The following is a 72,089-nucleotide window of genomic DNA, read 5'->3' as shown; positions in this document are numbered from 1 at the left end:
TGGAATTGTATAATTTTTTTTAGAAAAGAGGAGTGAACTGAATCCCAGAACATTTTATTATCGTTAGTTTTGGCTGCTTGAATCAATTTAGCTCATGCGTCTTCTTGTAATGCTTTCTTTCTGGCAGCAAGTGCTTTTCTATAATCTACTGAAAGTGATTTAACTGCTATTATGTTCTTAGGGGAAGTATATAATGACACGTTCAGGTGATGGGAGGCCTTGGTGCATGAACTGGCAAACCATACCTTAGTTCTGGTCTTTACTGGATTCAGGGTTTGTGTAAGAAAGGAATTGATGTAACAGATAATACAGTTTATTCTAACATGTGGAAGTCATATTTGGTTATAACTGAGTTGAGTACATTCCCACAATGATTGTGATTAAAATGCAAAATATCGCCACAAGCCGAACTGGAGTACCCACATATCTTTGCAGAAAAAGAACAGGTGGGAATATTAAAGTTGCATGCCCTTAATTGTATAAAATCAGAATGAATGAGACGCAGGAAGGTTTCCAGACATAAATTGTGGGCATGGACCACCATGCTATGTAAGGAATCAAAAATGTAATTGTAGAAATTAATCATCACCTGATCTGGACCTTCCTTACTGTCTGGCCATACTAGGTGACAAAAGGATCCAACAGATGTAACCTTTTTAACAGTAGCAGGGAGAATGTTGAAAATTAAGATCTGCAAACCACCTTTAGCCCATGCATGTGAGAGGGTATAGCCTCCAAACAATAGGAATTAAAACCCTCATATGTTGAGACCAAACCCAACATATGTTGAGTTCTCATACCAGGTTTCTTGGTAACAGATAATGTTGAAGCCAGAAATAAAATGCAACCATTCAATGGATCCCCGCTTGTTCTATAACCCACACACATTTTATGTAGTAAATTCATAACAGCCCCCAAATTTCTGTATAGTGGTACTTGTAATTAGCTCAGCTGTGCGTACACAGTATCCTGGGATCGTTTTTGGGGGAGTTACACTAGGCCGGTTGCTGTTAACTACAATAACAACTCCAATAGAATACAATACACTGCGATTGGACAAGGCTACATCATTAACCTTCATATTGTCCCCACTTCATGCAACATGGTACGAGAAATAATTGGTCCTTTCGTACTTTAGCCAATCTTTGCCATAAAATTACCTCAAGACCTGGTACCTGTATGACATTGCAAAGGGGGAAAGAGAAGGAGGAACACACCCAGTCACCATACTTTGTTTTGATTTGTTGTAGTATCTCAGTTCTGTGCTACACAAGTGATGATAGAAAAAATCCAGTAGTAAAAGAGTCATACTCCTAGAGAAGGGAGTAACAGGCAGCGACCTTGCTAAAGTTTCTCCAGTAAATTCTGGTTGCTAAAAGTTGATAAAAATGCTGTCCCCCTTAAAAGTTTTTTGAGTGGCCCAATCCACCGCACTCTCCTTGCCAGCAAATCTTTGATGTTCTCTATTTGCTGGAAATGCATGGTTTGAGTTAAGCTAATGAACAGCTTCATTCTTCAAGGACTCACTGGCACCAGGATTCAAGTCGTGTCATTGATCATAACTGTCACATAGGGGCAACATGCTGGTGGTAAGTTGATAATTCCTGAGTCACAAGGGACTCTTTATCATTAGTTACAGGATTGATTACTGGTGGTACATGTATTTGGGCACCTGAGAAAAAATTCTGCTGTTGTTGGAGACCAACCAATAATGATGATGGGAGAGAAGGTGGCACGGTTTTAGGAGGACAATAAGCAGTACCCTTGGCATCAACAGCCACAGGGGCAGACACAGGCTTGGGTAACATTGTATGGGCTTTCAAAACATTTGCTCTTCCAGCCCCAAAATTACATGGGAGGTCCTTGGTGGAGTCCAATTGCTTGAAAATGGGTGAAAGCAAACCTTGTATCATACCTCTGACATTCTCAAGTAGCTTATTTGAGAAGGATGTCATGATTATACTTATTAGCAGGGCAACTAACTATATCAGAATCTGGTTAGGACACAGCAATGGCGGTTTTTTATTGACCCTCAGTTTTTTTCTTTTTGTTTGGAGGGCTTCACTTAGTGCTTCTAGTGATAGGTAATGCTGACAAATAGTGTGTAGCCTCACCGCTAAGAATTTCTGAACTTGAGAGGGCATCTAGCGCAGCATGTTGAGAGGCATGTGGTAACCACTATGGAGGGAGGACAGATGTCTCGGGGGTAGTTAGAGAGACAGGGGTCAAGGCTGCTGAGGCAAATAGACAGTATTCCACACATTTGATCTCTTTATTAAGTGCACCAACCACTTTCATGATATAACCATCAAGTGTTGAGTCGCCAGCCTTAGTTATGGAGGTGGCTTTCCATTTCCCTATAGTTGAAATTAACCAGGGATACACTCTAAAAGGAGGAAAATAAATCCATTAATAGGAGCACAGTACCTGTAAAGCGATGTAGGGCCAAGAGGGATGGCCCAGCTCAGCCTTTTCTGGCCTATGACAGGCTAAGATGGGCCTGCCTTGGCCCGGTCTTGGCCCAGGCACACGCCTGCGCACGTCCCACGCTGTGGGTCTGCTGAAGCACTTTTAGCGCAATGGCACTGGGCCTGCCACTCTGGGCGCATGGTGGGCAAGGAGACTGGCTAGGGGACCAAGTACCACCCCAGCCTATGCAGGGAAAGAGTCTCTGATGGCCCGTAGGCAGTGAGGCCACAGTGGAAAGGAACCAGACCTGTAGGTCTGCTGAAGCACTTTTAGAGCGTTGGTACTAAAAAATAGAAATAATGTATAGAATAAAATGTTTGTAAAACATACAGTACAACATGTTTAATAAAATGGGTAACTATATTTAAAAATGTCTATAATCTAATTCTATATAATAGGTATAAATTCAAATATTATAAATAAATTAATTAATATTCCCAAAAAATGATAGCAATTATTGAATAATAATGTGCTGTAAAAAGTTATATATTTAAACCCATTGTTACAAAAAATGCATATAACACCACAAACTAAACACTTTGGGAAATTGTAGGATTTTGAGGGGTTCACATGTAGTATTCCCACTCCACAATTCACCACATTTGGGAAAGTGTTGGACTTTGGGGGCATACATTCTACTATTGCCACTTCAAAATTAACCACATTTGTGAATATACTTGACTTTTGGGAGTTCAGATTTACTACTACTAATTCCAAATGTAACCGCATTAATGAAAGTGTTGGACTTTTACAGGGGTCAGAATTACTATTCCCAATCCAACCTTAACCATATTGGGGAACGTTTTGGACTTTGGGGGTGGAGGGTACATATTTACTACTCCTACTACAAACCTAACAGATTTGGGAAAGTTTTGGACTTTTTTGAAGATACAATATATTATTTTATTATATAATATGATATATACTACTAGAAATACAGTTTAATTATCCCAAACAATATTCAATATTAAAAACTTAAATTGGCACAACTACAAAATTATTAAATAAATAACAATGATTTCCTATAACTATATAATAATACCAAATATTTATCCTCCACATATTCTCACCTCTCCTAAACCCTGACAGTGGTGATGTATGTTCAGGTTTGAAGCCCTGCCATAGCCAACAGTTGCTTCTTAATTCGGAAGAAAGCACGCACTCCAACATGAATTAAATTGGTAGTATCTATTTATTGCAAGTTTCACATCCACAAAGCATTATATACCCATTATGTACAATACTTCACTGAATGTGAAACCTGTGATAAATGGATAATGACGATTTGATTCCTGAGGAAGTGCATGTTTTCTTCTGAAATAAAAAGGGAATGTTACATATAAAATAATACATGGACTAAAGGAAAATGAAAAAGTAAAACATATATTTAAAAAAAAAACATAAATAGGATAAATGTGAAACATTTAAAAAATTCACAAAACAAGACCGACTAAAGTTAATGTATTTCAGTTGTATACATTACTATAAAAAGTAGTTTAAATTGTCAAGGAACTAAACATGTTGATCTAGTTATAAACGAAAATTAAGATCATTAAAATTGTTTGTTTTTAATATCACCATAATAAAACAGTTTTTTAAAGATTTTTTTAAAATTACACATATATATATATATATAAAATATACAAAATCCAAAAATAAATTTTTATAACATTGATATAAAGAATTTGGAAATGTAAAAAAACCTATTTTAAACATAACATACAATAAGAAAAAGAAATATGAATAAATATTCAGGTTTTAGAAATAATAACTGAGTATTAATACACGTACCCACCCAATACCCCTATATCCCTCATGTCCGTGCCTAAAGGTGTGTGTTTCAGCCTCCTCTCCAGCCTCAGGGACCGCCACCTCTCCAGGGCAATTTAATTTTGTGTTGGGGGCCTCCCGGAACCCCGGCGTCAGGGGACACCATTTCCTCAGGGCCAAATTATAATTTTTAGAATGGGAGGGGGCATGCAGCACCTCTCCCTGGCAATTCTTTGCCCCGGGGAAAGCCACCTTCATGGGGCAAGCCCAACCGCAGCAAAGTTTGGTGCACTGCCCCCCTCCTGGAGCCATATTGACCCTGGGGACAGCCAAACTCCCAGGACAAAGATGTTTTCTGTGGTTTGGCAGGAACTTTATGGTTCCCGCCAAGTCACAGCAAACACTCTGGTTCCAGTAAGTGAGAGCAGAGAAATGGTCTTGCTGGCTGAGAGCGGAGCATTCATCTGTTTCCCTGTTCGCTGTCAAGCAAGTACGGACACGGACATATTGCTTTTGGACACAGGGAATGGCATGTTTAGCAGCTCCCCCTTTTGTACCCCTCTGTCTGAAAGCAATGCCCGCTCCTGCAGGAGGGACCGAGCAGGCAGGGACCACAGGGGCCTTGAAGCTCCCCCTGCGGTACCAATCTAACCTGGGTGCCCTTGAGGCATGCAGGACTAGTGGCCAGGCCCCAGAAGATGGGATCCCCGGGACAAAATTGGCTTAGGAGGCAGGCTACACAGCCCCTTCACTCATTTGTAAATAGCCGGTCCCTGGGGGATGCAGTCCCTGGTACCAATATCAGCAGAGGGAAGGGGGACCATGCTGTCCCCATCCCATACCAACATTTTAAAAGCCTGCCCGAGGAAAGTCACCAGAGGCCCCATCCCCTTTCTCAACCATTCTGAAAAAGAGCCTCCTGGCACACAACTTCTTGGGGGATGAAGTCCTCTTGGCTGGTGAGGGTCCTTAGAGGCCAACAACCCCTCCTGCTACCTCCAGTAGGTGCCCACACAGCAGGATTGCTGGGAGGTATTGGTAGGACATGCCCCATTCTCTACCACAATACAAACACACCTCCTGGCACACTACTGGTTGGGGGATCATGCAGCCTTGGATGTTGAGGATCATTGGGGACCAAGAAACGGCCTTTTAACATGAGTAACACCCACACAGTTGGATGCTGAGGGTCCTTGAGGGCCAAGAACCCCTCCTGCTACCTCCAGAATGCCCCACACAGAGGGATTGGTGAGAGCTGGTCGAAGGACCAGACCCCTTTCTCCACTTCTCTGCAAACACACCTCCTGGTGCACTATTGACTGAGGGTTGAAGTGCCCTTGGATGCTGATTTTCCTTGGGGGCCAAGAACCCCTGCTGTTGCCTCTAGTAATTCCCACATAGCTGGATTGCTGAGAGCTGGTTGGTGGTCCTACCCCCTTTCTCCACCACTCTGCAAATGCACCTCCTGGTGCACTGCTGGTTGGGATATGAAGTCATCTTGGATGCTGAGGGTCGTTGGGTCCCAAGAATACCTCCTGTTACCTCCAGTAAGTCCCACACAGCTGGCTTGCTGAGAGCTGGTCAGAGGACCAGCCCTTTTCTCCACCACTCTGCAAATGCACCTAGTAGTTAAAAGACAATAGAAGTTCACTTCAAAAACCAAAGGTTACAGGGACGTTATAGTTAGGAAATAGTATTACAAAAATCTTAGAAATTCACTTAAAAAATCAAAGGTTGCAGGGACATTTTACTTAGGAATCAGAATTTAAAAAACTTCAGAAATTCACTGAAGAAAACAAAGGATACAGGGAGATTATACTAAGGCTCAGACTTCACTCATACAAAACCATACAAATTCAGTTGTTACAGTTACCTGAGCTAACTATAACTTACGCCCCGGGAATCCACAGGTTATGACCTCACATATTACATCACTCATAACATGATCAGTGGCATTACTAGTGGCACCCCATACAACTTCCGATGTACCCAATCACACACCCACAAAACCAGTCACACACCCATTCACAGACAAATAATGAATCAATAATTATAATGCATATTAAAAACCAAAAATAATAATAAAATAAAATAAATGTAAACCAAATACTCACCAAAATAGTTACCCTCAATTGGCAATGCCTGGTAATTGCATTTGTGGTAATGCCATTTTCATGTTAATGAAATAAGTGATAATGGCAGGTCTGGTAAAAGTAGCTCTGTTGTAATGGCTTAGTTGTAAAGGCATTTTGTTGTAATGCCTTCACTTTGTTGGTTGTTTCCCTTACGAGCTGTTATACCACCTTATATTAATGTAGTTTTGGGACATCTCCCATTTGAGATTATGTTGTTCTTCCATGGCGCGTCCAGCAATTCAAAATCTTGAGGAAGCTGTACCTTGGGCTCAGTAGGGCAAATTATGGCCAATGCAGTGGTCCAATGCTTAACACACAGTATTTTTTATCTTTGTAGTTTGTTTTCAGTTCCCCAAAATTAGGGTGGGAAGCGAGTGCTTCTCATTCCACTTTTTATGATAGGCAAAGTGAGTGTACTCAATCACAGCCTCAGAGAGGATTTAAGTAGTCAGTGCTAATCTCTGATTGTAAGAAACCATGGACAATTGGATTGTTGCAAACCCTGAAAGTACGTGGTGGGGTAGCGTGTGCTTGTTTACCACTCAGGGACATGCAGCTTGCTCATCTTCTGTCATGCCTCCATTTAATGACTCGTTTGGGTTCCTGGCCCACCAATGCGTAATTTAGGTTGTCCTACCTGTACACTCGACAAGGCCTGTGTAGTGGCTGGTCTCCATGCTAGGGTGGTGTGGTGCATCCACTTCAGTGTCAGCATCAGTGGACTTCACCTTCCTTTCCATGAAAAGGAAGCACGGACTGGGTCATGTCTAACACTGGCCTCAAGAAGGGTGCAGGAGAGGATCAGAGGCAGTCCTCTACTATGCCTGTATGATGCCTGCTCCACCACACAACACAGCTCCCAGGGAGAGAGAGAGCGAGAGAGAAAGCAGGTGATAATGTGCTCTCTGAGTCCATGGTGCACTGTAAGACTTCCAGTGCTAAGGTGAGGGAAATATCCAATGTCAGTCCCTTGCCTGCTCTACAAGCAGGTGGATTTTGAGATTCTGATGGTCTACAGTTATTCCCACCACAGTGTCTAGTAATGCCACCAACTATGTTATGTACCTCAATAGAAGTCCCTTTCTTTGAGGCTTCTGGTTTCCTTAGAGGTGCTAACATTATCTCCTAAATGGGGTTTTCAGGGTCCTAGCCATTGAATGTTTCCTCTTCTCTGGTGATAGGCTTGTCCCTTGTATTGTCCTGTGGAAGAATGGAGACCCTTGCTTCATTCCACCAGCTCAGCACCATGATCCTGTGAAGAATAAGAATAATGCTCATAAGAAGAGTAATATCTCTCTGCAGCTTTTTTTCTTCTACCTGTCAGATGTCATCCTTCCTGTTCTTCTTTATTATGACCAAATTTTGGATTCTTTTCAAATCCATTGCAGAATTTTGCACCCTCTACTGAAGCTCATTGCAGTTCCAGTTTCTTTTCTTTTGTAAGATTTTAATTTTCCATCCTAGTTTTTAATTGGGGTATCCGTAGTCTCATCCCAAAGGTATCTTTCCTCATGAAGTTACAGATTTAAAATCTTCTTTTTGATGTGGGTGGGTTCCACATTTTATGATACTGTGGAGTAGAAATGTATCTTTGTCAAACCAGTAGTACTACATTTTTTATAATATGACCAAGAACTATCTCAGCAAATGTATCTATGGTACATATAAGCTTCATCCTTTATTCTACTGTTGGTGAAGCTCCACGTTCTTCCTATACCCGTTTTAATACTTCTGGAAATACTTCAATTGAAGACTTAACATGTGTAGTCTTCAATAGGGTAGCAAATACATTTCCCTGTGAATGACAATGTTGCACGTATGGTACCATGTCCTTTGTTAAACACATCATTTATATTCAGTGGAGTAGAGTGAGGAAAATGCATTTCTAACTTGTAAGTCTTTCTTGAAAACTAAAATGATATTACAATCCAATAAACACTTTACAGCATTTATTATCTATGGATTAGTAGCTGTAGCTTACACATTTGTAGGTGTTTGCACAGCCCCTACTATCTCAGTACCTGAATGTTCTAGTATTTTCTGTCTCAGTTCTCTATATATGCCTATATCTCAGTGAACAGCCCTCTGATTTTACTATGTGGAGATGGTCTGGTTCTGGATGTGGTGTGCATGTAGTAAATACAAGACAAGTCTGTCCTGCCATTTTGAGTGGAATTAAATGCACCCTTTGCATCACATGTGGGAACTTTCCTGAAATAGTATTGTGTTCAATGTAAGTCACAAATGGACCATATAATGATGGAGAATCAAGCTTGACATACTTTTTAGCCCTGCTGCATCAGCTGCCTGTAATTGAAACCAAGAGTAACATTTCTCCATTGTATATAGTGGGTTGGCTCCTGCCATTAGCAATACTCCATCTCCACATTATAGAACACCCTAAGCCATCAAATAGGTGGTAAGAACTAAGCAAACATTTGTCAACTAAACCTCAGCAGATTCTCCAGTCACTGCTAAGAAACACTCAATCACTGTACTCAGGCTAACGGCTAATCTTTTTTATGTGTTAAGTGCTTAACAAATCTCTGTGGGGATAGGGGCGCCTCTCCAACATCTGAGGAGGATTTTAAAATATCTCTGTGCATCTCAGGTTAAATACTTATTACTGGGTCTGCCTGCAGCCAAGAACAACGGGAACACAGTGAGTGCACTGTGGGCTGGCACACCCACGTGCATCGCTGCATTAGCTCCCAAGGAAAGCAATAAAGACAAAAGAGAAAAGGTGGAGAAAACAGAAGAGAGAATGAATAAATAAGTAAAGGAAAACTTAAAGGGAAAAGAATCCAGAAGAAAGGGGAAGGCTAGAAAACCACCCCCTTAGATCCCATAATGGGCCTGAGACTGGTGCAAGCAGCAAGAGGCAAAAGAGGGTGTATCAATAAACAAGTGAAGGCGACTCCCCAAAAGGTAACTCTACATGGCAGATGAACCTCTAGCCACGACCCAGCAGCTAGCCCCGGTGCAACACAGCCTTACTGGGGTGCTACCACTGTTCAGCGAAATAGCAGACCAGCGACAGTGTCTCCACAATTCAAAATCTGGATTGAGCGGCTAGAGAATAATTTTTTTGCCATAAGATAAACATAAGGAGCCGTCAGGAGATTGTTACCTCCACTCTGCCGGGCAAGAAATCTATAAACTATTCAAACGCCAATCAAATGCAGGCATCGACACAGACTAAGATGCAGTCCTGAGGTCACTCAATGCCCACTTCGGACCGCAGATCAATTCGGACTTTGAAAGAATCAAGCTGAGCCAGGCCTGTCAGATTACGTGAACTAGCTAGCATCTGCACAGCGGATAACCAGCCCAAGGAGATCTGGGCACAGGTCATCCAAGGGTGCAGTGACAATGTGCTCAGAGGTCTAATACTGCGACAACCCAAAATCAGCCTAGAGAACATCCTGATTCTGGCATCCTGATTCTGGCATGAATGTATAATCTGCCGGCGACACGGGCCAGCGGAATGGACCAAACATTTACATGGGTTCCAGAGAAGTCAGTGAGATTTTTACCTCCAGTATGCCGGCAAAGAAATCTATAAACTATTCTATCACCTACCAAATACAGGCATCTTCACAGAATAAGATGCAGTCATGAGGTCACTCAATGCCCACTTCGAACCGCAGATCAATTCGGACTTCGAAAGGTTCAAGCTGAGCCAGGCCCGTCAGATTACGTGAACTAGCTAGCATCTGCACGGCGGATAACTAGCCCAAGGAGATCTGGGCACGGGTCATCAAGGGTACAGAGACAAGATGCTCAGAGGTCTAATCCTGCGACAACCCAAAATCAGCCTAGAGAACATTCTGATTCTGGCATGAACGCACAACCTGTCAGCAGCACCGGCCAGCGGAATGGACCAAACATTTACATGGGCTCCAGAGAAGTCAGTGAACATCTTGACTGAGCGTGCTGATGCTTTCCATATGAGAAGCAGGAGTGACACTACCCGGAGGCAGATTTTCCCAACAACTAGGACAAATTGTGGGTACTGCGGCTGAGAGGAACACCCCATCAGTGAGTGCCCCACCCAGGGCCAAACCTGTGCTAACTGTGGGATCCTTAGCATTTTTGCGTCGTCTGCAGGAAAAAGTCCCAAAGCAAAGACAACCAACCACTATCAAACGCAGGACACCAACTATCAATCACTAATCTAGTGCACCAGGGCGAACCCAGAGGGGCAGGGAAATTAAACTGCCACCTTTAAAACTCCTCCCCCGAAGAAGAAGAGGAAGAGACTTTTATTATGTTCTTCACACAAGGAGCTGAAGCGCCGCCAGAGACCACAGCTAACAGGTATCCTCCGGGTAGCTGGGTCGGATGTCAAGGCCATTATTGACATAGGAGCATCAGTCAATGCAATAGAGATCCAGCAGTACACCCATCTTTGACTCAAGCGATCACTGATGCCATCAAAGATCAGGATCTTCACCTACAGGAGCTACTCCCGATACCCCTCGAGGGGCAGATGTCCTTGTCAGTACGGTCTGATGAGCATGAAGTCATGACGATGAACCACGTCATTGACCAAGAGACAGACATGATAATTTGCAGTCACACTGCCAAAGACCTGGGCCTGGTAGCCTTCACCTGGAGTGTCCGGACACATCAAGTTGATGACGTGTTAAATCAATTCTCCGAGCTGTTGAAAGGGTTTGGCCACCTCAAGTAAAACCCAATTAAGCTGCACATTGGCATGTAGATCACATCAGTGGCAATGAGACACCGACGCATCCCGTTCCACCTCTGAGCACTGGTGAAGAGGGAATTAAAAAAACTAGAACAACTAAAAGTCATAGAAAAGGTGTCTGGTCCAACCCCATGGGACTCCCCGATGGTGATTGCCGAGAAACCCCAAAAACCTGGGCAGATACAGCTGTGTATCGAAATGAGATTACCTAACCGTGCCAGCAAAAAGGTACGACACATCACGCACACCATGGACGATATTATTGCAGATGTATGTATTTCCCGGTGGCTCTTAAAGCTAGACCTCAACTCCGGATACCACCAGCTGATCCTGGTGGAAGAAAACCAGTACATCACCACCTTCAGTACCCACCTGGGGCTGTGTCAATATAAACGCTTGAACTTTGGGATCTTGTCAGCCACCAAGGTCTTCCATAACACCATATTCAAAACCTTGTCTGGCCTTCCTAACATCCTGAACGTCAGTGATGACATACGTATCCAATCTTCCACTGCAACGGAGCACCACAAGAACCCGAAGGACACTCTGTGTTGCCTCAGCGAACACGGGGTGACACTTCACTGGGACAAGTGTTTGTTCTTTCATCCTTCCCTTGAATTCTTTGGATACATCTTCAACCAAGATGGAATTCAGGTAGACCCCTGCAAATCACAAACAATAAAACAAGTGCCTGCACCCATCATACCCAAGGAAGTGAGGTGTTTCCTAGGCATGGCCACTTATTGTGGGAGGTTCATCCCTAACCTGGCATTCTTGGCAGAACCACTCAGGGCTCTCATAAAAACAGACGCTATGTGGGTGTGGAGCCACTCGCAAATTGCGAGTCGCAATTAACGAATACCTCCCCATTCATTCCTATGGGCCTAGAGGCCCATAGGAATGAATGGGACAACATTCTCAATTTGCGATTTGCAATTAGCGCATCGCAAATTCATAATGCGATTTCAAGGGTGCAGGGGTGTCCAAAGTACACCCTGGTGCACCCCCTGAAATCAATCTGTGCACATATGTTGTGCACACACATGCCCTAAGGGCATGTCTGTGCACAACATGAAACTTTGAAAAATGAACAAAAGTGCATTTTTCAAAGTTTTCGCAAATTACCATGAGGTGCAATTTTTAAAAGTTTCATGCATTGCATTTAAGGAATCGCAAAATGCGATTCCTTAAATGCACTCACAGTTTGAGAATTTGCAAATATTTGCAACTTCTCAAATTCTTCACCCTTCATGCATTCCAAAGGCAGATTTTGCGATTGCAAACGGACGATTTTTGAGATTCAGGCAGTTTGTGATCGCAAAATCCTTTGATGCATGTGCCTGCTAGTGCTAAGATGCCCAGCATGCCAAATGACAAGTGCACCGGAACGGCTGGCTTCGGTGATCACCGAAAAAACGTGTACTGATCCCCATGTCCAAACTGAGGCTGGACTTCAGAAGCTTCCCCGACGGAAGGACCACTCTCATTCTCATAGATGCACACTCCAAGTATCCGGTGATAGAAGTGATCACCTCCCCGCGTTCATCTATGTGGCCCCTATACTGGAGAAGGTGGTTGCGATGTTCGTCCTCCCAAGAGATCCAAAGCGACAACACAACCTCATTTCACGGAGCAGAGTTCACTGAATTCCACAAACAGTGAGGGATCCAACACCACTGTATCACCCCACAGTGGCCGCAAGCAAATACAGATGTAGAAAGGTTTATGCATACACTAAACAAGACACTATGCATCACCATCGTCGAACAAGTCAATCCTAGAAAACGCCTCAACCTATTTCTCAGGGAATATCGGAGCACCAGGGTGAAAGGTCAGGGCTCGATATGAGCCTAAGATATGTAGAGTCACTGCAAATTATGGTACCTTGGTGACGGCCAGGAAAGTACAGGAAGAAATATTAAGGGACATCTCCTGGTTCAAAGAAGTGAAAACATCAGCCCCAAGGTTGGGCACAGACAAAGACAACTCTGGCTGACTGGAACCCGATGGTGGCAACACGGTTAAACATGGCACCGGAATCAAATCTCAATAAACACCATCAAAGCACTCCACTGAGTGCACCCTCTCTCAGTGAGTGCCCCTTCAGAGCCAGGCATGCCCCGGGGGCAGTAAATAAATGCGAGTGGACCACACAAGGTGCATTTCCGATCCAACCACATGAGCAAGAGTGTCATTTATTTGCATGCTGCATCATTTAGCATTGCCCTATACTAAGCACAAGCGAGATGCAACAGTATGTATACTCCGACACTGTTGCGACAAAGTATAAACACCACCAGCTTGTAAATCATGCCTCAAATCCGGGAAAAATCGAGAGGGTGTGTCGGATCATTTATTTTCAGATTATTGAATCTGAACTCAAATTTCACTATGTGAAAAAAAAGCCCAAATGGAAAGAACTTTTCCACCATAGATCCAGAAGTGACCTAGGGCCAGATATAGGTAGCCAAATATCGGTCGGTAATGGCCGAAATTCGGTAATTTCGGCCGTTACCGACCGATATTTGGAAAATGAGATGTAGGAGTCAAAATACTACCGAATCGGTAAATACGAGTCGGTATTTACCGATTCGGAATGTTCTGAATCCTTATTTACTGAATTCTAAATTTCCGAATTGGTAAATAAGAAATGGTAAAAAATAACTATCGAGATGTAGGAAACCCCAAAAATACTGAATTTCATGAATTTTGGTATTTAAGAGTCGTTAAATACCATGGATTGAAAGCAGGTGGCAACCAGGTGCAGGCTATAAAATAAGTACCCAAAATGCAACAGTGCTACCAGAATGGCAGCATTATACATCATAGCAAGGCTCCTATGGCTACAGGCAGCAGGAGAGGGGGTATGGAGAAGGGAGGAGCAAGTCTACAGGCAGAGGATAACCCTCTTCCAACTGACTGAGCCAGAGATACTGCAAAGGTACAGGCTACACCCCCAAACCATCCTAGATTTAATCAGGGACCTTCACCCACTCCTGGATCACCCAACATCAAGGGCGTACACCATCCCACCCCATGTGCAGGTGCTGTGTAGCCTACACCTGCTTGCCTCTGGGAGTTACCAGAGTGTGATTGCTGCAGTAGGTGGTGTGTCCCAGAGCTGCCTGTCCCGTTTCATTAGGAAGTTCCTTGAGGCCATGATGCAGAGAATACATCATTATATTAGGTTCCCTGACACACCTGTGGAACTTGCGAAGACCAAAACAGATTTCTATCAACTGGCACACTTCCCTCGCGTCATAAGCTGTATAGATGGTACCCACATCCCACTCTGCCCACCTGCAGCCACAGAACACATTTACAGGAACCGGAAGTCAACGCACTCAATCAATGTGCAGGTGATATGCAACGCTGGCAACATCATAACAGACATTTTGGCCAAATTTCCAGGGAGTACCCACAACTCGTACATCTTCCAGAACAGTGGGATATACACACGCCTTGTTGCTGGCGATTTTGGGGATAGATACCTGCTAGGTAAATAACTGTGACACACCCTGATAGTCAATGCGGATGAATCAATCATGAGTATGTAACTAATGGCACTCTCTTTTCCACCTAGGTGATAGTGCTTATGCTCTGCGGTCATTTGTTCTCACCCCCTACATAAATCCATCTACCAGGAGTGAGAGGCGTTACAATGTGGCACACAGAGCAACATGCAGCGTTGTAGAACGCACATTTGGACTACTAAAAAGCAGGTTTCGCTGCCTCCATAAGAGCGGAGGTGCACGGCAGTACACTCCAATCATCTGCTGCAAAATAATAGCGACCTGTGCCATGCTGCACAATCTTGCCACCAAGGAAGGCACAGAGGTGGAGATCACACATCATGAGGACATTGATGATAGAACAGAACAGGCAGAGCCCTATGCAGCAGGAACAGCACCAACAACAGATGGGAGACTGAGATGGACAGAGACCACATGCAGCTATTTCTAAGTAAGAAAGGAACACAGACAGGCTTAGTATTTGAAGTACGTAGTTTAATTGCCACTACAACACTTTACTGATACCACACCATGTTACTACAATGTCTGTATTCCAGACTGGGTGGTCACAGCTTACCTCACCGTGACCTGTCCTGTGGGTTGAGGGCATCATCAATGTTTGCGCCCACGCACTACAGTGCAGGATGCACAAGGCTGGGTCTCAACGGTTGCAGTGGTGCCTGCGTCAGTAGATCGGCGGCTGCTGCTCCTTCGAATGTCAGGAGTGCTAGAGTCATTCCTGCTGGTGGAGTCTTCTGTGTCCCCGACACCTGTGTCTCCAGCAGTGGCTGCCTGGTGTGTGAGCAAAAGCTCCATGGCAGAGGTGACTCTCCCCATCCCCCTCGACAAATCAGTGCAGCAGTACACAATGTCATTCTGCATGGCGACAGAGCGCCGGCATAGCAGGGACGCTGCTGTAGCAAGCCGGTGCATGGCTTTGGTCTTTTGCCGCATGCACTGATGATCCCTGCGCCTCCCGGAGTGGTCACTATCTAGTTTTTTGCAGAGAGCACTCATGCACTGTGTCATGTCCCTCATTCCCTTTGCCATGGACTACATGCTCTCTGTCATGGAGCCAATACACCGGTCTATGTTGGACATCCTGCTATTTAAAGTGCGCACCTGCCTATGAACTGCTAAAATGCCCTCTGCTTACAGGCGCTGGACTTTAACCATGAAGGCCTCAAGACCACAGAAGACCCCCTCTCCATCCTGGTCTTCGCCTCTCTCCCGTACCCTTCGGCCTCGGACACTGGCCCGCTCAGCTCCAGACGAAGTCTGCTGCCCAGCGTTGTCAGCCAGAGGTGGGTTTGTTGGTATGAGACCCTCCACATCTTCCTCATCTGACGTCGCCAGAATCCTGAGAGGGGGCACATCATACCTCCTTGGCCTTTCCAGCACAGATGACTGTGAGGTTGGTGTGGGGGAAAGTGCTGGTGGTTCCAACTCTTGTGAACCAAACAGCAGAGGTGACAGAGGCTGTGGTGGGTCGCTCCGGTGTAGTGGCTACCTGGGTTGTAGGTGTGTTTTGCAGAACAGTGCTTTGACCTGCTCTTTTGGGTGTTTTCTCACTCATCTCCATTGCCAGCGCCCTCTCCTCCCTTTCTTGCGCTGTACTGCACGGTGAATCTCCTGTGGACAGATATGGACATTGGATCAGGGGTGTTGCTCACCTATGTGTCATTATTAAATCACATTCCTATCACACAATTGCCTAGTCCTCAACAGCTTATGGATGTAGTGTGTGGCATGCCTTGCTGATTTGTATGTTGACTGCATTGATGTATGTTCCTCTGACTACGTCTCCATGATGCATTGCTGAAAATAACTAAAACCAGTTCTGGAGTGTGATGCAGACACCCACATTGGGGAAGGGGGTCAGGGAAAAGGGTAGGGATTCATGTCCATGCATCTTACCGTGTTTTTTTGCAGCTCTGGCTGAGCTGTCAGCATCCCCGATCCCATGGATACTTTCTGGCTCCGGGTGGATTCCACCAGCTGCTCCAGGTATGTCAGTCTTGGTGCTCCGTTCCTCCCTCCACCTGTGGCTCTGGCTTCTTTCCTCTGTGCTGCAAGTTTTTTTTGGTAATGATCCGCAGATCATACCACCTTTTTTTCAGGTCCTCTATGTCCCTGTGTATGACCCCAATGGCATTGACCTTGGACTGGATCTCCAGCCAGGTGTTCTATTTGACTGACTGCAACATGCAGAGACTGCATGCCAAAGAGCTGGGTGTGGTGTTTGACGACCTCCTCAACCAGCACCTGTAGTTCTGCTAGGCTGAATTTCATTTTCCTCCTTTGCTCAGCTGCATCCTTCTGGCCATCCTGGGACTCCATTCTGCAGCTCAGCTATGCTCAGGGCAGCCTGCTCCTCTGTGTTTCCTCCAGCTCTCCAAACAGTTCAGTTGCTCTGCACCTACATGGGTGTGGCCACTTCTGGGTACTGGGGAGGGGTGGTTGCATCTGATTGGTTGGTTCCTCTGTTACTTTGTTGCGGGGTGTGGTGGGTGTTCCTGATTGGTTGACGGGCTCACATGGGTTCTTTTTGTATTTACCGAATTGGTATTTACAGAATCGGTATTTACCGAATCAGTATTTACCGAATCGGTATTCTCCCATTCATTCCTATGGGCCTGGAGGACCATAGGGTTGAATGGGTATTACCGATTCAGTAAATACCGATGAGAAAATCCGAACGTTAATGAATATGTCATTTTTACCAATTTTTTACCTACATCCCGTTTTCTGATTCTGAAATACCGAATCGGTATGATTCGGTATTTTAGAGTCGGTAAACTGGGATTACCTACATTTGGCCCCTAGTCCTTTGGGAGCTCATGTACTTTTTATAGCTAGCAATACAGGCAATAGATATCACAAATTGATCCTGATTATAAGTGGATCATATAATTTCAATATATTTTAACCCACGATTGCGCAGGAATCTGACTGATAAGTTATGTGAAGGCTACAGCGATTGATAATTACATTTTGCCATAAAACTGATACCATCACAATTTCCCCCTGAAATATATTAGTACATCAAACATGCCATGTATTACTCGAGCAAAGGCCTACTAAATACCAGGACGTGCGGAAGGCGCTGAAATGTGCATGTCATGTCCCGGTTTGAAGGGCTTAGCCAATATTAGGCTACACATATTGAGCCTCGGGTTGTTGGATTTCACGAATGCAATAATTTTCTCCAATCTATCTGGAAAATCACAATCAGGCTTTAACCCCTTGCATGCGGGGCTGATTCCCCCACTGTGCTGGGGGAAGGGGGAGGGGCGCGCACAGCGCCCCCTGTGCTCATGATGAGCTGAGCTTGTCATGAACACACCCGTTCCTGTAGAACGCTCACACAGCAGGGGAATTAGCCCAGCGTGCGAGCGTTCCAACGGTCATGACGAGCTCAGCTCGTCATGAGCACACGAGCTCCGTGACTCATGACGAGCTCAGCTCGTCATGAGCGTCAAAGGTGTTAAGTGTTCAATGACAATGGTTCAAATGCAAAGCATAGGTAGGTTGAAGGAACAATACCCTAGGAGTGCTCTCAGTTTTCACCTGCTTTGAACATACTTTGGAGTTTCTGTATTTTGCTGAGAGCATGCATTGGAGACACTGGAGATTTGAAGAAAATGTACAGATTCTCGATGCCAGACAAGACCAAGTAATACACAGTATTAAAACAAGTGGGTTTAAACATACTTTAAAACAAAGGGGCATATTATCAAGAACGGTGTTAAAATTATCGCCGCTTTAGTGGCAGGAAACTGCCGCTAAAGCGGTGATAACGGGGTTGATAATATGCCTTTGAGATTTCCAATAGAAGCCCAGGTTCACACTAGAACATGGGCTTCTATGGGAATGCATAAGGGCATAATATCAAGCCCGTTATCGCCGCTTTAGAGGCAGTTTCCTGCCATTAAAGCAGCAATAATTTTAACTCTGTTTCTTGATAATATGCCCCAAAGTTCTTTCGTTTTGTCTTCCTTTATATTCCAAGCAGAAGTGGAAACCGAAAATAATAAAAAAAAAAAAAATAATTATGATTCCTAACATACAAAAAAGTGCTATTACATTATGAATATTATGCACCCTTAGATTCAGGATGCAGTTGTGGCTTTATCTTGTGTTATCTAACTTATGGGTACAAGTTATTTCCAAAAATGGTCGAAGCCATAACAGGTCTTCAGGTTATATTTTGAGTATGTTTTACTTATAAACTGCTGTGTTCACTCCAGGGAACATCTGCGACCTGGTAGACCACAGGGACTAGAAAGAAGTGATTACATAGTCAGAAAGAGCAGAGAAGAATACATGAAAATAATTCAGCCAATTATCCACCAAACCCTGGTGAAATTTAAAAATACTCTTGATTGTTTGCATAATATTTCAAATTTTGTGTTACCCTTGTTTAACAATGTTAGAACGGCTGGTCTCTAGTTGGCAGAGGTATACACTTCTGACAAATAGGGACCCACCTCCTCTAGTCAGGGCAAGGGGATCACACACTCAGATAACCCCCGCTCACCCCCTTGGTAGCTTGGCAGAGCAGATAGGTTTATCTTTAAGGCAGTGTATTAAGCATTTATGACCACATACAGTAATAAAGTGAATAAACCACAAATGGACACAACCCAGAAGGTATTACAAATAAGGATGTTTATATAAGGCTTAGCACAAGACCAAATAACGACAAAAATATACCACAATCTCAATAAATACTATTTGGAAGGAAAAATAATAGTTCAGGTAAAGTTTCTTCTTAGTAAATAGTTATTTAGCAACAAAGGTAACTCTTCCTCTCTAAAGCACAGTTCTTGGCAACAATGTAACCCCCACAGGAGTCGCACGACGTCGAGGCAAAGTTATTCCAAAGGTTCGGCGTCGACCGCGAGGAGTGCTACGTCGAGCCCGGAGTCGAAACAGACCCCACAACCACAGTACCTTGTAGAATGAAGAAAACGATGATCCACGGCATCGAGAAGTGTCGGCGTCGAGGCGTTGGCGTCGATCGAGCTTCGGAGTCGGGGCGATCCGCAGCGGCGTCGAGAGATGTTGGGCCGGAGCAGCGCTCGCGGTGCCAAAGCAGGATATGGCGTCATTGTTAATGTCGTCGTTGCAAGAGTGAGCAGCGCTCCCAGCGTCGAGAAGGGCTGCGATATCGAGGCGATTGTTAGCGGCGTTGATACTGGCGTCGATCGGGCCCGGCGGCCGGCATCGAAGGTGCGGGACACTGGAGTCGTACTCACGATGTCAAGCTGGATTCGGCGGCGGCGGCGGCATCGTGATTGCTGGTTTCTTTAGATGTGCTAGACTCCCACGTTCCAGCAACAGGCAATTTCAACAAATGGTGAAGTCTTTTAGCCCTGTGACTTCCGTCATAAAAGACACCAATTGTTTCATACACATAGACAAATATTCATATAACAAAGAGACCCAACAATAGAAGCAATGCAAAAATTAATAATAACAATAACAATAAAAACTATACAAAGCTAGTAAACTCAGCCTACACAGTTTATTCATATATATAAAAAAACAATTAAAATTGAGACATAATTAAAATTGGGAACACAGATAATATAAAAGAAGGAACAAATTGCATACAAAAATTCATAAAACACTTTCTATTACTCAGAAAAGAGGAGGTACAAAACAAAGAGTTAATTCCGCAACAGTCAGAACTATCCTGGATAAATGTATATTGTACTTCTCCCCTTGCTTCAACGCGTTTCGACGGACAATTAAGATATAGCCGCCTTCATCAGGAATATATTAACTGTCTTCCCAACAACTTATCTTTTCCGCGTCTTAGTACCCAATACTTGTTCCAGTGTAAGCTTGCACGATGTCAGTGGTTATGCCGACATACGACGCTCAAAACGTTTTAATTATGAGCGATAAGCAATGGACACGCGGTACGATCACCACAGCAAGAGTCGTAAGTGTATAAAATATAAATACACGTCTCCTCAGTTAAGGAGCTATTTTTCAATTATGCAGTAGGACTCAGGGCTTGAGAGCTATATCCAGCCTCTCGCGCTTCTTATATTGGGTAAAAACAGCCTCTCGAGTCATTAAATCGCCAGCCTTCCGCGTGCACTCCCGGGAACAACTTTCGGTTAGTTTACCGGGTCATGTCACCACATGACCGCTATTCCAACCAATCTCGTGAGAGGGCCTCCCCATGTTCTTGACAGTGCATTCTGGGAGTTATATTTCCGAATCAGGGATTTTACGGACGGGTTCAATAAGCCTTATGTTTGATGCCCAGCGGTAAACTAACCGAAAGTTGTTCCCGGTTTGTCTTTTCCTGAACTCGGAGTGAGAGAGACATTGAAATAACCTCAGAAGCCCAAAAAGGTGAGCTATCTTTGTAATTATTTCAGCTCAGCCCAGCACTGTTTGTGTAGGAATCGGGGACTAAATTTGTCCTTGTTTTCCATAGCTGCACGATCTTAAATAAACAACGACTGGAAAGGATAAATGAAAAATTCTCCCTCAGTTTGCAGTTCTTGACCGGCTAACGAGTAAGTAGTCAACTGTGTTTGTTTGGACGTAATGTTTCCACACAACAAATAGATATATGGTTATACCGTCATTACTCGTTTTTTTAGAATTAAAGACCCGCGAGTGCTCTGATTTGAACAACACTGAAAGCACAAGTGGATTGAATAAAGACAGCTCCAACAAGGTAAATTTCCTTTCCAAAACGGCCGCTAATTGTAACCCAAAAGGCTTTTTGGACACAGTATCATTAAGAAATCGATATTTTGTTGCAGAGTGGCACCTACTGCGAAGAAACACAATTCTAAGGCCAACAACCTACATTGGCACCATACAGGTATGTGGCCATGCACTGAGTTAAAAATAAAATGAGCGTCGAAGGTAGTGGGGAAGCGTTCTAAAAATTATTGTGTTTTTTGTCATAAACAGTCTTTTAAAGAAAAGATTAATCCAGCCCTGATGAGAGTCCGGTAATCCACAAACCAGAACTCGAAACGCGTCAGCTATGACATTAAATGGCAATGGAATTTAAGTCCTTGAATAACGAGCAAACTGATTTAAGTCCTCGAATGCTTAGAGTATTAGAACCATTTATTCTCTAAGTTCAGGGGTGTTTTAGTTGTTCAAAGTTTCTCAATTTTTGACAACTATATGAGATTAATTATGTATATATTAACTATTTTGTTACATACCATTTGTTGTGTGTAAATGTATTGAATATAATTGTTTTGTGATACTTTATAGGTCGTGTTTAAATGTATTGAACGTGTATGTGTAGTTATATGCACAATAAGACACAATTTATTTGTTTCTGCACTGTTTTTGTATTAATGTGACATTCTGTCTAGTAGATGATGTGTTCTTTTTGTGATTAAAAGCATAATCTTAAAAAGATAGAAAATAAAAAGGCAAAATGAATTGCCAAGATAAACGTATTAATTTTTGTTTATCTTATTTCATATCAGTAATATGACTGATCAGCAGTGGCAGAGTGCCCATAGCAATATTCCAGCAAAACATCGTAAACAGAGGAGGAAAACAGACATATAATGGAGGAGAGACTCATGCCAATGATGTCAGGTCTAACACGTGTCCCCTCCAGCTGAAATGTGGGGAGAACTAACCTTCACCTAGGAAGTCCTCTTCACTAAGGCGGAAAAATCTAGACAGACCATCAGCAATGGCGTGATCTGTACCAGGGCGGTGTTCCACCGTAAAGTCCATCCCCTGTAGGGAAATGGACCACCTCAACAGCTTTGGGTTCTCACCCCTCATCGGCATCAACCATCTGAGGGACCTGTGGTCTGTCTGAACCCGGAAGTGAGTCCCAAACAGGTAGGGTCTTTTTGCCTGAGCAAGATCTCGGAAGCGCAGAGTCTGGTTCCTAAAGGCCAGCATGTAACTGTATACATCCTGGGGTGGTTTCCTGGGAGATTTCTCCCAGCCTTCTTTGACCAGACTTAAAGGTCTTCTTACCGGGTGTCCATACAAAAGCTCAAAGGGGCTGAACCCTAGAGACTTTTGTGGCACCTCACGGTAAGCAAACAGCAGGTATGGTAAGAGGACGTCCCATTGGTTCTTCAAGACCCATGATCATGCCTTTGAGGGTCCGGTTGAATCTCTCAACCAGCCCATTACCTTGTGGGTGGTAAGGAGTGGTAAACTTGTAGGTTACACCACACTCCTTCCACAGGGACTTCATGTAATTGGAAATGAAGTTGGTGCCCCGGTCTGACACCACCTCTCTGGGGAACCCCATGCGGGAGAAAACCCCCATAAGTGCCCGTCCCACCACGCGGGCCGTCACTGTGCGGAGAGGGATGGCTTCCGGGTACCGGGTGGCATGGCCCACCAAGACCAGGATAAGCCTGTTGCCCATGGCTGTCTTGGGGTTCAGTGGCCCCACAATGTTAATCCCCACCCGATCAAAAGGGGTACTGATGAGGGGAAAAGGTTGGAGATGAGCCTTCTGCTTCTGCCCGCTTTTCCCACTTGCCTGGCAAGTTTGGCAGGTTTTACAATGGATGTCTACATCCCTTCTCATCTGGGGCCAATAAAAATGGGTGACAAGCCTATCATAGGTCTTGTCCTGCCCCAGATGTCCAGCTAACGGAACGTCAAGAGCCAAACCCAGTAGGAAGGCTCTGAAGCGCTGGGGTACCACCAGCACACGGGGTGACCCATGCTCAGCAGCCTTAGGCTCGCTATACAGGAGATCGTTTTCCCAGTAGACCAAATGTGATCCTGACTGATCACCTGTTGTTTGGGCTGAGGCCTGCTGCCTCATACCCACAAGAGAAGGGCACACTTTCTGTTCAGCACAAAATTCTTCCCTGGAGGGACCACCATCCTGCTGCCAGTGGGTCAGCTCGGGCAGGTCTCCCAGTTCAGCAACTTGTTCCCCTGTAGGTTCCAGGGCATCCTCCTCAAGGTCTGCCTCTTCCTAGACTGTGGGAACTATGGGGGACGGTTTCCCGCTCCCCCTGCCTATTCTCGTCACAGCTGGGTCCTGGGCCATACTTTCAGGTTCCAGAACCCCATCAACACCCTTACTAGCTGTCATGGATCGAGTGGTTGCACACACCCACTCTGGCACACCCAACAATTTCAAATGTCTCTCTCACTCCACCTTAGCCCAAGGGGAGTCCTCCAAATCATTGCCCAAGAGACAGTCAACAGGCATGGCGGGCCTCACAATAACCTGAAGAGTACCCGAGACCTCCCCCATTCAAAGGGAACCTGAGCTACCTCACACTCTCTCTGGGAGTTGTCAGCAGCTACCACAGGGTAGAATGCATGAGGGACCACATGCTCTCTGGACACCAAGTGACACCTTACAGCTGTCACACTCGCTCCGGTGTCTCTGAGAGCTTCCACCCTATGGCCATTAATGGTCACCCACTGCCTATATTTCTTAGTGTTACTAGGCAGAGGGGGTGGAGGGACCATGTCCATGTCTCCTAAAGAGGCCAGGGACATCTCTGCGGGGCCCTTCCCACCAGGGGCAACCATCTCCTCCCCTCCCAGGGCTACACTCGAGATCTGACGGGGGGTGCACGTGGTGGTGCATTAGAGTTCTTCATGGGACACTGGGGATCATAATAACGGTGTCCCACCTGCTTACAAGCGAAGCAGGTCATGGGGCCCCTAGGAACAGGTTTACCTGTCAGGCCTCTGGCTTCTTTACTGGGGGAGGCTGGGAACCCTTCCCTTGGTTCCCTTGGGGATTACTTTGGGGCCTTTTCTGAAACTCCCTCTGTTTACCCCTGTCCCCCCACTCTTCAGCTGGGGACCCTGCCCACCTTTGGCTGAATCTCCCACTGGACCCTTGCGGACCCTGGTACTGACCCAGCGGTTTGCCTCCTCTGCAAGTTTTCTAGGGCTAGATATTTTGCTATCAATAAGGTGCTGGTTGGAGAACTGGGCCTTATGGGCCTGGTGGCACAGGGAATGCCTTAAATCCCCGAGTTCACTTACCTTGTCAAACAGAGACCCGAGATACTCTGTTGGGCGTAGAAAACCACGTTTATTAGCTGCAGCTAGCACAGTTGTCCCAGAAGTACGTACAGCGTATATTGTGAGGAGACTGCCACTTTAGTCCGTGGCACACAATCTTTTATAGCACATGTATTTACAACGTTTACTCCCTGTACATACAAAGCAAGCCAATAGGAAAAGTTGAAAAACAAGCTATCAGGTGTCCCAAATACGCCCCTGTCTCAAACCTCGTGTGTTACCCCTCCCAACAAATTAATCAGTGCTAGTACCGACAATCCAATTTGCAGGTGGCAGGACGTATTTGTGTGCCTCAAAGAATAGTTGTGTAACAAGAGAATACAAGGAGAGAATAGTGAAGGCCAGTCAGATAAGATAATGTAAGGAAAGAATAGGAGAAGCCAAATAGTCAGTCGAGACAGGGATCAATCAACCCAGACATGGATTAGCGAAATCGGCCAGACCCTGACATCGGTTTCGTAAATAAGGGCAGGGGGTTACTCTTTAACAGAAGAGACACGTAGCAGCTGAGAAAAGCAAAAACACTCCGTTAGCCGTGCTGCCTGAGTGATGGCAACACAAAATGGCGACGAGACACAAAATGGCGGCTAAATACGGGACGAAGTCAGAAACCGAAGAACCTCATGGCGTAGCTCTGGAAAACAGTTATTAGACAAGTGCTCCCAGCAAACAAATCATAAAGAGCATCATAACTTTCCACTTTGCTACCCTTTATCCAACCATCCATGGCTCTGTAAAAAAAATGACACATATTCAACCCACTTAGTACCAGGCAGTTTCTTACATTCTCTAGAGGCTTGTCGGTACTTTTCTGGAGTTAGGCCATACCTTAACATTAAAGCATCTTTCATATGAGTATAAGACATCCTATACTCAAGGCATGTCCAACAAGGTATCTCTCCCCTCATTGACAAAGTGACCTCACAACCCCGCTCCCAATCCTTCTCAGGGACCCGGTGGGCCAATAATGCTAACTCATATGCTTTGAACCATTGGCCAATATCTTCATTCTTATGAAAATCTATTATCACATCTTTGGGAAAATAAAACCTACTTTCTGCAGGCCCAGATGGAATGCTGCCACCAGAGGGATTCAATTCTAAACTTTTAGTTTTGAGCTCCATTTCCCTCACCATTTTCTCACGTTCAAACGCTAATTTTTTTCTTTCCAAATCTAACCTTTTGCTCTCCATTTCAGCCTCTCTACTGCTTCTTGAATTCTCTAACTCCAACTGCCCTCCCAATTTAAGTTTTGCCATTTCTAACTGGTGCTCTCGTTCCTTCGCCCTGTCTGCCAATTCTTCAGGAGAAAACTCTTAAAGGAAACACTGCTGCCGGGAGAGGACCCAGGCCCATTCACGGGCTCTGCCTCTTCCCCTTTCTCTGGCGGTACCACCACCGGATCAGGGGGATCTATGGCCTCTAACCAGGCCTCCAGCACTTTGAGAAAGTCCCCCTTAACTTCGAGGCCTGTGGTAGGAACTTTAAACTCCTTGCAAAAGTGTTTTAATTGATCTTTCTTGTATTTCTTTATCTTTTTCCTATTGAATTCCTCCACAACAACAGGGGTAGTGACTCCGGCATGACTCATGGTCAAAACTGGCAGTGTTCAAAAACAAGCTCCAGGAAAGCGGAGAACAAAAATAGAATATCCTACAAAGATAGATTGTGGCTGCACTATGGTCTGCTCTCACTATGCAGCGTACACTAATCACTGCACATGAGTCATAAATGCAAAGTTCAAATCCTCACCGCTGACCAACAATGTTAGAATCGGCTGGTCTCTAGTTGGCAGAGGTATACACTTCTGACACAGAGGGATCCACCTCCTCTAGTCAGGGCAAGGGGATCTACACTCAGATAACCCCCGCTCACCCCCTTGGTAGCTTGGCAGAGCAGATAGGCTTATCTCAGAGGCAGTGTGTTATGCATTTATGACCACATACAGTAATAAAGTGAATACACCACAAATGGACACAACCCAGAAGGTTTTATAACAATAAGGATGTTTATATAAGGCTTAGCACAAGACCAAATAATGACAAAAATATACCACAATCTCAATAAAGACTCTTTGGAAGGAAAAATAATAGTTCAGGTAAAGTTTCTTCTTAGTAAATAGTTCTTTAGCAACAAAGGAAACTCTTCTTCTCTAAAGCATAGTTATTGGCAACAATGTAACCCCCACAGGAGTAACAGAACGTTGAGGCAAAGTTATTCAAAAGGTTCAACGTTGACCACGAGGAGCGCTACGTTGAGCCCGGAGTCGAAACAGACCCCAAAACCACAGTACCTTTTAGAATGAAGAAAATGATGATCCATGGCATCAAGAAGTGTCGACGTAGAGGCGTTGGCGTCGATGGAGCTTCGGAGTCGGGGCGATCCGCAGCGGCATCGAGAGCAGCACTCACGGTGGCGAAGCAGGATACAGCGTCATTGTCGATGTCGTCGTTGCAAGAGTGAGCAGCGCTCACGGCGTTGAGAGGGGCTGCGATGTCGAGGCGATCGGTAGCAGCGTCGCTACTGGTGTCAATCGGGCCCGGCGGCAGGCGTCGAAGGTGCGGGACACTGGAGTCGTACTCATAATGTCGAGCTGGATTCGGCGGTGTCGGTGGCGTCGTGATTGCTGGTTTGTTTAGATGTGCTGGACTCCCACGTTCCAGCAACAGGCAATTTCAGCAGATGGTGAAGTCCTTTAGCCCTGTGACTTCAACAGGAGACTGGCACTCTTCCAGCCCTAGGAGATTTTCTTGGCAAAGCTTGAGAGTACACACTCAGTACCTCTCTCCTTGTTCCTTGAGAAAAATAAAGAAGCAACTTCAGGATTCCCCCAAGCAAACAGCACTCTGGCAGAAGGGGTAGGCAAGTCCTTTGATTAGCAGGCTTTTTGTCCTTGGTGTAGGTTTCCTTGTCAGAAGTGATATAAATTCTTTGGTTCAGGGGTCCTTCTCTTATACCCCTTTTCTGCTTTGATCTTTGTCCATGTTTGTTGTAGGTGTTTCCAGGCCGAGGCACCTGGCCTATTCACTGTGCAGGGCAGGGTCCTCAGCCGCCCGGCAGGAGGTGGAGCCAGCATTGTCACTGGCAGGGGCAGAGCCATCAGTCGCCCGGCAGGAGGTGGAGCCAGCATTGTGTCAGGCAGGGCAGGCTATCAGGAACTACTCTTCCCCCACTCTAAACGCAAATGCCTCATTCACCCCACACTGAGTCATTCAGACCTCTGGAGCCACCCAGCCCCTGTCACACACGCACCAAACCAGCAGAGAACGGTAAACAGTTAGACAAGAAACTAGTCACTTTCTAAAAGTGCTAGATTCAAACTCAGAATCTAAAAACCATCCATCCTAAACCAAATTCTGAGTTCAGGGACACTAAACTCGACTTTGCACCATGCTCTCTGAGTCTGTTAGGATTATATAGTGTAATAATTCCAGCAGCCCAGTCTGGCCTAAGGAGAAAATGGCTGTAATTCACTATTAGGACATGCCACACACATCAGGGCTTGTCCTACCTTATGCTTACAATGCACCCTGCCCTTGGGCCTACCATATGGGTGACTAACATGAAGTTAAGGGAAGGTTTTTGGGACTGGTAAGTAGGTGTACTTGCGCAGTCAGCATGGCAGTGCCATACTGCACGCAGGTTCTGCAATGGCAGACCTTAGACATATTTTACTAGGCCGCTTCCGTGGGTGGCACAACCAGTGCTGCAAACCCACCAGCAGCATTTGTATTTACAAGCCCTGGCACTCCTGGTGCACTATACTAGGGACTGACAGTAAACCAAATAAGCCAAACATGGAATCCAATTAAAGTACCAATTTAACATAGGGAGCACTTGCACTGTGGCACTGATCAGCAGTGGCACAGTGCCCAAAGCAATATTCCAGCAAAACATCATAAACAGAGGAGGCAAACAGACAGAAAATGGAGGAGAGACTCATGCCAATGATGCCAGGTCTGACAAACAAAATTACTGAAATCATACCATATAACATGTTGTATAATGTGCTGCTATTTGAAAATAACACAAACAACTAAGAAATAAGTGGCTGCTGTTGGGTAGCAATTACAGTTGCGGCCAGTGGAGGGTATTCCGTGGGGCGTAAAGGCAGGGAGGGGCACTGTGGGGGGTAGTAAACACCAGAATATGGATTATTGGAGGTAAGTAAACAATTAAATAAATAAAACAAATTTCGTAGCGCGCGCTGCATTGTATTTTGCGATGCAGGGCGCACAACGAAATTACTTTTATTTATTTAATTGTTTACTTACCTCCAATCATTCATATTCCGGTGTTTACTACCTCCTCCCCCGCCCCACCTCTCCGCCATGGAACTCCCTCCACGGGCCGCAACTAGGCAATTATGTTTTTTATACTTTTTTAATATGTGAAATACGTCCTTAAGCTTATCCTTATGCTTAAAACTTAATTCTAGTAAGACCGGGGTGATCATCTTTGGTAACAATGCAAACCTTTGGTCCCCAAGATGGTGGCCAGAAGATCTAGGGACCCTTCCAACTCCAATTAGGAAAGCTAAGAATCTGGGCATAGTAGTGGATAACAAGCTTACCTTTGGAGAGCAGCTGAATGCAGTCACCTCTGCTACCTTTCATACGATCAGGATAAGGAAAATTCTTCATCTTTTGCCTCCTGACAGCCGACAAATAGTGATTAACTCCCTGATTTCATCTAAATTAGAATACTGTAATAGCCTATATCTTAGCATTCAGCAGCAACATCTGAATAAACTCCAATTACTTCAAAATGTGGTATCTAAGCTGCTAACTGGAACCCCCAAAAACTCATTGGTTAATAGAGAAATAAGAAAGCTCCACTGGTTGCCAATAAGGCAACAGGTTCGATTCAAAGCACTTTGCTTTGCCTTTAAAGCTCTCCATGATATAGGCCCTGATCACCTTAGGCAACGATTTTGCTGGTGCACCCCTGCCAGAACCCTGCGCTTCCTTGGAGCAAACATGATGGTTGTGCCCAAATTTTAAAAATCCAACTGCGGGTTAGGAGTTTTGTCATCTGTACTGCTAGGGCATGGAATGCTCTTCCTTTCCATATCCATACCTCCCCAGATCTGCTTTCCTTTAGGAAGTCGCTAAAGTCCTGGATTTTTAGGAATCAGTAGTTCTGGGCCTCCATTCTTCATGTCTTTCTGTCTGTTGAGCTAAGCACCAAGATACCTTATGATAATCGTGCACTCTAGAAGTATAATTAATATAACATAACATGATGTCAAAAATGTATGCCAGGATACATGTTGACATAAAACATCGAACTAAATAACGGATTAGCATTTTATGTAACTATGTATTTACATCATTTTTCCAAGCTATTGTGTGGTTACACAAAAGCAAATTCCACATATTTCGCACACTCCTAATAAAAAGTATTGAGTGTGTTCCTGAAAGTGAGATGATGATAAAGGCAACTGATATAAACAGATATAACCAGCTCAGTACCCAATGATTAGGCCTATTAGGATGGCGGACGGACCTGCGTCTGTCCACCACCCCCAAGGTGGAGGGACCGTCCGCAGGGGCAGCAGCGGTCCCTCCATACCAATTAGGATGTGATCGCCACCATGGCGGTCACATTCCGTATCTTTAACCTTGCGGCGGGTGCTGCTTGAAGCAGCACCCGCCGCAAGGTTAAAAATGGATGCTTTGCATTTATATGCACAAAGCGGCAGGCACTGCGTGGTGCCTGCCGCTTTGTGCATGTAAATGCAGGGGGGTACCATAGGTACCCCCCATGTGCACCCCCCAACACCCTGGGGGCCCGCAACGGGCCCCCAAACACAAAAGACCACATGCTTTTCCACGGCGCAAAAGCCGCCGAGGAAAATCATGTTTCCGCCTGTATCCTAATATGGCTGGCGGTGTCTTGTAGACACCGCCACCATATTTGCCTGCATACACCGCGGATAAGCGGCGGATGGACTTGTCGTCCGCCGCTGATCCCACCGCCATCCTAATGTGGCGGTGGGTGTTTCCAATATCTGCGGCAGTGAATCTGCATCCTCCAGGCCGGCGGTGGCTTCCGCCGGCCCGGAGGATGCGGATTCACCGCCATCCTAATCGGCCCCTTAGTTTGGGAATAACTGTCTGTCAACAAATATTTGAATGATGGAAGCCAAATACAAGGAGATAAGCAGAGAACAAGAACGTTGATGTTTTTTGTCTGTCATTGCTGAGGTTGTGCACCAGCACTCTTTTCTCTGTAAATTTTTATTTTATTGTTTAACTTTTACACAGAACGGAAGAAAGACATTTTGAAACGAAAAAAAAAGAAAAGGATTTGTGAGAAATTAGTAAATGTGTTATTGGTTGAGAGAGGCAGAATCTTCACTCAGGTAACAACCACAATCATTGTCAAGACGAGCCACTAAAGTCACTCAATAAACCTTTGCTTAACTCTCTGGTTGCTTGGCATAAAAGCAGTTTGGCTTCATTTAGAAGAAATTAGTAAAGTATTTTGCAGCACACAAACAGTAATAAAGTGAAAATGCAACACAAGAAAAGTCCCAAACCAACTTAGAAAAATTGATAAAATGTTAATAAATAAAATGACAACAACACAAATTAAATCTAATCAATAGAACAAGTATTTTGAATTTTTCAAAGTTTGTAGTGTAAAATGGTGTTAAAAAGATCAAAGTGCCAACCATGGGAATCTGGTTGTGCAAGACCAGGTCAAAGTCTAAAACTATGAGATGAAACACAGATTGGATACAAAGGGTAAACTGGGTGCAGCCTTGGCTTACCTTTTGACTTCCAGAAGAAAAGTTCCTGAGAAGGTAGAGTTCAATGGAGAAGGCAGCAGGCAGTGTCTGAGGAGGAGGAGGTGTCATTAGGGACATGCTGGATGAGATCATGGTGAAGATCTTTATCTTCAGACGTAGTCAAGTTTTTCGAACTAATAATTCTCCAGTGGGACGAAACAGTAGGTTAAAGCTGAAGAGGGATCCACATGGTTGGATAAAATCATTGAGAGGTTGCACTGAAAAGGATTTGCTACTGTGGGGAAGATCTTAGCGGGAGCCATGGCAAAGTCAGGCTGACAGGTGAAGCACCTTGGGTGGATCGACTGGCAAGTAGGTCCTGGTTTCTGTCAGTTCTCCAGGGAGTTTTTGTAGAAACATTTCCAAAGCCCAAGCTTTTAGAGAAATACCACCTACACCACTACCAAGGGTCCAGGACCTGGCGGTCACCAACTAGGGAGTTATGACTCACTCCAGCAGAGTCCAACACCAGGGTTCGAGGCCTCAGGAGAATATTACTTCCCTGTAGCTCACACAGGAGGCCAGCAAACTGGCGCTTGAGGTGACTTCTGGTGGTCTTGGGTTTAGGGAAATAGTCCAGCTCTCTTTTTAGCTGCAACTCAGTCCTTCAAGCATTTATGCAGTCCTTCTGGCAGGAGGGAAGTCCTTCTGTCAGCTGGGACATTCCATCTGAATCTTCCAAAGGTCCAGGAGTGTAGTGAAGAAGTGTCCTAAAAGGTCAAAATGTATACCTGGTGCCAGGCTTTTTCTGCGGGGTAACATCCTATCTTAGCCTCACATCTGCTCTTTAAAGGTTTTCCATCCTATGTCAAAGCCCTGAGAAGTCTGGCGTGACAAACAAATAGCGACCGCTTCCTTTGTCAGTACTGAAGGCAAGCCCCTTGAAAGTGCAAGTGGGGCAGGAAACAGCTCTACTTACAACCATCCAGGCAGAATGGCCCATGCTGTCCACACCTAACCCCCTTTGTGTCACTATCTGGGAAGAATGCACAGAGACCAGCTGAACAGTCATTCATAGTTATGTGACCTAGGGCACTGGCAGAATGCACAAATGATTAGGACAAGAAAATGCCATTTCTGAAAGTGACATTTTCAGAATTATGACTTGCAATTCAACTTTACAATTAAAGGGGATTTTAAATTATAATTAATTTGAAACCAAACAACATATTTCTACCAGCTTCCAAAGCAAAGTTAGCACTAATTAAATATAATAGGTAAGTGTGGGCGGTGAACTATGCTCTGCTCACGGAGTTTGTGGAGTTTCCCGCACTCCGCACCACGCGGAGCTCGAAGAGTTTTTTTCCTTGCTCATGATCATCTACGTCAAGTGGGTGATCGCGAGTGAGGAAAATCAACCTCCCGGCGAGATTTTTCCTTGTTTGCGATCGTCAACATCAAGTTGGTGAGCGCGAGCGAACGTGGAAAAAAACACATCCCTGCAAGATTTCTCAACACGGGGTGGTCATGTTTGTCATTGAGAGTGGTCGCGTATGCTCATGACCGTTCGCGATGAGAAACTGCTTGTTCGTGTTGAGAAAGCTGCAGCTCGAGAAAAAATCTACTTGAGTGGCAGAAAAGTGAAAGAAGGGACCTCTTGTACTGTGCTAAGTGCTGTTCACTATGATTGCAGAGTGCGGACAAGCATCCGCACTGAGATAGCGACCATGTTGAGCCCCGCTTTGCATGTCAGTGATATTCATCAATAATGACATGCAAAGTGGGCGTGCCAAGATGTTAGCGACTGGAAACAGTTGCTAGCATCGCTATCTCCGATTACCAACTTTTGGAGATATTCGCGCTAAGCGCGAATATCTCCAAAAGCTAACACCTGCCCCTGAGCAGTTCTTAGCCATGTTATCCAAAGGTAGGTGGATAACATAGCTAAGAGCATTAGCTCAGTAATGCATGAATATCGCTGACTTTTCAGCGATATTCATGCATTTCGGCCTATTTTTTATCGCTTAGGAGATAAACCTTGATAATAGCAAGGTTCCTAAGCGATAAAAATCGCCGCAGCTCGGCGATAAAAATATCACCGCTAAATCAACATAGCGATAATTATCGATAGTTGTTGGTAATATGCCCCCTAGAGTTAGTCTTTGGGAGAGGTAGGCCTTATAGGAGTGAAACAGGAATTGTGAAGTTTTTCACTACCGAACATTAAGCCCACATGTCCTACTTTTTATTTGTAATGAACCCTGACCCATATGTAGGCAAAAGGTTTGGAGGTGACCCTGCAGAGATGGTCAGGTCCGTAAGGTACAAAACCAGTGAAAAAGAGATAAAAAATAACCTGCAAGTGTGAGATTACGAGACATGAACTGGTGGGTTGTTAAAGAAAGAGGCATGAGGTGGAATCAATTCTAGGCACCTTTGTATTCTTCAGTGCTGGCATTCATCAGCACCAGTTGGTAAACTCTGCATCTCTGCACTTTTTTCAACACATCAAGAGCTGTTGATCAGAAGCAGGAACAATAAAGTCCAAAGAAAACTTTATGCAGTAGGCAGAGGGCCGTAAAACTGCCCCAATGGCAACTAAAAACCAATGTCATGCTTTGTGTGCTAATGATACACAGTCATATACTGTCACCAGTCGACTTTTGCATCTGCAAAGTTTTGAGCCCTCTAGACATTGTAATTCGTACCTCCACGAGGTCCAAATGAAGATTACTCCAGCAGTGGATATGAGAAAACATCAAAGTAGCGAACATTTTAGCTTGGTGTTCACTTGGTAGGAACAGATTTCTTCCTAAAAGGTGAAAACCAAAGAAACAGGAAAATGAAATTGCATTGTTTTTGGCTTTCAAATGAGAGTTTCTAATCAAAGAAGGAACCCAATAAGTTCCCCTTGGTGTATGCTAAATGTAAGTTTTAGTGACATTTGGGGTCCAGATTTACTTTCAGTGTAGCAATGCAACATGCTGAGCTGCATTGCCTGAACCGGAAAAAGCATAAATGCACTATATCTACTCACATATAGCTCACTGCTGCTCTGCAGTGTTTGCTGCTTAGCACCAACGCAGGAATCCTTGCGCCATGATACATAGATGCCTGGAGCCTCATTTAGGAGGCTGTGCGTCACTTTTACGCCGCCGGTGTGTCACTTTTTGTGATGCACCAGTGGCATAAAAAATGCGCCTTGTTGCACCATATTTACAAAGTAACGCATCTAGGTAGATGCGTCACTTTGTAAACCCCTGTGCCACATTATACCTGCGCCAGGTATAATGTATGCAAGGGGGGCGTATTGACGCAAGGAAGGGTCGTAGAAGTGACGCAGTGAAATCTACGAGATTTCACTGCATCACTTTTAGGACGCCCATGCGTCAAAATCTTGCGCCTGCCTCACAGCAGGCGTAAGACTGACGCAGGCCCTTTCAAATGGGGCTTGCCCCATGTGAAAGGACGTATTGCTGGAGTTGCGTCACTTTTGTGACACACTCCAGCAATGCGTCACTTTTGCACTTACAGATACGTCAGAAATACTGGCGTATCTGTAACTCCTTGAGACATGATGCGTCATACATTAAATATGACGCATCAGAAATGTCGCGAGTACGCACTGAGAAGTGACGCATCGCTGCTTTCACGCAGCAATGCGTCATTTTTCATAAATGAGGCCCCTAGAACCCTCACACAAAAGGGTGCCTGCATTACAGGCAGGATTGTTTTGTGCTAGAACGTAATCCTTGATTGCCCTTTTGCTTTTTGGAATTCTAGCTATTATTGTAGCTACATTTTCTCTTTGGATTAGAAACTGGATCTGTGGCTTTGAAGTGCACAAAAAATAATACACTAAACTGAAGTAGTCTTAAAAAATGCGCTCTCATGAAGAAACATTTTCGAACAATGGAACGGCATATGTTATACAAAAAGTACATTAGCTTGCTAGAGAAACCCTTTTAAATGGAAAGGCACTACCAAGAAGTTCCACTTGGCAGTGCTCTGCAGCAAAGCACACGGGTTGCTATTCTTCGGGAGGTTTTCAGTTTTACTTTTGTTACAAAACTTGTGGCGAAGCCAATCTTCTAATGGTTTATAAAAGCGTATTTAATGTATGGCCAATAAATATCACACTTACCTCACCTGCATCGTGCATGAATTATAAACTGAGTTTGTAAATATGCAAGACGCACAATTAATACATCTGCCATAACCTGTCAGCTTCTAGAAATGTCAATATCGAAATGCTCGATTTCTGCTTCTGTTTGATATTATTTAAATATAAATACACAGCACCGGTATGTTTAGAAATAACATGTTCATGAATTTCCATCAAATTTGCATTCACTCATGTTTTTTTTAAGTAAGCGCTTGATCTCTGTCTTGTAAAAATAAATATTCTCGTGGAAATACTTATCCTTGAGATTATAACATAATCTCGTATTACCGTATGTGCATAAATCATCGGATCTGAGGCAGCATCACTTTGCTAAGGCACCAATCAGCGGGGGATTTAGGCGAGGAGGTATGATTTGTTTCTAGTCAGCACAGGCTCGCGGCACTTCTCAGACTTTAGCCGCTACCTCAGAGCTCATTACAGAGCATCGCCAGGCTCTGTCTAGCTCGTAGGGAGCAGTAACTGCTTGAAGGAATAATGGCAGCGCCTAGTGTTTTATTTCTTTGCTGTCCCGTTCAGCAGTAATTTACCTTTGGGGCATTTGGATGTTTTGGGGACGGGAGAGGCCAGAGAGCGTTGATTTTTGAGAGAAAAGGTGAAGAATAGATTCTTCGTTATCAGAGAGCGTGCGGGGCGCTGGAAGAGTGACTGTGCGACTGGCTGAGCGCTCCTCACAGCAGCTCCGTGTGGAGGGAGATTCCCGGGCTCCGAAGCGCGCGCGCTGCTGATGTTCGCCATGGGCGCACGCAGGGTGCTGTCCGTGGTCCCCACAGTGCTGATGGCTCTCACGTTTCCAACTTTCCGCGTCTGTGCGCAGAATGACACCGAGCCCATAGTCCTGGAGGGCAAGTGCCTGGTGGTGTGTGACTCGAACCCCACCTCGGACTCCAAGGGGTCCTCGTCGTCTCCCCTGGGGATCTCGGTGCGCGCCGCCAACTCCAAGGTGGCCTTTTCAGCGGTCCGGAGCACGAACCACGAGCCGTCAGAGATGAGCAACAAAACCCGCATCATCTACTTCGACCAGGTAAAAATCACAGTTCGTGGACACGTTTGGGCTTTTAAAAGCAATGTGGAGTATTGTTAGGTCAGAGACAAATATCTAAGAATGTGCACATGCTTGAAACTCACTATCTGCCTGAAATGCTTGAAAACTCCTAAATTCATTTAAATTTCGAAGGGAACACTTGGCAGCAAATAGCAGACGTTTTCCAAGCAACAGGTTGCTATGAGCTGCTCTTCAATGTATTTTTTTCTGCTGCTATTATAAATCGGTCTATAAAGAGAGTCATTGATTTTGTAAAGGTTCACATGGTGACTCCATGTCCCGGGGGACCATGTGGCCATGATACTTACAATCTGCCTGACGCAGAAAGAAGAACGGACATTTTTATGACATTACTTTCTTATTAGTTTTAGACAGGAGCTCACTGAAATTGCATATGAATCCTTCCATCCCCTTCTATGGTATTCTATGTATTGATGAAGATTATGTGACAGGTGACAATTCGCAGTGGCATTTAAGAGTTCAATGGACTTTAATGTAAACAAGGAAAATACCCCCACTTCTGGTTTGGTAGTTAAAAAAAGCAATAATGTGCGTGAAGTGGGGATCTCAAACCGTAGGACCCCGGTGCCACTGCACCTGCTGCCGTACTGGTTCCTACGCCCCTGACGGTGCATCACTAAGTGGAAACCTCTCATTTTTGCAAGGAGGCAACCCAAGTGCAAACGAGGGAAACCGCTGCGGTCTTCCCTCATGTCCCGTTGCACAACATGCGCCATTGGATGGCGTGGCAGATGGACGCGTCTGGGTTGCAGACCCTACTTGGGAATGTCTGGTTTGCTTCATCTTAGAGACGTAGAGTGCTGCCAAGAGACCTCGATTTTCGATGGACTTCTACTGTGACCCCGAGCTACTGAAGAAGTCAGAAAGGGCGGGAACAGCTGCTGAGAAAACCGGCTGATAGATGGGCAGCGCTGGGTTCATTTGCACTGGCACTTTGTCTCACCATCCCCCGCCTTTGCCCAGGGACTCGAGGGGGTTGGTGGCACCTCGTGGTTGGTACAATTCCTCATTAAAGGTGTCCCGTCAGTAAACGTAACTGCTTCAGATTCAAAAGCAGGCAGGCGACTGCCACTGCGCAACTGTTCGCCAGCCACGTGGGAGCTCAGGCACTCGAGGCCCCTTTCCGTTATAGGAGTGAGTTTTCCATTCATGTTTCTTGCACTTGACCGCCCCAGGGTTATGTATGCGTTATACATAGCTGAGGATAGTGATGAAGATGATGATAATTGTGATCAGCTGCAACTAATGCGGACCCTAGTTAATGGGGTGCCCGTTAGCATTGTGCACTAGGTGCAGGTCAATGTACTCGTGAACGATCTTTCCTACAATTTGAGCATTTTTAATCAAACTCCATGATTACACTGCCAGGGCCGCAGGATACAAAGTACCCCAATGGGACAATAGCAAATTATACCTGCTGTTTGTGCTCCTGCGGTAATGTAATCCATATTTTTAAAGTACAAACATATCACCTCTTAAGGTTTCTAGGCGCTGGGGGGCAGCCGGGGAGATTAAGTGAGCGATTGCTCAGAGTCACATGATGCTGAGCTGGGCTTCCGCTGATGCCGGGAATGGCCGAGATGGAACTCCGTGCTCCAGTCAGCCGCACTGGCCACTGTGCCACACCTCTCCCTCCAGCACTCTAGTATTAGAGAAGGGTCTGCATACACTTGCACAAAACCTTCTGTACTATGGACTTTGGCTTCAAAAAATAGGTGCAAGCACACTTTCATGGGGGCATTCTCTCCTTTGCATGTAGGTGTGGCTTCATGCATATGAGGGAACCCTTTGCCATTGTGCCAATGCCATTGAAGCGGTCAGGAGGCACGCTGATTTTGCAGCAGATAGAAGGTGGCACACAGTGTGCCATCTGAGTACTCTCCTACGGAGGGAGCAACAGTGATCCCAGAAATCCCCTGGGCACACTCTTGTAGATGGGTGCTGTGCTATCATTACAGCACATAGAGGGAACGTTACCCACTGTGTTTGAAAGTGATGGCAGAAATGCCCCCCTACAGTGTAATGCAGACGGGCAGGCTTCCCAGCATGTCCACCATTCCCTAATGATCTGTTCACAGTGCAAACACAAACTCTACCCTGCACTGTGAACAGTGCATTCACTGTAGAGGGTGCACTGCACTTGTCTGTGCCTAACATACTAAGTTAAGGGAGAGCAGTGGTGCACAGTGGGACAGTGAGCCCTCTGAGTAATATTCCCCTGTATATTTATTTTACTTTCCAATGAGTCCCTTATGGAAGATCAAGGCTTGGTTTCCACATGATTTGCAATCATTTACACTAGAAAGTACTCAATTATTTTGTTAATGGAATTCAACAGGTCAAGTTTTGTGCAGGAACATCTGGAGGGTGGGGGGATAAGAAGTGGGTTCAAAGAAGTTGTGTTATGAATATTGACTACCATATATTATGATCTTCTCCACTACAGCAAACACCGATCAAATTCTCAAAGACTACTGAACAGATTTACATCAAACACAATCAAAGGTTCTCCTCTGAATAAAGTGCTAGTATCTTACCGCGTTTGGAGATGTTTAAAACTAATGTTATTAGTTGAAGCAGTTTTTCACACTAGTCAAATGGGGTTTAAGACCCATACACATTGTAATTCGGAAGAGGTGCAAAATGTGTGCTTCTTCCAAATTGTGATTCGGAATAGCATGTATCAATAGTTTGTGATTACATTTTCAGTCATAAACCATTGACCAGTTCAAAGGAGATAGTAGCTGATTTGCAAAGTGTGTGTGTGGGGGGGTCCCTACAGGACTTCATCCCCATTGTGAATCATATTGGCAGCCTTAGGTGCCATAGTGGAGGCGGTCCACAGCTTCACTGCTTGCTCTCTCTGTTGTTTTTCTAAAGGGGAAACTTTTATTTTTTTAAATAGCACTGAACTCAGGCTGCTCTAAAAAAATGTTTCCTATTTGGGAATGCAAACACGAATGTTGGTTTGCTGTCCTTTGCACTCCAAAACTCATGTGTTTGTAGTCAATCACTCGGAGTTGCAAACTGCAAACTGCCTACTTATTTTATTATAAGGGATGTCCTTATACAACCCCCTGTGAATGGATATTTTGTGAACCAACTTAAAAGTACCTAGGTTAGTTCCCAAAATCATAGTTAATTCATAAAACGTCGGTGCCCACTTTGCGACCACTGTTTGAGAAATGTCTTCTTTGTATACCAGGGCTCTAATGACAAGTCTAACATAAATTATCAATCAAGAGCGTGCATTGGATGTTTATCAAATACATATACGCAAAGACATCATGGTTTGAGACGGTAATTACTCGTCTTTGTTTGAAAGATTTATTTATTTTCAGTAGCAAGTTTTATAACAAAAATGTAATTGAATAATTAGAGTGGACCAGGATTCATCAGCTTCATAACCTTTTTGATAACTCTTAGCTGTAAAATATTAGAGGAGGACTATAGGGTCCTTTAAAGGTAAAAGGCAAACAAACGTGATCTCTTTTGATCAGTCCAATACTTTAAATTGTCCATAATGTTTCATCCCTATTGAGGGATTAGAGGAATTCTGTTGAAGGATTCTGCAATATTCTTCATGACCGTGTCATATCATTCTCCAGAAGGGGCATTCTTCACCAAACTAGTTGAACACCGTCTTTGTTTCAGCGCAGAAGACTCTGGGAGGAGGACCTGACCTCCAGCAAGGCCTTCTGCCCAGCCCCCATTTGATTTAAGGAGCTGCCTATGACATTTGGCGTTTCACAATAAGGGGTGACATGGCTGCCCTTGGGCCGGGCCTCACATCCAGCCACTGTGTACATCAGCAACTGTGTGCAGGGATCGGCATTCTCTCTGGCATGTGATACGTCTCAGTGTAGACATAACCCACCCTGCATTACCTTTGGCTGTGCACATCTGGGTTGGTCATAAGACCTGGATTTCAGCTGAGCCATATGCCAGCCAATTATGACATATTATTGCGCAAGGCCTTCAGCCATGCACATTGACTTCCAGGTTCTAGGACTATCCTATCATAAAGTTAAAGGCAAGGTACAACAAGCTCAGTTCCCAAAGGAAATACAGTGATGTTTTTGATGATGTCAATCACGATGAGATATGTGAGGTCACCAAAGACAGCACTAATTGCATTACCTCTGCAGTTATATGCAAATTCAGAGGCTGTGCTTTGGGGCCAATATTGTTGCTTTGCTTACAAAAATTGGGCAGCTTCTTTCCTTATTTTTAGACTTCTGCATTCTTTTTTTTTTTTAAGTTTGAAGTTTATTGAAATAAGAACAGACAAAGGCAGAAAATGAAGAAACAGTCAAAGGTTATGAAAAACAAAAAATCTCTCTTACAAAATGATGAAACTTAATAACACCTTCGCTGCTAGGTGTTTTCCCCTCCTGTGCTGAAGAATGCAGGATGCCAGTGTTTCATGACGAGCTCAGCTCGTCATCAGCACAGCTCAACCGTGCATCATGACGAGCTGAGCTCGTCATGAGCATGGAAAGGGTTAAAGCTATTTCATACATAAACTTAGATACGCAATAAATGTCAGGAACTCAAAAGAATAAGGGAACATCTTGAATAAGAAAAGCATATAAATAATCTAATAAAACAATAGATGTAATGAAGAAACAATATAATCAAACAAGAAAGTGCAATCATGGTGGTTTATGAACTTCAACATCACGTAATGGAGAGGTGGGAGAAGGTCTGGCAATCTTGGATAAATATTCGGCGAGGGGGAGCAATAAAAGGTCACGTTTGATTGCTAGGGAAATGGGGGAAACAAAATTAGTGTCTAGACGGTGGTTAAAACAAACTGCGTTCCACCAAGCAGTAAAGGAAACATCTTTAGCCTGCTTCCAATGTGATGTAATATGGTGAAAAGCAATGGCTATTAAGAGGTCAAGTAATTTATGTTTGTGGTGTGATCCGGTGAAAGCAGGAGAATAAGAGCCTAGGAAAATGTGGATGATGGAAAAAGAAAAAGTAAAGTTGAAAATCTTTTGCAAATTGGACCAAACCAAGTGCCAAAAATGTAAAATACGAGGACATTCAAAAAGCATGTGTTTCAAATCAGCTAAGGGGCATGGACAGGACCAACAAGTGGAGGGAGTGTCAGGGGAGAATGATGACAAAGTTGATGGAGTGAAAAGAGTACGGTTGTAAATAAAGAATAAAGTTTGTGTAGTGTTAGCAGCTCTGGATGTACTGTGAACCTTGGACCAGATTTTATCCCATAAAGTGAAGGACCAAATTTGAGATAAATCTTTTTCCCAAGCCAACTCAACCTTAGATTTAGTACGATCTGTAGAAGACTGCAAAGATTTATAGATAAATGAAGCAGAAAGGGATTGGTCGAGGGCATTAGAGATCGAAAGGTGTGTGAGAGGGATAGAATTGGTAATCGGGAGCGAAGTAAGGTATTGGGTAAGGGATGGAATCAGGGATAAGTATTGCTTATGAGAAGAGGAAGGTAGTGAAAATTGTGTTTGAAGGTCTGGAAAAGGAAGAGGTTGAGTATTTGAAAGAAGTTGAGAGATCCATTTTAAACCAAGAGAATGCCAGGTTTTCCAATATAATGAGCGGTTACGGATTTTGAGGAGTTTATTATGCCAAATAGGTTGGGTGTGAGTAGAGGAAGTAGAAGGGTATGTGGACAATAAATAGGGACGAAGAAGAGAACAGGAGTGAGAAATGATGGGGGAACGTAGAGATGATACATTAGAGGAGAAGGAGAGAACTTCTGTGAATTCATAAGGATGAAGAAAAGAAGATTCTATCGTGAGCCATAAAGGAGGAATGTGAGGAAGATCAGAAGAAAGCCAACGCATGGCTTGTTTTAAGGAAAAAGCATTGTTATATGATTTAAAGTTAGGGAATTTGACCCCACTGAGGGATTTATCTTTTTTCAAAGAGGAGAGTGCAATTCGAGATTTTTTACCCTTCCACAAAAATTTGACTAGAAGAGAGTCTATCGACTTGAAATAATGATCCGGAATACGAATGGGAATCATGGAAATTGTATAGAGAACTAAAGGTGCTAGCATCATTTTGATAGAGTCTAAACGGCCCCACCAAGAAAGGAAGAGAGGATTCCAACGATTGATTGATGAAGTAATTTTATTAGAGAGAGACTCGAAATTAAATTTAAGCAAGTCAGGAAGACGAGGAGCGAACCAAACACCCAGATACTTAATCTTAGAGGGCTGCCAGGAAAAGCCAGAGGAGTCAAAGAGATGTTTGTGACATAAAGGATTTAAGGGTAAAATTTTGCATTTGTCAGTATTAAGACGATAACCTGAAACAGTTGAGAAAGAGGAAACTTGATTAAGGAAGGAGGGAAGAGTTGTTTGGGGGTTTGAGCAGTAAAATAAAATATCATCTGCATATACCGATAATTTAGCTTGTTTTTGAGAACCAAAATGAAAACCAGTAATATTATCATCAAGTCGAATTTTAGTTAAAAAGGGTTCTAATGCTAGAATAAACAAAAGAGGGGATAGAGGGCAACCTTGACGCACCCCTCTTTGAAGGGGAAAGTAATCGGAAGTCATACCATTAACAAAGATTGAAGCATGGGGGCTAGAGTAAAGTAAAGAAATAAGAAAAATGAATTTAGGAGGGAAACCAAACCAACGAAGTGCCTGAAACATAAAATCCCAGCCTATTCTATCAAATGCCTTTTCGGCGTCCAGAGAGATGGCAGCAAGAGAGGTAGAGAGGGAGGCAGCTTTACTCAAAATGTTGAAGAAAACACGAGAATTGTCCGACGATAAACGACCTTTAACGAATCCAGACTGCTCAGGGCCAATAAGTTCCGGTAGCAGGGGATCTAATCTAAGAGCAATAATTTTGGCGAAAATTTTATAATCAGTATTTACTAGGGAGATAGGACGATAATTTTTACAGAGGGTATGATCTTTATCTGGTTTAGGTATTAAACATATTAAAGCTTCTTGGAAAGTTCCCTGAGAAGATCCGGAAGTTGCAAAGGATTGGAATAACAAAAGTAGTTTAGGAAGGAGAAGGGAAGAAAAGTGATTGTAGAATTCAATGGTAAAACCATCGGGCCCAGGTGCTTTACCGCGACGAAGAATAGAGACTGCATGTGAGATTTCAGGAAGGGTAATATCCAAATCTAATGATTGGAAGTCAATATGAGAAGAATCTGGAGAGGGAATATCTTGAAAATATGTAAGAAGATCAATAGGGTCAGGAATAGATTCGGGAGTGTATAGGGTTTGGTAGAACGAAACAAATTGAGCTAATATGTCCTTGTCTTTAAATAAAGAAACGCCAGCTGGGCCTTGTAAAGATTCAATTTTAGTTCTCTCTTTTCGTACCTTGAGATAATTGGCAAGACGTTTGCCCATCTTGTTCTGTCCACCGTAATAACGGGAGTTGCATTTAAGAAGAGAATTTGAGGCAGCATTGGTGGTATATTTATTAAAGTCAAATTTGGCGGATATAAGTTCACGAAGAGAAGATTCCGAGTTAGAGTTATAATAGGCATATTCTAGCTTCTTAATTTTATCTGAAAGTTGAGTTGATTTAGAGACAGATTGTTTTTTCTTTTGAGAGACAAAATTAATGATAAATCCCCTTGCAGCCGCTTTAAATGAATCCCATACCATGGCAAAGGAGGATTCTGGGAGATGATTAAGTGTAAAAAATTCGGTGATAAAGGAATTAAAAAGGGTGCAAAAGTTGGAATCAAGGAGTAAGGAGTTATTAAATCTCCAGCGTCCTGAGTGAGGGGAGAAGGGGATAAGATCAATATCCACAAAAACGGGAGCATGGTCCGAAATTAAAATGGAGCCTATATCTGAATGAATAGCAAGCTGTGCTAGGGGTTTGCTGAGGAAGAGGTAATCAATACGGGATTGGGAGTGATGAGTGGGGGAATAGAAAGTGTACTCTCTAAGATCCGGGTTACATAGCCTCCAGACGTCAACTAAAGCATTATTCTGTATAGATGTGACAAATTGGGAATGCATTTTGGAGGGGACAAATTTAACTTTTGAATTCCTATCTAAAAAGGGATCTAGAACTTTATTGCAATCACCACAAAAAATAACATATTGTTCATTGAGAGTTACAAGCTTATCAGAAATAGCAGGCCAAAACAATTTATCAACACCTGTAGGAGCATAAACATTGAAAATAACTAAAGGAATTTTATCAATAAGAAGATTAATGAGAACCCAACGACCATTAACATCGCATTCTTGAGATACAACTGAAACAGTTAACTTTTTATGACATAATATAATTGTACCATTTTTCTTACCTAAAGCGGGAGAGTGAAAAACATGACCCACCCAACAGCGTTTAAGTTTGGTAGCCTCCGTTTCTGTAAGGTGGGATTCTTGAAGAAGGGCTACATCGGCTTTAAGCCTAGTCAAATGTGTTAAAACTCTTTGACGTTTAATGGGGTTATTTAACCCCTTAACATTCCAGGTAACTACTCGGAATAGAAATTATCAAGAGAATGATATAAAAGAAATGATGATGTATGAGTAGAAAATGAGTCGAGAGGAAAGGAGAAAAGTACTAAGAATGCGAGAAAGAGTCAGTGAGAGAAATAGATCAAGAGAAGAAATCGAGAATAAGGTAAGTGTAAGGTAGAGTAAAGAGTAAAGAAAGAGAATAGAAAAAAAGAACAGTAGAGAAAATAGAAGAAAATTAGAGAGATGTAGAAACATACCAACAAATACAGAAGAAAACTGAGGGGTGACGACGCCAGAAGAGGACGACATCGACAATAGAGACTCACGCCATCGAACACCTTAGAGACCAGCATATGTTGAATTGAAGGGAGCAAAAATACATCGGGGTGGAGAACATGAGGAGAGGATCTGTAAGAAGACAAAAATGGAAAAGAGGATGTTAGGGAGACATAAGGAAAAACCAATTATATAAACTACGTAGTAATAGGACAAAAAATACTAGGACTAGGTGTATACAGTGGGATGGAGGAAACAGAAACTAGGTATATTAGGGAAACAAAAAGATGAACATTTTAGTCAAACAGGAGAAAACATGAACAATTAAGCGGATCTTGTAGTGTCCATGTTGACGGTTTCGTGGTGACAGAGAAATTCTTCAAGGACTTGTGGATCTTCGAAAGTTGTTGTTTTATCTTTGTAAGTGACCTTGAAGAGGCAAGGATGAAGGAGACCAAATCTGGCACCAAGATCTCGCAGTCGCAGTCTTAAATCGAGGAACTGTTTCCGACGGTCAGCTGTTTCTTTAGCTACATCTTGAGAAAGATATAAACGGTGCCCTTCCCACATAACTTGTTTCTTGGCTTTTGCTGCTGAAAGTACTTGAAGTAAGTCAGTATATTGTAAGAACAGCATGATGACTCCACGGGGTTTGGTGGAAACTTTTGGACCAAGTCTATGTGCACGTTGAATGTTGAGTGAAGAAGAAGGAGGAAGATCCAAAATTTTTGGTAAGAAGGTTTGAAAGAAGGCAGTTGGATTGGACCCTTCTGTAAGTTCCGGAAGATTATAAAGGCGTAGGTTATTTCTACGATTTCTATTTTCCAACTCCTCAGTCTGCCGTCTTAAGAGAGAGACATCCTTCTCCAACAACGAAATTTTAGAACAGGAAGTTTGAAGAGACTCCGTGGATTGTTCCACCAGAAGAACCCGCGATTCAAGTGTAGACCATTTGTCGTGAAGAAATTGCAGAGTTTTAGTAGTTTCGGCCATGAAGGGTTTAAGCGCGCGAAGTTCTTCAAGGATAAGATCCATAGATGCTGAGTTCGACGAGGAACCTGGAGAGGGAGGATCTTTTTTCAGGCGTTTCGTAGAGCCAGGTTGCAAAAGCTTACTGGAGGTATTAGCTTTAGGAATTGCCCCATGGGTAACATCCGGTTTATGAGAAACAAGGTCATCCATGGTCTGCGTCGTGGAATCAGAATCTGAGGAATGACGTGGTTTGGTCTTAGAAGCAGTAAGCTTGAGGGTGCGCAGCTTCCCCATATAGGGCAAGGGAGAAAAATAGCAATGCTACCCCAGATTCTAAGAAGAAATGTTATTAGTATCACACACAGACCTTATACAGGAAATCCTCCACAAGATAGAAAAATATTGAAATGCGCCACAAAATGTCACCACATGATACTGAAAGTCCAAGCACAAGGACCGAAACAGCAGTGAGGAGACTGAATAGAGGATTTAGAAGATGTGTTGATCAGAAAAGTCACTGGCCACGAGGAGGAGAACTGCAATTATCACTTTTATGAGGAAACATTGTGCAGGCACTTCAGCAACCTGTGAGTGAAATTGTTGTGAAAAGCGGTGCCCTTTAGGATATTGCAGCGTAGAACGCTAAGCAGCGTGAAGGAAAAAGGCACTTGAGGTTGAAGAAACGACGAAGAAAGGTTCCTGGTGAGGAGCCATGAGGCAAATGCGCATATTAGTGAGGCTTAGAACTTCTGGGTGCTGAGAGGAAGCGCCGCGGCGCAAAAAGCAACACTTGCCGACTGTGGAAGATTCGCGGCAAAAGGCGAGGAAATGGCGGCCGCCGAAATAGTGAGCCGCGTCACCAACCAGAAGTGCGCACTAGAACGGAGTAGAGGGACGCAGCCGACATCACTCTGCTCACCTCATGCTCCGATTTTCAAAGATGTTCGTGGCGTCCGCAAAAGTCCGGGAAATGATGAGGAATTCGCTGGAGTCGGCGCTCGTACAGCGGAGCTCCGGAGTCAAGCCGCCATCTTGTGCGGCGCTCAAGCCACGCCCCCCAGACTTCTGCATTCTAACTGTGACATCCTTTCAAGTGACTTTGTTTAGAGAGTTTACATGTGTGTGTGTTTGTTTTTAAAAGCCTATGTTCTATTATAGTAAATATTCAAAGGCTACATTTGAAATGATTGTCAGCAATGTTGATTCGCTTTGAAATTACTTGCACTGGTCAAAGGAAGAAATTACTGCTGAGCATTGTTTTTGCTGTATGTAGTGTAATCTGGGTTTAGAGCGTGGCTTCAAGCCACAGCCAATGCCCAGTCCTGTGCCACCTGAACTAGCGGTGCACCACCTTCAAATGTGCACAGTGATCTTTTTGTGGATGATGTCTCAACTGGCCACACCCTTTTCCTAGCACCATGCACAGGTAAACTGTTGGGTACAACTTATGGGACTATGAAGAATGTTGTGGTGTCGGATGAGGGCTATGTTTTTTCTGGGCACCCTGGACCCAACCCTATGCCCCAAAAATGTAACACCTGCAATGAGGTCTGGATGATCACATGGAGGGCTCTCTGGCCGTGCCCTGTAGAGAAAGTTTTAGCTCTGGAGTCCACAGGACTCTGTCTTTGGCGTGTACTCTGGTCTCTCTTCAACCCCATTCACTATGAAAACATCTCTGAAAGGCTTTCAGCTATGGCTAGTAGGGTTCGAGTTAGGGCCATGCCTTGCACCCAACCAGTGGCACTGGGCACTTGTTTTGCCAGTTACAGTGGTCTCTCTGTTGCGGAGATGACCTCACCACTCACTGCACTCTGCATTCAAACCCCACTCGCTATGAAAAATCTCGAAAAGGCCTTCGGATGTGGCTTGCAGGGTCTGAGTTAAGAGCACGCCTTGCACCCAGCCAGTATGTCTTAGAACCAGCATGCCCAGTCTAAGACCACGTTTAGGCAACAAAGAGTGTCCTAATGCCCTATGCCCTCAATACCTCAGAATCCACTGAACACAGTGTCAGTCAGTCAGTCAGTCAAAAACTTTATTTGGTTTGTTACAACCATAAAAGTACAATTTACCTCTTATCCTACCAAAAAGAAAAAGATTAAAAACACATCAGATACATAACACAGCGGTATCAAAAAACATACTACTTCTCAATATACACATAATTGACTATCATTTTTAAAATCGGAGTATTATAACAGTTAAATTAATAAAATCATTTAATTGATGCCTATACAACACCCCCTTAATCATGCGGCACTTACTACTGTAAACACTAATTGTTTCACCCTTATTTAATGTCGAGGACTTGCATTATTAATTCTTACTCTGTGCATTTGAGGAACACCTTAACTTTATTCATATATTTCCCCAGGGCACAGGCTATATCTAAATGCCCCATTTCCACCAACAGATTAGCGGCTTGCATCCTGTTCATAATATTATACATTTTAAAAATCGGACATAAAAACTCCTTTCGTATATTTAAAAACCACATACAATCTAGTAGAATATGTATAATATTGCAAGTAGTACCTAAAGTGCAAGTGCAATCACCATTACATCCTATCATTTTATTTCGAGCTCCATTATTAGCGTAACATGGGTTTATTTCAATTCTCATTTTTAGGACTTCCCTCCTTAAGCTATAGCTTGGTAGCCGGTTCACATAGGGAAAATGTTCTTCAAGCTCCCAGGCCGATGTCATGTGGGCTACCAAGCTTTTTTGTAATAGATACTCCTGATCGTAAGTACGGGACATATCAATCCCTTGGAGCCTTAGTTCTTTCTTACCAATTATTATGTGGTCTAGTAGCGGGCAAACTTTCAGTTCGAGCACCCTATATGCATTACTTATTGATGCTCTGGTCTCTTTTGCCCAGGATAGCTCGCTCGTGGCAATTTCCTCTTTGGCCCACTGGGAGATTTTGAAAAGCTCGTCTGCTCCCAATCGCTGCCAGAATCGTATAAGGGCCATACAAGCAGTTATCGCCCACGAGGTAATTCCCAGCTCAAGTCTTGCCGCCTGTACCATAGATGATTTAGGCAGCGCGAATAAGCTTTTTAGTATATTTCCCTCCTCTCTATCCCAGGAGGTCTTACCACTGAAGTAAATGACTTCGGCTCCATACAAGAATTGAGGGGGCACAATTGTTTGGTAGGCTTTTAGGTCCGGTCTACCAGACATTTCTCCATAGGTATTATTGAATCTTTTTAACCCTTTCACAGACGCCAATGCCCTAATTTTCAATGCTTGTAAATAAGTATACCATTTTAGGGTACCAGAAAACCACTATCCCAAATATCTATAATCAGCTACCCTCTCAAGCAATACAGTGCCCAGGTACCAAGAAAACTTTGTTTTCTTCCTACCGAAGCAAACAATTTTTGTTTTCTCCATGTTTACTACTAGTTTTTTGCTTGTACAGTATTCTTTGAATTGATTTAATTTTCTTTGGAGGCCTATCTCCGTCTGATCCATGACTACCAGATCATCAGCATAGAGGAGGCACAATATCTGGTTTCCTCCCAGTTTTGGGTTCACCCCTCTGACCTCTCTTAATTTTTGGGGTAGGTCTGCTAAGAACAGGGAGAGTACACACCCCTGCCTTAAACCATTCCCGATTGGGATTCTCTGTCAATCCTGCCTCCTTATCTAGAATTATCTGTGCCCAATTTTCTATATGCAGTGCTTGAATTAGGGCTAGCAGGTCACTCTGTATTTCATACCCTACCAATGTTGACCACAGTTGCTCCCTGTCCACCAGATCGAAAGCTGCACGGAAGTCCACGAAACAGCAGAATAATTTACCCCCCTGATCGATCGACTTCCGTGCAATGAATCAAAGAGCAAAACAGTGGTCAACCGTTGAGTGGCCTTCTTTGAACCCCCCCCCGTTCTGGTGGTACTATCTGTTTGTCATCTACCCATTCCTTTAGTAAACCCAAAATTGCTTTAGAGAAAACCTTTTCGCCTATATCCAAAAGGTTTATTAGGCGATGGTTTTTTGGGGAGTTAACATCACCTTTTTTATGAATTGGCCTGACAATAGCCCCTTTCCAATTATCTGGGAAATTGCCTGTGTTTAAAATCCCTTGGAACATATTAGAAAAAAACTCCGCCCACCATTCTATGTTCGTTTTGATTATAGTAGCTGGTAAATTATTAAATTATCAGGGCCTGCAGCCCGTGTTAGGTTTAATTTGTTTATTATACCTCTAATGGCATCTGGGGAGAAGTGAACTTTTGTTTCTTCCCTTATTCCAGGCCAGACATTGGCTGTTCTTCCCTCCCTTTTTGCCGTGTACCATAGATTTCTTCCAGATAGGTCTCCCACTTGTCCTCTGGCACAGAGCAGTGTAAGGTTCCTAAGACTTTCCCCGTGCATTCCTGTATTAACTTCCAAAAACCTCTCACATTTCTTTCTTCAATTGTCTCAAGTAAATTCCCCCAACATTTATCCTTAAAAATCCTTTTTTTATCTCTAATGGTGGCCTTATATTTTATTTTTAATTTCCTAAGTTCTATTACCGCTTCATCACTATAATTACCTCTTAGGCCTCTCTCCTGTTTTCTGATACCGGCCTTTACTTTCCGGCATTCGTCATCAAACCAATAGTTGGTATTTCTGGGGTATTGTTTACTGATTTATGTTTACAGTGCTTTAAATTTATCCTGAGGCATTCCACCAGATCCCTTATTGTATCCTCATACCAGGTTATGCCCTCCTCTGGTGCTAGGTTATCTAAATTCACGGTTAACTGGTGTGCACTCAGTTTTTTTATGTATTCATCGGTAATTCTCGTAGTGAGTCGTTTGGGGTATTCCACCTCTACTGGTAGCACTTTTTGTCTATGCGGGGCGCTATTTACCTGGAGTTCTACCTGCAGTGGGAATTGATCACTACCCTCCACCCTCAGAATTTCAAATTGTTTAATTAGATAAAAATTCCAGGCCTGTATGAATGCGTAATCTATTGGGCGCATTTGTTGCCCTACTTTAAAAGTACGATTCGCGGGCCGGTCTGCTTCCTTTCTTTCATTCACGTAGACCAGACCCATGGCCCCCAACAGTTGCCCAAGTTTGTCATCTTGAGTTGAGATGTCACAACGGGGAAATTGTGCAAGCTCTATTTTATATACTCCTAGCAGATCCCTCAGCCAGGGGTCCGTTTTAATGGGATTTAATCTGTGATTAAAGTCCCCCAGTATCATGAGCACATCTCTTGGATAACAATCACATAGGTATTCCAGGTCTGATTTTAAACATTCCAGGTCAATCTTATGCTTGTGTGTTTTCCCTTTCTGTATATACACATTTATAATACATAGGTTTTCGACCCCCAACATATTGTTTAGGGTTCGCACTCTACTACCCAAAGCCCAATTATACTTAAGATCGAGGGGTTCCATGTCTTTGGCTATCCTTGTTGAGACCAGCGTCATCTGGCCACCAGAAGGTCTGCCTTATTGGTTCTTTTTTGCAGGTTTTACATGGTGAGTGAAGCCTTCTGTTACAGGGGTTTCGTCGCACAGCCAAGTTTTCTAGAAACACACAATATCATTTTTCTTCAAAATCGTTTTAAAATCTTCATGTGACATTATTCTATTGTATCCGTTTACATTCCAGGACAGAATGGATAGGCTGTGCGACTGCCCTTCTTCCTTATCAATGTTGCTCATATAACCATCTTCCTCACCGTTCATGTATGCCAGTTCTCTATATCTATTCCCAGCAAGGGCATCTTCCACATCCCACCTCAGATCATTTGGTTTTATCGTAATTTCGAGGGCATCTTTGTTGCCTCTCCGCAGGCTAATCACTTTTATTTGTCTTTCACCCAGGGCTGCATGGTTCCTAAGGAAAGAGTTCCCTGTTTTGTTCAGTAACACCTCCTCCCATTTTACTAATCTAATTCCTTCCCACTGAACACAGTGGGTTTTTGATCTCAAAGCATGTCCTCCAGCTCTGCCCAACATTTAGTTTCTTTAACTGTAGTGCATGGCATCTGGTCATACATAGTGGGTGATGGGCACAGAGCTGGGCTTCAGCCAGGCCAAGCATACAGCCTTCCAGTATTAGCATTGTGGCGTGCAGTAAGAATACGGGATGCGCCTGCCACTGTGGCAGGTGCATCCTAATAGCTCCCACGGGACCCCCGCCCTTATGGCCGGCGGTCCCTTGTACCGTGAGGATGGCGGGCGGGCAAAGCCTGGCCGTCATCCTAATGGGGGCCAAAGTGTCGATCAAAATTCAAAGTGCGCTCTAGTGAGGGCACCAGAGTTTTTCAAATAAAAACTGCGAGAGATGCTATACACTGAAAGCAAAGATTGGTAGCAACTTTGAATGCTGACAAATTTGAAAAACAGCGTAGTCAAAAATGTTAATTTCAGTGATATGGAAATCTGTGGGGAATGTCTAATTTGTGAGAGTGACTTTTAGTGATACAAAACTTTTAGAAGATTATACTTTAAAACCATTTACCATTAGTTAACCAATTTCCCTCTAGTGAAATGATAGCACTTCACATATGTGTTAAGAGGATTGTTTGGGCTGGTGGCCTAAGTTCTGCCCAAAAGGTTCTAAAATTAAATTGGATATTCTCCCATTGATACAACTTTACCATGTAATATCTCTCTTTTAGACAATAATGTCCTTTTTCTTCCCACATTTTTCTGAAATTCCCCATCTGCGTATCTCATGTAACCTATTTCCTCTTCATGACTGGGTTTCACTCTATCCTCCTGCATGCACTCCCGTAAGTAACGTCTCCTTTATCATTACCTCTTTCTCTCTCACACCTGTACACACTCTTTCTCCTTAATTATGGGAAACATTGTTTACAACGCACGCATTACAACGTGTGTCATTACAACATATTTTTTACAAAAGCCATTATAACGCATGTCATTACATTGCATAATCCATTACAACGCATTGCCCAAAGTAACGCCCCAGTGGACTTAGAATAGTAATTGCGTTGTAATGGATTATGTGTTGTAATGACATGCATTGTAACAACGCGTGTTGTAATGGATTTTGCGTTGGAAAAAATTGTTGTAATGACACACCGTTGTAACTCATGCGATGTAACATGTCCTAATCCTTCATTATAGACAGCATTTTAATTACCCTTGGGGCTTTTGATGTTTCAACACTTGACTTTATTTACACACTTTGACATAAAATGGTAATTTCAATTAGAACAAACATATGCGACCATTGATCTATGTGCTCTGCCGAGGGGTCAAAATTTGGATGAGCACGTAGTCTGAACACCTTTATGATTCACTGACAGGTGCTACCAGAAGCTTAAACTTCCTTCACATTCAATGTCAGAGCTCTCAATTGTGGCCTATCATGAACACTCACCCACAATATGAACTCACCCTGAAACCTAGAGGTGACTCAGTATACAAGAATAAAAAATACATAAACACAACTATGAAACAGCAAATGCTCCTAGGTGATGCAATATGAAGTAAAACATAAAATCTAAATAAGCACTGCATCGCAGGCATGGATTATTTTAATGATTTTACAGTCTCTGTTGAGAAATCGATCAGTGTATTTGTTTTTCAGGGTAAGGAGATGAAATAGGGCTCAGTTGATATCTGTGTGAAATTCAGTCAGTCAGTCATAACATTTTATTCATTGTATACAATCATGAAAGCACACAGCAAAGTGCAAAGATTCATGCATCATGCGTGAGAAAATGCGTCAGTGAATCAGCAATTCACTAATAATTATAGCAGTCTGCTTATTGATTGTAGGGTAACCACACACTGTGCTAGTGACCACAACCCCTTAGTAGCCCACTTAAACATAAAAACTTCCTGTCATTACTATTGGGCATCATTCAAACAAAGGCCTTAGGTTAAAATGGGAGCAGGTTGACACAGAGGTCATTGAAGGAAAAAGTATGAGGAAACATTTTTCATTTAATCAGTAGATGCTGGTCAGCTGAGGGTACCCCTGTTGACCTAATTAGGGACTTAGAGACACTAAGGCTAGCCATATCATTCAGGTTGACAGCCAAACATCCTACATCTATTGCCCTTTCTTTCCGTTTCCGTTGGTTTGATAGTGCATGTGCTGAAGCTCATAAACAGGTAGAGGTAGCTCTTATTGTGTCCCAAGAAATAAGGATACAGTTATTGCCATACGGAAAACACGATAAAGCCGTAACTGATTCCTGAAAGGAAGGGCTCGGAAATAAGGCTTATTCTGATTTATTGACCGACGAGACACATATTTTTGGGGATGTTGTACTTTGCCCACTGTTATCAGAGGGTCCCTCTTCCAAAATTGACTTTGATCCAATGGAGAGAATGGGTCTAACGCTTTTCACGTATTTTGAATTCTCTTAACAAGGTGATTTATTATGAGGAAAGTTATATTGATTTGCTTAAAGGCATAGAAAAGGTCTCTTAGTTGAGTCAATCAGTTTCAGGGAAGGAGGTGGAGGCAGCTATCAGTCAGGGTAAATGTAAGAAAGGGCCTGGACCATATGGAATCCCTCCTGATCTTTTTAAAAATAATGTCGCCCTGTGGGCTCCAATGCTCACTAATATCTTTAGGGCTGCTGTTATTGGCCCGCTCCCCACATCCTGGAAAGAGGCCACCGTGGTGCCAATCTTTAAAAAAGGCGTTAGAAACAATCTGGTATGCTACGGGCCAATTTCTTTAATTGTTGCAACGACTAAGGATTAGGACAGAGTTTTTAGTACGGTTGGCAGGGTGGGCCTTTGAAAATAATATATTTGCAAAGGCCCTATATGGTTTTAGATAAGGATTGGGGACGGTTGAGCAGTGTCTGGAACTGTCGTAAATTTTTAGCAAGTACACCAAGTCCATGAAGTGCTCATTACATCTGGCCTTCAGGTACTTGTTGAGTGCTTTTGGCACTGTTAATTGTGGGGAATTGTATAATATGATGGGGAATGTGAGTGTGGAGGAACCCCTGGTTACTCTCCTTTGGAGACTACCCTAGAATGCCATGGTCAAAATACATTATGACCTGACGGTGATAGCACACCTGAGGGTGTTCGCCAGGGATGCATCCTGGCCCTTTCTTGTTCCTTGCCTACATAAATGGTCTGTAGGCATATTTTCTGGAAAACAAACTAGATTATCCGAGAATGTGAAACAATTTTATTCCCACGCTTTTTTATGAAGACAATGGTGTCCTTCCAGCAAGGACAGCAAATAGTCTGCAGAAAGTCCCCAATGGTTTTGCTGACTTCATGTCCTCTTTGGACCTGAAAGTAAATTACAAGAAATTCTATATAACGGTATGCGTTACGAAACAACCAGGTCAAAAACCTTTTATATGAAAGGACTTATGGTTGATAAAGTATCAAGTTTTTGCTATTTGGTGATTCTCTTTAACACTCAATTAAAATGTGACCCTTTTCTAACTTTAAGGGTGCAGCAAACAAACAGAACAGTCATCACACTCTTCCACTTTGTGGCCAAACTAGGCCAGAAGCCTGGTAGGGAAAGGATAACCCTGTGTGCGAAATGCCTCTCAATCCCTACCCATGGGACTGGAGTATGGGGCTAAAGTAACTTCTCCAAACTTCAGGTTGTCGAGAACAGCTTCCTTAGGAGGCCTCTGATGTCTCCCCAGCGTTCCTCAGCCTCTTTTAGCCATTCTGAGGTGTGTTTTAAATATATAGAAGACTGATTAGACCTGGCTCTTCTGTTGTTGTGGGTCAAAATATGGACAACATCCGAACTTGAATTTTCAAAACATATACTTTTGAACTACCTAATTTTTTTTAATGCCGAAAAAAAGCCTGACTGGGATATGTCAAATGTCCTTTTGATGAATTGGCCCTTATTGAGTTCTTTGATGACCCAGCTCATATTCCGCCTTTAGCTAAAGCCCAAATTAAGGCAACATTTTCAGAAAAAATGCTGTCTAAATGCCGGTGATTACCCACTCAGCAATATTTCCCAAGTATCTTTAAAGATGTTTCCTTTAGTCAAGAGACGCAATTTTTTTTTGTTTTTTTTATCTTAAATTCACACAATTGATTTTATTTGACTTGGGCACCATGCATGTTTTGGTGGCATTTTCAACTCAAAGTGGATGGTTGGAATTCCTTCCTCCACACCCTTGTGAAAATACCCCAAAGCAATCTACATTGCACTTTTTGCTTTTCTGTGCACTTTATAAAACCCTAAGAACAACTTTCTTGCTCTCCCTTTTCAGATAACATAGCCCTTGCTCAATTGAAGAAGGCTTTAGATTTTTACATTTCCTTCTTCTGAAATATATTATGCCATTGTTAACTTTATGAGAGGGGCCCTTTCTATTAGGAAGCACTATTGTTAAGTGCCATTCCTTGAACATTGAAGAAATTGGTGTCTTGCCGATATATGTTTTGTACTATATATGAAATCTCTGTGATAACCATGTCAACGTCAGCTTTTAATTACTGGCAGGTCTGACCACTGAAAGGACCCCCGACTCGAGGCTTTGAGTACTGTGGTGCCTTGAATGATGATATGCAGAGCGAAATAATTACCTACAATCGGGGGCATATTATCTACAGACTGCAATAACAATTTCGCAAAACGTGCTTTACATTATAGCCCTCTATCGCTGAATTACATTGCTGTCTTAGCGGCGTATTAGCAACGCTTTGCTATTCAGAGCTAGACTGCGATAATTCTCATTAGTGTGTGAAATCCAGCGATGATTTCACAGCGCTAATGAAAAGCTTGATAATAGGGGAATGTGTACTTAACCATACAGTCCACCTCCCAAAGGAAATAATTGTAAGTCAAGTTTTATTCAGGCGTTAGGATCATGTGTTAATGGGGGTTTAGCTTGCCTTTTATCATCGCTACGAGGGTCCGGGGCAGCGTTGATAATACAGCGAAGTTGTGTTTGCGACGTTTTCCAATGAAGTAATTGTAAGGAACTCCTACTTTGCATCTCATTAGCGATGAATATCGCTAAGATGCGCAGCGTTAGAAAATGTAAAAATGTAAAAATCGGCTACTAACATGCGCTGATGCAGGATGGCGCCGCCTTGTTGATAGGGCGATAAGAATATCGGCCCTTTAGCGGCAAAAAGTGCTGCTAAAGCGGCGATAATACCCTTGATAATAAGCCCCATAGTTGTATAAAGTGGAAATTTCAGAGAAGCAAGGGTGCCTGGGCACCCAATACAATTAAAAGCAATCGTCCCGGACCTCCCTGAACTCAAAAGCATTGACCCCCCTCACACCCTTGGGTTCAGTGATTAACTTGAAGAAAAAATAGTCTTAGGAGGATACCACCCACTGTCACTGCCTAGGGCGGCACACTTCCACCACTCACATCACCTGCTTTTTGGTATTGCTATTACCAGACCCACATGCATACAGTGAGGGCCTGTGATTGTTTTCAAAACATTGCAAAATGAAGGATTTTACATCACAATTTTCAAATCAATGAACTAAACATGCATAGCCAGTGAAGGGGCACCACAGAACAGGGACATCTTGAAGATTTCGGGGGCCCCAGGGCTTAACGTATTTTGTGGGCCCCTGTTTGTAACCGCTTTGAATTTATGTTCCAATTTCAACTCCTTCATGCCCTCTTCGGACAGGTCATTGGCAGTGCAGGGGCACGCTGGTCCAAATTCTAAATGTATTTACATCTACTATTCAGGGATAGTGACATGTGATGTCATTATCATAATATAGCAGCATCTCACTAATATTACTGCAAATAATCTTTGTGACCCCCAGCAATTTTTCATATGTCGGGTCCTGTTTTGATCTAAAAGAAACTGTTTTTATGGATGTTGAATGGTGTTGAAAAACAAACATTTCTCTGACAAATATATGTACAGGACTCCAATACATCACCCACATTAAAAATAACTTAAAGGAAAATGGCATGTAAAAAAATCTGTTAAGAATTACTCATGGTCATCAGAGAAAGAACAGGGCTGGCTTTATCATGCCCCCCCCCCCCCGCCCCCAGAATGGCTGACGCGATGGATCAGGGCCTACTTTGCACATGCCTTAAAACTTCTCTGCTACCTAATTATTTTTGTGGGGGGACAGGTAAGCCTTACCTTTCCTACGGGTGTTCTGAGGCATATATGACCTGAAATGTACTTGTGTGCAAGGGATGGCAACCGCGAAGAAGTACCAGTATTTCTATTGTTTACATTAGAAAAATCAGGAAATATTTCACCGACCTCTCATGGGCCCAAGGTATCTTCTACTCTCTCCCTATGAAATCAGATATCGACTACATCTCCATAAAACGCAGCACATGTTAAATCATGGGCACATACTGCTTCTATACTTGTATTTTTTTATTTTTTGTTAACTAAATTGATTGTTCGTTATGTTTGTTCATGATGTCTAACTTACATTCCCTTCAAAAAATATACTCCTCTCTGTCCACAAGTAAAAGTGCACCTGGCCATTAATTTCCTTTTTTTTTACATCTAAGAAGCTATATATATATATTGTGTATGCAAAGACCACACTCTGCTCTTTGTTGCAATTTATAATGAAGTGTAGAAACAGTACACTGCTAAAACAATGGTTTTTAATCTTGGCCTGTAGCACAACAAACAATTGAGACAGTGTTCACTGCTCTTCATTGGACTTCACACCTGACCTGCAAGGCAGCGACATATCCTGCTGTCCTAGTACTTAAACACTGCTCAGAAAAGAGTGAAAAACTAAGGGATTACCTAACTGCGTGTGTGCGGCCTCCAGCATTGTTGGCACAGGACAGACGAACTAATGTTGCATTAACCTCAAGTGCTGGCCTTTTGTTTCGGTCACTTCTTTTGCAAGTTGTTTGGAGGTAGGCTGCACATATTTTCGCAGTATTTTCAGGCAATTGTATTGCAAAGGCCATAATCAAAAACAGAAAAGCACAAACGCATTTTTTTTAATATGTGTATTGATTTTCTCTTTTTTATTATTGTTACATTTCACATGTTTTCATGAATCCATAAGTGACAGTGTTATGTGCGTTTAAATTGCCTGAATCACTGCTAGGTACAGCTTGTCGGGTATGCATGCATATATACCACCATATATACCACCATCAAAAATATTTTTAAAATGACAGCATATTCAACTAAAAAACGGAACTAGAAAATTATGCCTATAAGCAAAAGTCGTTTTAGTTTCAAATTATGTATTGGAAATAAGATCAGGTGTATTTTCATATCTGAGTGCTGACTTCATCTTTAAAATGATCATTATAGTGCAAAGATGGTTTCCTCCCGCATTCAGCAAGCACGTGTTCCTGTACATCAGTTTAGGCATCAGGGCCTACAAATGTTGCAGATATTTCTGCCCAAAGATCTGCAATTGGCTTCCATCTCATGCCCTGCGTTCTTCCACTCTTAGGTTGGCCGCTTCTGTCCATTAACCAACCTCCCTTTTTTACTTACTTTGTGGTGGGTCATCTGGGGAGTGCCACTGCATTGCAATACCCACAGACAAGTCTAAAGTAAGCCTGAGTGAAGCCCGCAGAGTTCTGCGTAGCAGAGCCCTCGAAGTGCAAAAAAAAAGTCTGCTGTGCTACGTACGCGGTGCTCTGCAAGCGGCGGAGTGAGTTAGAAAATTGCTGTTCACTGTAACTTTCAGTGTCGGGTGTTTGTCCGCACTGTTAAATTATTGCAAACAGCAATATGACAGCGCAAGTGGGCACTGCTTCCTTTCTGCTGCTCGAGTAGATTTTCTACTTGAGCTGCACCTTTCTCCAAGTGAACGGACGGTTTCTCAACTTGAGGGGTTGCGAGCACTCGCCATGAGAAAACCGACCACCCGCATTAAGAAATCTTGCCTGGAGGTTGATTTCCTTCACTCGCGCTCGTCAACTTGCCATTGACAATAATGAATGAGGAAAAATCTACGCGGGAGGCGGATTTTCCTTGCTCCCCAACTTGATGTTGACGAGCGCAAGTGGGGAAAAAAAACTCTGCAAGCTTCAGGTAATGCGAAGTGCTGAAAACTCTGCAAACTCTGTGAGCGGAGCTGAGTTCACCACCTAGACTTAGTCTAAAGTTAGCTTCCCACTTTTTTGTATTCTGTTCAAGTGTACAGGTCTGGCAGACATATCTCAGCCTTTTTCAAGTTTCTCCTGTTTAGTGTTGTCTCCAATTCTTTTGTAACCACTGGGCAAAGGTTGTTTATTATAGGGCAACTCCAAACCATGTGGTCAAAATCTGAATCCATGAGTGTACACCTGGGATAGTGCGACTTGTCAGTATGACTCATAATATTCTATCTGTGCAGTGTTAAGTACATTTAATGTATGTAGTACAGTGGTGTGTCTCATAATGGGTGTCTCTGGAGACGATGTATACATGCACAAGCGTCTTGTCCCATTCCTTAGCAAAAGCTGCCTCCCTACTATTCCCTCCCACCTATTTTACAGGGTCAGTAGATCTCCTGCAGTACCAGAATTAGATCAATATAGAGCCATGAGATCAATTTGTGCCCCCTGGCAAAATGGATGGATAATACTATCGCCTCAGGGAACTTCAGACGTGTATGGTGTCAGCCGGCACCTGGTACAATCTTTGAACATTATAAGATCTATTCGGCGGGGGATGAAGCCTTTTTTGGCCTCCTGGATCAGATGAGTCATGTGGGGATGTAAGCAATTTGTTATGGCTTTACTAAGTTTTTTAGAGTCTAGATTTAGCTTCTACGGTGGCCGATATGAGGCTATATCTGATGCATTCCCATGCGGCTTAAGTATAGACACTATGAAGGCCTCTCTTGTGAAGGCTGGTAATGAGCCTCTTTACAAAGCATTAACATATATTTTCACTGCAAGTGGTGTCAGCAGGAACATATATGTATAATACAACTTCGTGATCAACCCCTCAGACACAGGTGACTTACCACTGCTAACTCTTAAATAGCTCCTCTAACTTCAGGTTAAGTAATAGGACTAGCTAAGGCCTCTCTGTCTTCATTCAGTACCTATACAAACATGGCCCTATCCAGGAAAGTCTCCACTATGTCTTCGGGTTCCATATTTTGTTTGCCATAAAATTCTTGATAGTGTGTTGCATACACCTTCTGTACATCTTGTTAGGAATACCTTACAACACACTCTTGGTTTTTAATCTGGGCGATGATGTGACTACTGTCTTCAGGTGAATTAACCATGGCAGGACAGTTCCTTCCAAATGATTGGAAATCAGATAGTCTCCTCTGGTAAGGTATTGTAAGGCCTCTTCCCTGGCTATATATGTCTTGTTTGTCTGTTGCAATGTTGGTTGGGCCAGGGAGGCATCCGGCATTCTCGTGCCTGCATTTCAGTTTCTAGGTTTGCCAGCTGGTTAAGACAATATCCACAAACCACAACTTTAAAAGTGTCCCACTCTGTATTTGTGTGTGCTGTACTGTGTTGATTGATGTGTAAACATGGGTGAATTTTGCGAATTTTGCAAATTCGCAATTCACGAATTTTGCAAATTCGCGAATTCGCGATCCGCAAAATCCGTGAATTTGCGGATTCGCGGATTTTGCGGATTGTGTGGGTAATGGCCGGGCGGGAAAACGGTGCACATCGCTAGTGTGAGGGCAGGGCCAAACGGGCGAGGCTTATATGCGAGTTCACATGCCTCTTGTGTGCATAAAAGGACAGGCACGGATCAGAGAAGCTCGTGGCTTCATCAGGACACTAATAGATAAAATAAAGCAGGTGCCCGAGCACCTGCTTTATTTTATCTATTAGTGCTTCCTGTTGAAGCTAACTTAGTAACTATTTTAGGATGACGCTGGCAGCTTGCCGGCACCATCCTAAAATAGTTAAAAGTTCAACAGGCTTGAACTTTTGCCCCTCAAATCCGCCGCTCACGGATCTCGCGGATTTTCAGTAAATTCGCAGGAGTTCGCGGATCGCGGATTTACCGAAAATCAGCGAAATCCATGAGCGGAACGGATTTTCCGCTCATACTTATTGATGTGGAAGTATTCCTGTGTAAAGTCAGCCATTAGATCTCCGAATGTGGAATTCTGTAAATAAAGCATCAGGAGTTTCTCTGTAGGAATTTGGGGGTGGAGGGTTTCCTATACCATGCCATGCTCATCAGTAACAGGTTATGATCTGATTGCATGGGCCTCACATATTCTAGTGTTGACACCTAGAAAAACATAGAATGGATGATGATGCAGGGTGATATCTCCTATGCTCATTAGAAAAGAGAAAGAAATATAAGGGATTAGTGGAGATATGGAATAGGGGAGGCTTGAAAGAATAGCAAGGGTATCTCCACATTTTTACCAGTTTGCATTTCACTGCTGCCTTACTCCCACAAAAATTAAACATCATTTGAAGAACAAACTCTCAAAATATTAACTTTAAAGGAAATTTAGTTTGGTATATTTACAGAAACAAAAAGTGACTGACATGGCAAGATGCTGAAGACGTTTTGTTGCTAGTGGTAGCCACTAATATGAGCTGGGGTCTCTACTGGGTGATTCCTGCAAAGGTATCCAGTTCGCCTAGGGAAAATAAATGCATCTAGTACAACTGAGGTTCAACAGAGCACACATTACTGCTAACCAAGTCTTGGAAAGGTACTAGTGATGATGTGCTGAGGTATTTAACAACTCGGTCAGCCAAATTATTGCTGTAGCCCACCATTGTATTCTCTCCAGCACTGATCATGCTCAGAGGAAGTATATCTTCCATGCAAAGCATAATAAGAATAGAGGTATTGCTGTTATTTGAATTTGACCCTTTTCAATTTTTTTAAGGATAAAGGGTCTTTTGTGAACTGTGCTCCAGCAAACTGCCTGAGCAACATCTGCACCTGGATGGCTACCAATCATTTGGCTCTAAATGCGGACAAGACTGAGGTCCTCTTTTTTAGCCAGAAGTCTACTCCCCCTGCTAACTTATGGTGGCCCACTGTCCTGAACCCCCCTCCTATACCTGTGCAGTCTGCCCGTAATCTTGGCTTTTTATTCGACAACACCTTGTCCTGTAAAGCCCAGGTTAACAAAGTCTCAACGGCCTGTTTCAATAAACTTCGCATGATAAGGAAGATCTTTCCCTATCTCCCTCAGTCCTCCCGCAAAACGATCGTGCAATCACTCATTATGGCACATCTCGATTACGCCAATAGCTTATATGCTGGTGCCCCTCTATATCTTATAGACAGATTGCAAATCGTTCAGAACGCGGCAGCAAGGCTTATTGGTAACATCCCCGCCCGCCACTCGGTCAGAGGTTACCGAGATGAGCTTCACTGGCTGCCTATAGCTAGACGGATTGACTTTAAGATTCTGATCCTTGCCTTTCGGGCAATCCATGGCACTGGCCCGGCCTATCTCAGCAAAAGACTCAAGATATCTTCTTCAGTGAGGCATTTGAGATCCAATAGCCTCCGATTATTGAATGTCCCCCGATTCAGACTGACCCGTAGTGGTGGTAGAACTTTCACCGTTATTGCAGCCAGGCTCTGGAACAGTCTTCCCCTGGACCTTAGGTTCACTGAATCGGAACAAGTCTTTCGACGCAAACTAAAAACCTTGCTGTTTCCCATACATTAATTTAATTAAAGCTTCCCCGCTGGTCTTTTGGATGGTTCTGTACCTGGTAACCTCTCTTGCGTTTTGACCTGTAATCTCAGCGCCGGGACACCCCCGCCGGAGGTAGCCGCGCGCTTTACAAGCTTCTAAAATAAATAAATAATAAATAAACTGAAATGTCTTTGTCATGGCAGGAAGGTGAATAGGGAGCTGTGGAACACCATAAACCTGAACGGTGAAGATCCAGAGTGTGGGAAACACCAGTATGGTCCTAGCCACAGTTCTGCCTCATGCATTCGTGTCAACACCCATGCTCTGTGGTTTCTTGAAGTTAGCCAGGCAGAGTGGAGGGAAATAGGAACCAACTCAAAGATGTTCAACTTGTCCCTTCCTCCACCCAGCAAAATTAGTGTTACTAAGTGAAGAATAGGTGGGAGAAACAGTTAGCCAACGCGGGAGGGACTGCACTGTAGTTGGAACACCATCATAGCTCCATGTGGTGGCCAGTTACTAAATCATCCACATACTCAGAAAATAGTGCCACTGAGGCTCACTGGCACATTATAAAGACTGCTCGGGTGGACTAGGACAGAACAGGCTCCCTCGGGCATAGGAAATGCCTTATGGGAAAGGAAATATGAGTTAATGTATACTGTCTCCCACAGGAAAATCCCAGAGAACAAGTGTGCCAAAAGATTGCTTGTGGTGCCAAGCGACAACCATTCGCTCAAGAAAAACACTGCATGAGGCATGATCCCACTGCACCATCCACACAAATGAGGACTGTGCCTCTGTGAAGCTTGGGGATTCACAATGTTGGGTACATTGACAAAAAACATTCAGGTTTTACATTAGCAATTCTTTGGAAAAAAATAACAGTGCAGGCATTGATGTAGTATACTAAGTATCAGTAACTGATAGAAACACACAAGTGTGAAAAACTATGTTGAATTTAAAAAGGATCAGCATTTGTCAATATCAATTAAATCTTTCCCAGAACTCCTCACACTCCCATTAAATATTTGAAGTCATTTTTGCAAGCCTGGATGACAACTGAATTGCAATATGTAGAATCTTTTACTTCATGAAAAGCACATATTTAACCGAGGAAGTGAAATTAAGCATTAATCCTCCTCTATATAGTAAGGGAAGTGATAATATGCTGTGTCACAGGTTGCTAATTATTTGGTGTTAGAATACAGTAGCAATCACACTGTATGTTTTAATGATTTCTCCACCTATTAGGTATTGCTGGGATAGATTTTTGATACATTTTATAGGCTATAATCGGCTTATCAGCAATTCCTTTTTCATTATTAATTTTAAATGCTGACTTGTCTGCTTTAAATCATACTACAAAATGTTAGGTATCTGGAAGGTGTGAAATTCTCCTTCTAATATGTCCTGTGTGGTTTATTACTTTTTTGTCTGTAAAACCAACACTAATAAACGTGAATTGATTTTAACCATCCTCAAAAACAATTCCTCCAATTAGAGGCTCTGCTGTTTCCTTGTGGTAGACTAAATAACACACAGAGGGGTGGTCCTGATCATGATGACATGCAAGCACCCCTCGGCTATAGAATTATTACATCTTCCAGTGGTCTCCACTACCTACCTTTATACTTTTGGGCGGGGCAACCAGATACATGACCCATATCTGTACTTCTTCCTTGACTAGTTCAATACCACAACTCCTTTTCATTGCCATCTCAGGTGTTATACTGAAAGTAGCATTGACAATTCTGACAACTACCCTCAATACACCCTAGCAGGTGAAGTGAGTGCATTTCTACCCTCATATACCTGTGGCACCAATCCAATCAAATATTTTCATAGGGCAAGATTAGACACAGAAGGGTTCCTAATATTTACAGAGTTCTTGGTGTCTTGAGAGTGCTGCAAGCTTTAAACAAAGTTACATCCCAGAAATAGAAGTCTAGCGAATGAGTTTTGTTGGTCCTGAACAGAAAATTAATTTCTGGCATGCACTGGAAATTGCCATAATGAAGCTTTGACTATATTACCACCAAGCTTCTGTTGTCAGAGCTGGTGTTATGGTATATAAATTCATGGACAAAATAGTAGAAGCACATAACTGAGAAATTAAATAATCAAAAAAGCCATTTAATGGAGAGTTTGGTGGAACATATCAGAATAAACAAGAATAGTTAATAGTAATAGCTTACTAAAAAAAGGATTGACGTGTTTGGAAGAAATAAATGTGGGCAAAATGGTAAATCCTGCTATAGGGCACATAGTTATAATATTAAAGTGGAAAGATAAGGTAAGGAGACACAGCTAATGGAAGCCAGGATATGGAAATGGTTAAGTTAAGAGGAAGAATGGGGGTACAGAACAGGACTAACCTACAGCAACAACAAAAAGAAGAGCATGATGGCACTGGAAAATAAACTGGTTTACAACATGGAAGAAGGATGTGGAAAATAAACTAGTTTTCTGCAAATAGGAGGGAGGGTGTCTTCCCTGAAGAAGCATAAAGAACAAAGGGAATGAAGGAAGGAGAAGGATTAACAAGCTGGAAAGAACTTCGGACAGGAAAAACTGATACAAAAAAGGGAACAGGGTTGAAAGGTATTTTCTTTAAACTGGACATTGCCCAGAGACAGGCCGTGAAGAGAAAGGGATACATGCAATCCTTGAGGAAAAACACTAGACAAAACCCATTTTCGAGTTCAATTCCTTGCCATTTAAAAAAAAGCATCTAACGCACTTTTGAAAAAAGGACATATTGTGAATTGCTTTCTATCAAATGATAAATGACACTCATCTTAAATATGTTGCTTAAAGAGTTTTAAATAAAGGTTTTTTTCCTGAAAACTATATACAGACTTATACAGCAGTAGCCCATTTCTGGCTGGGATAGAAATGGCCAAAATTGAGACATACACCGTAAAAGAGCAATGTTTCTAACATATTGTATAGTAGACATTAGAAGTATTCCAATTGTGCAGTTATGGGGAATTAGCCTAATTTCTTTAAAGGCGTTTCTGGGATCTAACGGTATAATGCATATTTCTTTGAAATCTATTTTTTGGTCCTTCTGATTTTTCTTCATGAATGCCCAACTAGAAAATATGAGTATAGCTACCAAACAATCAATATCTCCCTCAAAAATTCTAGATATTCAGGAAATGATCCAAGTGTGTATTCTGACAAAAATATAAATATGATCACACATATGAACACTGTGCTAAAGGCAGCATTCCTGTAGCTGACAGAGTCTAAAATGTGTAGTCCACCCTACCTCCCAGAACTCTTTGGCACTTTTGTAGGCACAAAAATCATCAAAAAGTAGTACGTGTTAGTAAACATTTTCTACTCTCACCACCCAGAAAACTAGCTGACCTTAATCAATACATTTCACATTACAACTTCTAATGAACCAGTAGCTTCAATAAAAGAGAACATTGGAAAATTTTTGAAAATCATCAACGGTTAAAGCTTAAAAAGGGTAGAAGAAAGGAAATTAATGGAGACACCAAAGAAAGCGGTCAGACGTTTGAGTGAGGAGAACTGTGTGACACAATTGCATGGCCATGCTCAGTTGTGGAATGCATTGCATGGTAGGTGAAAGTTGGGATTTGATTGGAATATCTATTGTTTAACACTGTTTAAAAAAATACTGTGAAAGATCTGCAATACAAACTGGACAAAGATGAAATATTTGGAGCGCAAACAAGATTGTGGCTAACCGTGTATGTTAGCTCAATAACAAGGACAAGTCCGACAATTACTATTTATAAAAAATCCAAATTGGTAGAACTTATTGCATCCAGACGATATGGGCCCTAATTGTTTGAACTGGGGTATTTCGCTTTTGTCATCATGGGTTACCCATTTTGTGCCCTAAGTATATCTTTTACCACTTGAATTTCCGAATATTAATGCATGGCAGTCCAAGCTTGACTCAGCAAGGGACTGTTGGCTAGAAATTCAAACCACAGCAACACAACAAATAATCCACTAGATTTGTAAAAAGCATATCCTAGAAAAATGTCCGAGGCTGCAATTAACCCATAAAGACAGACTAGACTAATAGGGCCTGGTTATGAGTGTGGCGGTCGTGGTCCATCCGCCGTATTATGATAACATGTAGTCGTAACGGCAGAGGACAACCTGCTGTCCCAGGGAACAGACATTCCCTGGCAGTGGAGGAGCAGCACCACAATGTAATATGCTGGCACAGTCCCACTGAGCGTATTAAGAGTTACTGCACTGCCAGCAAATTTATGGTGGGAGCCCCGCCATGAAAAGGCTGGTGCTGCTTGAACAAAGAGGCCTTACAGGGCCACCATTCCCCCCGCCATGAGGATGCATTCAGTGGGGCACCACATGTGCCCCCCTGTCTGTATTCCCCCTAAGTTCCAGCACAGCATGGACGTCACCGTCCATGCCGTGCTGTAAACTTTTTGCCGTTACCATTGCGGTGCCTGTTTACTAGGCACCGCAATGGGAAATTCAAAGGGCCATCCGTCTTACAAGAGTTCAATTCATAATTAGGGGAATGGTTCTTGTCCGCTTTGGCTGTGCGGTGTCGGCAGAGAGACGGCCAGCACCACCCAAAAATCCATACCCACCACAAACCTTACAAAATTACATTTCACTTATCAGGCATACGATGGCATCATGAGCACAATTATATTCACAGAAATTTACTGTCATACGAGTTGACAGAAATTATAGAAAAAATAGATCAGTAAATTACAATATGGGAGTGTGGAGGCAAACCATGATTTGGAGGCAGGGGGAAGGGAGGAGAATACAATGGAATTTGATTGAAAGTCAAATATACTTGATTCAGATATGTTCAGCCGGTTCCTCATCCATATTCAAACCTATTGGAAACTAAGTTTCAATGTCAACAATCTGATGTGATTCCTATATTCGCAAGTGCTTTTCATGGGTTGTATGTGAAAAACATTTTCCTCAAACTATACTGTCACCATTACAATTTCATGGAAACGTTTTTGTCAAATACAGGAATAAACATTGGTTTGTTTATTTTACCAAAACCTTTTGGAGGAATATCTTTTTCCTTGAAAAATGCTAGTTTTAGTCCATAGTAAACTATTTTCTACTTGGGTGAAGCAGCAGTTTGGAATGTTGATCTTTTGTCAAATCAACAAGAAGGCAGTAGAGGGAGCAGCAGAGCAAGACTTCCGCTGGCTCTGCCAGTCACACAAAAGATAAAGTTAACCATTTGCTGACACAAATCTGCTCTACACCATTTATCTTAATTCATTGCTGGAGAAGATGTTTCCAAACAATCCAGATAGTACAAGGAAATAAACCGAAAGTTCCTCTTTATTCTCCTGAGCCATTGCCTTTAGTTTGAAACTGCACATTTAAAATGTTCAAATTAATTTTACCTGCCATTAAAACACAACAGAATCTATGGTAATAAAAAAAGAGTCTGTGTAGTACAGTCATAATTTCCTCTTTTCTCCATGTGAAAAGTTTAAATCCTCAATGTATTTCCTCCGGAACCGTCACCCTCAATACTGTGATCCAAACTTATATATATCATCCCCATACAGCAGCTGTCTTCTAAAATGAAGGGCACTGCATGTGTACTTTAACCTTTGTGCCAATTTAACTATAAACTGTTCCAGAGATTTATTTCTAGTGGCATTTTAACATCTGTTGCTTTGTAGTTTAACATTCAGTAAATCACTCCTGACACTTTTCTGTTTATACTGAAATTTCCATTAAATTGTGATTCCAGGTAAATACTCCTTTACATTTTCGATTTAAATGAATTTCAATTTAAATCTTTCCACTAGTTTTCAATGTTTTGGTGTTGTGTTATAAATTACTTTCCTTTCATAAGGATTTGCAAGACCTTGTTTCCGCCAATGGGCTTTCTATATTTTTGTTTTGCTATGAATTCACTTCTGCAGGCTCCCACAGACTCCCCCGTGTGTTGGATTGTCAATCCTCTCAATATCAAAAAATTGGAGGGGATCTGGATTACACTTGCGCTTCAGTTGAAAATGTCTAGCAACACGATATGTGACATTAATGGTCTTTATGCACGTAAGTGTTCCAAAATTTTCTTTTTGAGATGAAAGATCATGCTTCCCATATACCAGTTTACATGCACATTCTAGAACGTAGACACAGTATGTCATTGTACACATGATGAATTGTGTAATTATCATTTGTTTGCCATTTGGCAGTTTTTAAGATTTGCGATTAGTACTATGTGTGCAGGCCTTAAATTTCCCACATTTATGGAACCGACCCGCATTTTTAAACCATCCTTCCTTTACAGGACTCTCAAAATGTCTATGTATAAGAATGCCTGTTAACGGTCTTTGTTTTCCATTTGTACATGATACCAATAGAGTACCCTCGGATGGTTTTAACCACTGGATCATTACACTGCTTTGACATTCCTGCAAGTGCTGGTTTATCTAACCGAAGCACTGTGAATCATTTACTAAGTGCGAGTACCTTGTTAAGGGTACTAGGGGATGCCTGAGACATGACTGTCTGCTGAGTATGGTGCAAGTCCATGCTGTGAAAGAAACCACTCGAGACTTTATAAGCAGGATGTATGATGTTGATATGGCCCATACTTTAGTGGCATGGGTATTATTTGATTAAAACAGGGAGGAAGGAATGAGTCTGTATCGCAATGTAATGACTGCAACAAGTGAGAAACCACTGAAATATAAATTGCCACTGTTGGAAAAGTTATCAAAACAGGAGATTAATAAGTGGTGGGAAGTATCCTCACTTCAGAACTACACCGAGGTTGTCAGAGTGCCCTGTGGTCTACGCATCACTCTAATACTGACATATAAGAGATAAAGTGGTAAGGAACTTACTAATAAATTTGGATGACAAACTAAAATCATATGAGGAGGAAATCAAGAATAAAAAGAGGAAGACGTTTCTAAGGAATAAAAAGGATCACGCATAGGGGAGAAATCCTGCCCATGTGAAAAATTTGACATACTGTGACAACAACTAAGAGTGACACACAAAGAATCATACAGGCAGTATCATCATATCCATTGAGCTTGGATTTGATCTCAGCACCAGAGGACGTTCCAAGTACATTAGCCAACATCAACGATCTGAAAACTTTTTTATTGGAGGAGTTCAAATTACTAAAACAGAACCAGGAACTGCCCAGGAGGGGCAAATCCCAAGGACATGCAAGAGGTCGCAGAAGAGTCATCGGCAGAGGTCAAGGAAATAGGAAGGGGAAGAGGTGGTCCCCAGACTAGAATCATGGGGAATGAACCACAACAGACAAATGGTGAGCAAACAATTATTAATCTTTCGAATAGTTCTTTAACAGAGAATGAAAAGAATTTGCTAAATTGGGACTTACCTACTGTCCTACAGCAAGTTTTCACTATACGTACTCTAGAATAGATTTATTTCTATTTTGTTGTAAACTTAAACTGATTAAAATACACAAGACAATCAAGATACCTATGGGTGAGGGCAATCCCAATCATACACTAGTCTGGATAACATTTACATTGATGATCTTATGCATTTAGTATTGTTACACAAATTTGATATCAATAGAGGGAATAACCAGAACAAGATATCAGCAATTCTCAATATTCTTTAAAAAGTGAACACAGGTTTTGGACTTCAATAGAACATGAGGAGCAGGAAGATCATGCAATTCATGACATTTTAATAGAGATGAGTTGTGAAGTAGACACATTCTACTTGAGCGGCTTTAAATAAACATGCTGCACGAATCCTAACACGCCGTAAAATGCCAGGATTAATTTCAGGATACGATGACAGCTGAATTGCACAAACTTATACAGCAAACATACTCAGTCAGTTATAATTTGACAAAATCTCAAAAATAAATAGGCACTTGAGACCTTGGCAAATGATATCAGCATCATAATTAAGCCCCCTGACAAGGGTTTGAATCCTGTCCTCATGATTATTGACCAATACTGTGCTGAAGTCCGTAGACAATTGTGTGATAGTAATTGCTTTACGACGATTAATCATTCAAAGTATAAAAAAATAGACCTCCGAATATCATGAGTTACTGAATACATGGAAATCACACTAAATCATAGATGGTGATACATATTGCTCTTTGATAATTGGCCACCCTAGAGTATCAACTATAAACAATCATTTTTACTGATGGGGGCCTTCTGGAACTAACTGAAATCTATTTAAATCTTTTAGTAGGACCCCATGAGTTAACTTTACCTT

This window comes from Lissotriton vulgaris, chromosome 7 (assembly GCF_964263255.1).
Source record: "Lissotriton vulgaris chromosome 7, aLisVul1.2, whole genome shotgun sequence".
NCBI classification, from domain to species: domain Eukaryota; kingdom Metazoa; phylum Chordata; class Amphibia; order Caudata; family Salamandridae; genus Lissotriton; species Lissotriton vulgaris.
The sequence above is the reverse complement of the archived record's forward strand: the minus strand, read 5'-3'. Positions refer to the sequence as shown.